At 43.9% G+C, this 72,089-nt stretch overlaps 4 protein-coding genes across 4 annotated transcripts; all 4 read left to right on the top strand.

Moving 5' to 3' along the window:
- The first annotated feature begins 21,116 nt into the window (after positions 1 to 21,116).
- Positions 21,117 to 26,123, top strand: LOC127296514 (uncharacterized). The gene is made up of 3 exons (XM_051326618.1): positions 21,117 to 23,003; positions 25,106 to 25,319; positions 25,478 to 26,123. Exons 1-3 carry the CDS (start codon positions 21,132 to 21,134, stop codon positions 25,762 to 25,764), a joined length of 2,373 nt encoding a protein of 790 aa, XP_051182578.1. The 5' UTR covers positions 21,117 to 21,131; the 3' UTR covers positions 25,765 to 26,123.
- Positions 26,124 to 32,571: 6,448 nt separating this feature from the next.
- Positions 32,572 to 35,972, top strand: LOC127296515 (uncharacterized). The gene is made up of 3 exons (XM_051326620.2): positions 32,572 to 33,356; positions 33,448 to 33,557; positions 34,815 to 35,972. Exons 1-2 carry the CDS (start codon positions 32,705 to 32,707, stop codon positions 33,540 to 33,542), a joined length of 747 nt encoding a protein of 248 aa, XP_051182580.2. The 5' UTR covers positions 32,572 to 32,704; the 3' UTR covers positions 33,543 to 33,557; positions 34,815 to 35,972.
- A 7,334-nt stretch (positions 35,973 to 43,306) lies between these two features.
- On the top strand, positions 43,307 to 48,256 carry LOC139829962 (uncharacterized). The gene is made up of 4 exons (XM_071819386.1): positions 43,307 to 44,327; positions 46,377 to 46,593; positions 46,781 to 46,954; positions 47,580 to 48,256. Exons 1-4 carry the CDS (start codon positions 43,497 to 43,499, stop codon positions 47,621 to 47,623), a joined length of 1,266 nt encoding a protein of 421 aa, XP_071675487.1. The 5' UTR covers positions 43,307 to 43,496; the 3' UTR covers positions 47,624 to 48,256.
- A 697-nt stretch (positions 48,257 to 48,953) lies between these two features.
- On the top strand, positions 48,954 to 53,215 carry LOC127349109 (uncharacterized). Its single transcript, XM_051374892.2, has 2 exons — positions 48,954 to 49,292; positions 53,168 to 53,215. The coding sequence occupies exons 1-2, from the start codon at positions 48,954 to 48,956 to the stop codon at positions 53,213 to 53,215; spliced, it is 387 nt and encodes a 128-aa protein (XP_051230852.2).
- The last annotated feature ends 18,874 nt before the right edge of the window (positions 53,216 to 72,089 follow it).

The raw sequence follows: 72,089 nt of genomic DNA, 5'->3' as shown, positions 1-72,089 counted from the left end.
TGCGGCGCTGCGGCCGAAAGGCGGTGGGTGGGGTTGGGGTGGTGGCGTCGCACTAGGGCAACAAAAATGGGGAAAAAGAAGCAAATCGAAGCGGTCGATTTCGATGTCCCTGACATGCGGGACCGGGTAAGAAATGGAGGACGCTCCGCGCGACCGCCGAGCGTCCGCGGAGACGCAAACCTGGCCCAGATAACGCCGACATGGTATTGCCACTATGGAGAAACTTCGTCCGTTAACTTCCCAGCATCTGAGGTGCGCGGCACCATCCTGTAGAGCGCTCCCACCAAAAGCATCCATCACCGCTCTCCCCCTCCAGCCCTAGGCCCCTCGCCCACTAAGGAGAGGAGGAAACACAAGATCTTCACGAGAAGATGCTCTGTCGAGCTTATTCAAGCAGACACCCTTAGATCCACCGCCCCACCACGCCATCCACCATGGAATATCGTTGAGAGAAAGCTTTTGCAGACCATGTCTCCCGATCAAAGCAGCCACACCTGGCAAAGGGAAACATGAGACGCGATAACGCCACTCTGCAAACATGCAAAGACTAGTATCAAACCTATTATTATATTAAGGGGCCGGTCTTCCCCTCCCATCGAGTCCACACGGCAGAGACGTGATACGTCCCAAACGTATCTATAATTTCTTATGTTCCATGCTACTTTTATGATGATACTCACATGTTTTACACACATTATATGTCATTATTATGCATTTTCCAGCACTAACCTATTGACGAGATGCCGAAGAGCCAGTTGCTATTTTCTGCTATTTTTGGTTTCAGAAATCCTAGTAAGGAAATATTCTCGGAATTGGACGAAATCAACGCCCAGGGTCCTATTTTACCACGAAGCTTCCAGAAGTCCGAAGGGGAAATGAAGTGGGGCCACGAGGTGGCGACACAATAGGGCGGCGCGGCCCAAGTCCTGGCCGCGCCAGCCTACTGTGTGGGCCCCTCGTGATGCCTCCTGACCTGCCCTTCCGCCTACATATAGTCTTCGTCGCGAAACCCCCAGTACCGAGAGTCACGATACGGAAAACCTTACAGAGACGCCGCCGCCACCAATCCCATCTCGGGGGATTCAGGAGATCGCCTCCGGTACCCTGCCGGAGAGGGGAATCATCTCCCGGAGGTCTCTTCATCGCCATGATCGCCTCCGGATCGATGTGTGACTAGTCCACCCCTGGACTATGGGTCCATAGCAGTAGCTAGATGGTTGTCTTCTCCTCATTGTGCTATCATGTTAGATCTTGTGAGCTGCCTATCATGATCAAGATCATCTATCTGTAATGCTACATGTTGTGTTTGATGGGATCCGATGAATATTGAATACTATGTCAAGTTGATTATCAATCTATCATATATGTTGTTTATGTTCTTGCATGCTCTCCGTTGCTAGTAGAGGTTATGGCCGAGTTGATACTTGTGACTCCAAGAGGGAGTATTTATGCTCGATAGTGGGTTCATGCCTCCATTAAATCTGGGACAGTGACAGAAAGTTCTAAGGTTGTGGATGTGCTATTGCCACTAGGGATAAAACATCGATGCTTTGTCTAAGGATATTTGTGTTGATTACATTACGCACCATACTTAATGCAATTGTCTGTTGCTTGCAACTTAATACCGGAAGGGGTTCGGATGATAACCTGAAAGTGGACTTTTTAGGCATAGATGCATGCTGGATAGCGGTCTATGTACTTTGTCGTAGTGCCCTGATTAAATCTCATAGTACTCATCATGATATATGTATGTGCATTGTTATGCCTTCTTTATTTGTAATTGCCCAACTGTAATTTGTTCACCCAACATCTGTTTATCTTATGGGAGAGACACCACTAGTGAACTGTGGACCCCGGTCCTATTCTTTACATCTGAAATACAATCTACTGCAATTGTTCTTTACTGTTCTTCGCAAACAATCATCATCATCCACACTATACATCTAATCCTTTGTTTACAGAAGCTTGGTGAGATTGACAACCTCACTGTTACGTTGGGGCAAAGTACTGTGATTGTGTTGTGCAGGTTCCACGTTGGCGCCGGAATCCCTGGTGTTGCGCCGCACTACACTCCGCCACCAACAACCTTCAACGTGCTTCTTGGCTCCTACTGGTTCGATAAACCTTGGTTTCTTTCTGAGGGAAAACTTACTGTTGTGCACATCACACCTTCCTCTTGGGGTTCCCAACGGACGTGTGTCTCACGCGCATCAAGACTGTTTTCTGGCGCCGTTGCCGGGGAGATCAAGACACGCTGCAAGGGGAGTCTCCCACTTCCAATCTCTTTACTTTGTTTTTGTCTTGCTTTATTTTATTTACTACTTTGTTTGCTGCACTAAAACAAAAACACAAAAAAATTAGTTGCTAGCTTTACATTATTTACTGTCTTGTTCTCTATATTAAAAACACACAAAAATTAGCTACTTGCATTTACTTTATCTAGTTTGCTTTATTTACTATTGCTAAAATGAATACTCCTGAAAACACTAAGTTGTGTGACTTCACAAACACTAATAATAATGATTTCCTATGCACACCTATTGCTCCACCTGCTACTACAGCAGAATTCTTTGAAATTAAACCTGGTTTACTGAATCTTGTTATGAGAGAGCAATTTTCTGGTGTTAGTTCTGATGATGCTGCTGCCCATCTTAACAATTTTGTTGAACTATGTGAGATGCAAAAGTATAAGGATGTAGATGGTGACATTATAAAATTAAAATTGTTTCCTTTCTCATTAAGAGGAAGAGCTAAAGATTGGTTGCTATCTTTGCCTAAGAATAGTATTGATTCATGGACTAAATGTAAAGATGCTTTTATTGGTAGATATTATCCTCCTGCTAAAATTATATCTTTGAGAAGTAGCATAATGAATTTTAAGCAATTAGATAATGAACATGTTGCTCAAGCATGGGAGAGAATGAAATCTTTGGTAAAGAATTGCCCAACCCATGGACTGACTACTTGGATGATCATCCAAACCTTCTATGCAGGATTAAATTTTTCTTCGCGGAACCTATTGGATTCAGCTGCTGGAGGTACCTTTATGTCCATCACTTTGGGGGCGGCAACAAAGCTTCTTGATGATATGATGATAAATTACTCTGAATGGCACACGGAAAGGGCTCCACAAGGTAAGAAGGTAAATTCTGTTGAAGAAACCTCCTCCTTGAGTGATAAGATTGATGTGATTATGTCTATGCTTGTGAATGGTAGATCTAATGTTGATCCTAATAATGTTCCTTTAGCTTCATTGGTTGCTCAAGAAGAAAATGTGAACTTCATTAAAAATAATAATTTCAACAACAATGCTTATAGGAATAATTCTGGTAACAACTATAGGCCATATCCTTCTGCTAATAGTAATGGTTATGGTAATTCTTATGGTAATTCTTACAACAATAATAGGAGTGTACCCCCTGGTCTTTAAGCCATGCTTAAAGAATTTATTAGTACACAAACTGCTTTTAACAAATCTGTTGAGGAAAAGCTCGATAAAATTGATATTCTTGCTTCTAAGGTTGATAGACTTGTCTCTGATGTTGATCTTTTAAAATTGAAAGTTATGCCTAATAAGGATAATGATAATAAGATTGTTACTACAGCAAATGCCATCCAAGTTAGAATTAATGAGAATATAAGATTGATGGCTGAATTGCATGCTAGGTGGGAAAGAGAAGAAAACGAAAAACTTGCTAAAGAGAGTAATGTAGCTAAAGTTTGGACTATTACCACCACTAGTAATGATAATGATTCACATGTTTCTAAACCTTCTACTATCAATGGTAAAATAATTGGTGTTGGCAATGTTTCTACTCCTAGTGCAAAGCGTGCAAAATTACCTGAAATTGTTGAAACTGCTGAAACTGCTTGTGATAAAACTGCTGAAATTTTTTCCAACATTGGGGACAATGATCCCATTGCTGTAGATCATAATAGTTTATATTTTGATGATTGTCACATCTCTGAAGTTATAAAGTTCTTACAAAAACTTGCTAAAAGTCCCAATGCTAGTGCTATAAATTTGGCCTTTACAAAACATATTACAAATGCTCTCATAAAAGCTAGAGAAGAGAAACTAAAACTTGAAACTTCTATTCCTAGGAAGTTAGAAGATGGTTGGGAGCCCATGATTAAGATGAGGGTCAATGATTTTGATTGTAATGCTTTATGTGATCTTGGTGCAAGTATTTCTGTTATGCCTAAGAAAATCTATGATATGCTTGACTTGCCACCATTGAAAAATTGTTATTTGGATGTTAATCTTGCTGATAATGCTATAAAGAAACCTTTGGGGAGGATTGATAATGTTCGCATTATGGTTAACAATAACCTTGTCCCCGTTGATTTTGTTGTCTTGGATATTGAATGCAATGCATCTTGTCCCGTTGTTTTGGGAAGACCTTTTCTTCGAACTGTTGGTGCTACCATTGATATGAAGGAAGGTAATATTAAATATCAATTTCCTCTCAAGAAAGGTATGGAACACTTCCCTAGAAATAAAATGAAGTTACCTTATGATTCTATTATTAGAACAAATTATAATGTTGATGCTTCATCTCTTGATAACACTTGACTCACACTTTCTGCGCCTAGTTGAAAGGCGTTAAAGAAAAGCGCTTATGGGAGACAACCCATTATTTTACTTCTGTACTTTTGTTTTATATTTGAGTCTTGGAAGTTGTTATTACTGTAGCAACCTCTCCTTATCTTTATTTTATTGCATTGTTGTGCCAAGTAAAGTCTTTGATAGTAAAATCAATACTAGATTTGGATTACTGCGCAGAAACAGATTTCTTGCTGTCACTAATTTGGGTATGGTTCTCTGTAGGTAACTCAGAAAAATCTGCCAATTTACGTGCGTGATCCTCAGATATGTACGCAACTTTCATTCAATTTGGGCCTTTTCATCTGAGCAAGTCTGGCGCCTCAAACAAATTCGTCTTTACGGACTGTTCTGTTTTGACAGATTCTGCCTTTTATTTCACATTGCCTATTTTGCTATGTTTGATGGATTTCTTTGTTCCATTAACTTTCAGTAGCTTTGTGCAATTTCCAGAAGTGTTAAAGAATGATTATGTCACCTCTGAATATATGAATTATGCACTGACCCTCTAATGAGTTTGTTTTGAGTTTGGTGTGGAGGAAGTTTTCAAGGGTCAAGAGAGGAGGATGATACAATATGATCAAGAAGAGTGAAAAGTCAAAGCTTGGGGATGCCCCCGTGGTTCATCCCTGCATATTTTAAGAAGACTCAAGCATCTAAGCTTGGGATGCCCAAGGCATCCCTTCTTCATCGACAACTTATCAGGTCACCTCTAGTGAAACTATATTTTTATTCCGTCACATCATATGTGCTTTGCTTGGAGCGTCTGTTTGTTTTTATTTTTGTTTTGTTTGAATAAAGTCGGATCCTAGCATTCTTTATTTGGGAGAGAGACACGCTCCGCTGTTTCGTATGAACACATGTGTTCTTAGCTTTATCTTAATGTTCATTGCGAAAGTTGGACTATTTCATTCATTGCTATATGGTTGGAAACGGAAAATGCCGCATGTGGTAAATGGTATAATGCCTTGAATAATGTGATACTTGGCAATTGTTGTGCTCATATAGATCATGTTTAAGCTCTTGCATCATGTACCTTGTACCCATTAATGAATAACTACATAGAGCTTGTTAAAATCTGGTTTGCATGATTAGTTTCTCTAGAGTCTAGATATTTTCTGGTTAAGGTGTTTGAACAACAAGGAGACAATGTAAAGTCTTATAATAGTTACAATATGTTCATATGTGAGCTTTGCTGCACCTTTTATACTTGAGTTTTCTTCAAACAACCTTGCTAGCCTAGCCTTGTATTGAGAGGAATTCTTCTTGTGCATCCAAATCCTTGAGCCAAATACTATGCCATTTGTGTCCACCATACCTACCTACCACATGGTATTTCTCCGCCATTCCAAAGTACATTACTTGAGTGCTACCTTTAAAATTCTATTCTTTACCTTTACAATATATAGCTCATGGGAAAGTAGCCTTAAAAACTATTGTGGTGAAGAATATGTACTTATGTGTCTTATTTCTTAATAAGTTGCTTGTTGAGCGGTAACCATGTTTCTGGGGACGCCATCAACTTTTACCTTTGTTGAATATCATGTGAGTTGCTATGCATGTTCGTCTTGTCTGAAGTAAGGGTGATTTTCATGATCAAATGGTTTGAGTATGCATATTGTTAGAGAAGAACATTGGGCCGCTAACTAAAGCCATGAATCATGGTGGAAGTTTCAGTTTGGACACAAAACCTCAATCTCTTATGAGACTATTAACTGTTGTTGAATGCTTAAGCATTAAAAGAGGAGTCCATTATCTGTTGTCTATGTTGTCCCGGTATGGGTGTCTAAGTAGAGAATGATCAAAAGCGAGAAATCCAATGCGAACCTTCTCCTTAGACCCTTGTACAGGCGGTATAGAGGTACCCCTTTGTGACACTTGGTTGAAACATATGTTATGCAATGATAATCCATGTTAATCCAAGCTAATTAGGACAAGGTGCGAGCACTATTGGTATACTACGCATGAGGCTTGCAACTTATAGGATGTCTTATACATAACACATATGATTTATTACTACCGTTGACAAAATTGTTTCTATGTTTTCAAAATGAAAAGCTCTAGCACAAAAATAGTAATCCATGCTTCCCTCTACGAAGGGCCCATTCTTCTACTTTATTGTTGAGTCAGTTTACCTATTCTTTCTATTCCAGAAGCAAACACTTGTATCAACTGTGTGCATTGATTCTTACATGTTTACCTATTGCACTTGTTATATTACTTTGTGTTGACAATTATCCATGAGATATACATGTTGAAGTTGAAAGCAACCGCTGAAACTTATATCTTCCTTGTGTTGCTTCAATGCCTCTACTAAGAATGTATTGCTTTATGAGTAACTGTTATGCAAGTCTTATTGATGCTTGTCTTGAAAGTATTATTCATGAAAAGTCTTTGCTATATGATTCATTTGTTTACTCATTATCTTCATCATTGCTTCGAATCGCTGCATTCATCTCATGTGCTTTACAATAGTATTGATCAAGATTATGATAGCATGTCACTTCAGAAATTATCCTTGTTATTGTTTACCTACTCGAGGGGGAGTAGGAACTAAGCTTGGGGATGCTTGATACGTCCCAAACGTATCTATAATTTCTTATGTTCCATGCTACTTTTATGATGATACTCACATGTTTTACACACATTATATGTCATTATTATGCATTTTCCAGCACTAACCTATTGACGAGATGCCGAAGAGCCAGTTGCTGTTTTCTGCTGTTTTTGGTTTCAGAAATCCTAGTAAGGAAATATTCTCGGAATTGGACGAAATCAACGCCCAGGGTCCTATTTTACCACGAAGCTTCCAGAAGTCCGAAGGGGAAACGAAGTGGGGCCACGAGGTGGCGACACAATAGGGCGGCGCGGCCCAAGCCCTGGCCGCGCCGGCCTACTGTGTGGGCCCCTCGTGACGCCTCCTGACCTGCCCTTCCGCCTACATATAGTCTTCGTCGCGAAACCCCCAGTACCGAGAGCCACGATACGGAAAACCTTACAGAGACGCCGCCGCCGCCAATCCCACCTCAGGGGATTCTGGAGATCGCCTCCGGCACCCTGCCGGAGAGGGGAATCATCTCCCGGAGGTCTCTTCATCGCCATGATCGCCTCCGGATCGATGTGTGAGTAGTCCACCCCTGGACTATGGGTCCATAGCAGTAGCTAGATGGTTGTCTTCTCCTCATTGTGCTATCATGTTAGATCTTGTGAGCTGCCTATCATGATCAAGATCATCTATCTGTAATGCTACATGTTGTGTTTGATGGGATCCGATGAATATTGAATACTATGTCAAGTTGATTATCAATCTATCATATATGTTGTTTATGTTCTTGCATGCTCTCCGTTGCTAGTAGAGGCTCTGGCCAAGTTGATACTTGTGACTCTAAGAGGGAGTATTTGTTGGAGATATGCCCAAGAGGCAATAATAAAATGGTTATTATAATATATCTTTGTGTTTATGATAATGTTTACATACCATGCTAAAATTGTATTAACCGAAACATTGATACATGTGTGTTATGTGAACAACAAGGAGTCCCTAGTAAGCCTCTTGTATAACTAGCTTGTTGATTAATAGATGATCATGGTTTCGTGATCATGAACATTGGATGTTATTAATAACAAGGTTATGTCATTATATGAATGATGTAATGGACACACCCAATTAAGCGTAGCATAAGATCACGTCATTAAGTTATTTGCTATAAGCTTTCGATACGTAGTTACCTAGTCCTTTCGACCATGAGATCATGTAAATCACTTATACCGGAAAGGTACTTTGATTACATCAAACGCCACTACGTAAATGGGTGGTTATAAAGGTGGGATTAAGTATCCGGAAAGTATGAGTTGAGGCATATGGATCAACAGTGGGATTTGTCCATCCCGATGACGGATAGATATACTCTGGGCCTTCTCGGTGGAATGTCGTCTAATAGCTTGCAAGCATATGAATGGTTCATAAGAGACCACATACCACGGTACGAGTAAAGAGTACTTGTCATGAGACGAGGTTGAACAAGGTATAGAGATACCGATGTTCAAACCTCGGACAAGTAAAATATCGCGTGACAAAGGGAATCGGTATCATATGTGAATGGTTAAGTCATCGTTGAATATGTGGGAGCCATTATGGATCTCCAGATCCCGCTATTGGTTATTGGTCGGAGAGAAGTCTCAACCATGTCTGCATAGTTTACGAACCGTAGGGTGACACACTTAAGGTTTGATGTCGTTTAAGTAGATATGGAATATGGAATGGAGTTCGAAGTTTTGTTCGGAGTCTCGGATGGGATCCAGGACATCATGAGGAGTTCCGGAATGGTCCGGAGAATAAGATTCATATATAGGAAGTCATATTCCAAGTTTGGAAATGATCCGGTGCATTTATGGCAGGTTCTAGAAGGTTCTAGAAAAGTCCGGAAGAAAGGCACTATGGAAGGTGGAGTCCCGGAGGGACTCCACAAGCTTGGCCGGCCAAACCCTAAGGGAGGAGTCCCAGGTGGGCTCCACCTGAGGTGGCCGGCCACCCTCCCTCAAGGAAAGGTGGGAATCCCACCTAGAGTGGGACTACCATCTTGAGTAGGTTTCCCACCAAAGGTAGGTTTGGGTGTTGGGGTCTTATTCGAAGACTTGGGATACAACTCTTGGGGCTTCCACCTATATAATGAGGGGCATAGGGGAGGGGCCGGCCACACCAAGCCACTCTTGGCCGCAGCCCCCAAGTGGCCGGCGCCCAAGCCCCCTCTCCCCAAACCCTAGCTACCTCTCCTCCACATACAACTCCTGCATACGCTTAGGCGAAGCCCTGCCGGAGTTCTCCACCACCACCGCCACCACGCCGTTGTGCTGCCGGGATTCCGAGGAGGATCTACTACTTCCGCTGCCCGCTGGAACGGGGAGAAGGACGTCGTCATCAACACCGAACGTGTGACCGAGTACGGAGGTGCTGCCCGATCGTGGCACCGTGATCAAGATCTTCTACGCGCTTTTGCAAGCGGCAAGTGATCGTCTACCGCAGCAATAAGAGCCTACTCTTATAGGCTTTGGAAATCTTCAAGGGTGAGTCTTGATCATCCCCTCGTTGCTCCCGTCTTCTAGATTGCATCTTGGCTTGGATTGCGTTCTCGCGGTAGGAATTTTTTTGTTTTCTATGCAACGAATCCCTACAGTGGTATCAGAGCCGTGTCTATGCATAGATGGTTGCACGAGTAGAACACAATGGTTTTGTGGGCGTTGATGCTTTTGTTATCTTTAGTTTGAGTACTTTGCATCTTTGTGGCATAGTAGGATGAAGCGGCTCGGGCTAACTTTACATGACCGCGTTCATGAGATTTGCTCCACGCTCGACATGCAACTTGTATTGCATAAGTGGCTTTGCGGGTGTCTGTCTCTCCTACTATAGTGAAGATTCAATTTACTCTTCTATTGACAACACTAGTATCACCGTTGTGGTTCATGTTCGTAGGTAGATTAGATCTCACTCGAAAACCCTAAACCACGTAAAATATGCAAACCAAATTAGAGACGTCTAACTTGTTTTTGCAGGGTTTGGTGATGTGATATGGCCATGATGTGATGATGAATATGTATGAGATGATCATTATTGTATTGTGGCAACCGGCAGGAGCCTTATGGTTGTCTTTAAATTTCATGTTGAGTAGTATTTCAAAGTAGTTGTAATAGTTGCTACACGAGGTGAACAATCATGAAGACGGCGCCATGAACCTTGACGCTACACCGACGATGATGGAGATCATGCCCGTTGATGATGGAGATCATGTTCGTGCTTTGGAGATGAAGATCGAAGGCACAAAGACTAAAGGGCCATATCATATCACATATGAATTGCATGTGACGTTAATCCTTTATGCATCTTATTTTGCTTAGAACGCGACGGTAGCATTATAAGATGATCCCTCCCATTAATATCAAGATAATAAAGTGTTCTCCCCTCGTATGCACCGTTGCACAGTTCGCCGTTTCGAAGCATCTCGTGATGATCGGATGTGATAGACTCAACGTTCACATACAACGGGTGTAAACCATGTTGCACACGCGGAATACTTGGGTTTGCTTGACGAGCCTAGCATGCACAAACATGGCCTCGGGACAACGGAAACCGAAAGGTTGAACACGAGTCATATGGATGATATGATCAACATGTTGATGTTCACCATTGAAGCTACATCATCTCACGTGATGATCGGTTTTGGTGTAGTGGATGTGGATCGTGTACCACTTAACAACTATGAGGGATGTTGTATTAAGTGGGAGTTCATTAGTAATTAGATTAAAACATGAACTAATTATCATAAACATAGTCTGAGTAGTATTTTGAATTAATTTGTAGTATTGGCATCTGTTTTTCTACCATGCGCTAGTCTTGTTATTGAGATAGAAATACTGTTAAAATCTGACAAGAAACTTTACGGATTGGTACCGTATTGTTAAAGAATCAAGAAATGATTAAGTCCTATTGCAAACTTTTAGTAAACCTCACATTGTTGATTCAGAGAGCTATGGTTTCAATTAGTACCTAAAGTTATCTTGTCTCCGTGAAACTTGAAATTCAAATCTATTTGAAAAGTAAGGAGCTGAAAATTTAGTTTTCAGAAATAATCAAGGTATGAGATATATGTGATATCTAAGACCTTATTGCAAGATGATAGAATATAATTTGGTGAGACTACATAAACTCATAAGTTTTATGGGAATGTAGGAAGGTTGAAGACGCAAGGCGTCCCAATCCTCCAACTTTTGGGGCACTAACGATATTCGCATATCCATGAAGTGATCGTCCTTAGTATGCACCGTTGCTAAGACTCGTCGTTTCGTAGCATCACGTGATGATCGGGTGTTATAGATTCCATGTGTGCATACAACGGGTGCAAGCCAGATTTGCACATGCGAATACTGAGGTTAAACTTTACGAGCCTAGCATGTACAGACATGGTCTCGGAAAAGTCGTCATGATATGATGGATAAAATTATGAGTGAAATTGTTCATCATATTACAAAGTTACTAATAGTGAAATCTAAAACACTTTTCATATGATGATCAACTTCAAAGTAAGAACCTCAAGGTTATTGGTATTTGACCAACAAACCTAGAAGTTGTTGAAGGTGAAGTATTTTCTGAATAATGAGGAAAGCTAAAAGAGAAACTACAAAAGATATTTTGGCAGAAAGAAAAGAGAAGACTAGAAAGTCTAGCTCAGGTGTATATACATGATATACATGTTATGGTTGTATTCCTAGTTTGGTCACACAATGAAATTCTTGGGTATTAGTACCATATTGGTTGGTATGAAATGTCATACAAAACAACGCAATACAATAATACAATGGCCTAAGTGACTGACAAGGAATATGATAGGAATGCACTTCTGGAACAAAAATAAAGTGTTATTATGTTCGTCGTTGGCATCCTATCTAGTCCTTAGAATTTATAATAAAGAACTTAATAATTGTTATTTTGCTCTGGTCAAATGAAAACAATGAGTTGTTCAAATTATGACATTACTCCATGTACGATGGATAAGTTATTATAAATCTTAATGGTGAAACACACATACATAATACTGACGCTAAAATGCCATAAGGAAAATGATTTGAATTCCACTTATTTGTGGAACCGCAATTTATGTCATATTAGAAAGGAACGCATGAAGGAACTCCATGCAAATGGATTTTTGGAGTTATTCGATTTTTGAATCGTTTGACGCTTGCAAATTTTTTCTAAAGAGAATGACTGAAATACCGTTCATAGGCCAAGAGTTGAACGGGCAACTAACTTAGTGGAAAAATACATGATGATGTATGTGGTTCACTGGGCATAGGTTGTGCGGGAGATTCTTCTACTTCATGAAAACTTCCAACAATGAATTGAGTATATATATGTGGATATATTCGATAAGGAAGAAGTTTGAAACATTTGAATGGATTCAAATAAATTTCAGCATGAGGTGGAAATCATCGTAACAGAAAAGTCAAATATCTATGATTGGATCATAGTGGAAATATTTGAATTACGAGTTTTAGCGAACATCTAAGAGAGTTATGAAATTGTTCTACAACTCACGTTTCTTGGAGTATCATAGTGATGATGGAGTATCTGAGAGATGTATCCAAACCTTGTTGGGTCAATGATGAGATAAAATATTGATGCTATTATATTTTTGTGGATTATGCTTTAGTGATTACCGCTTTTACACTAAATAGAGCATCATCATGATCCGTTGAAATGACACCATACGAGTTATGGCATGGGTATGAACCCTAATAGTCATTTCTTAAATTTTGGAATGCATAGCATAAAGTAAATAAGTTTACAACCAAAATCGGATGAATGTCTTTGTTGGTTATCCCACAGAATTGATTGGGAATTCTTTCCACTATGGAGACAAAGACAAAAGTGTTTGTCGATGTTTCTTACTTATTTCCAAGAAATTGTTTTTAGCGAAGTATTTGAGTGGGAGGACAATAAAACTTGATAAGGTTTATGAACACGAGCATAATGATCGTAGTAGCGCAGCATCGGAATTGGTTCCGGAAGCGGCCACGACGATCATGGCTCCCATGTCTACAAAATGTTATAGTCATGGAGATCGAAGTACTTATTGAACCTTGTAGGTATGGTTTACTTTGTGATCAAATAAATGATTTGTGAACAAAGGATTGTTTTTGAACAATGATAAACCAACTACATACAAAGAAGTTATGATAGGCCCTGACTCCATTAAAATGGCTATACGTCATGAAATCCAAGATAGATGAATACTTTTTAAAAGTAAACGGATCTATAAAATTGATGGACTTGGATGGAATATCCTTGAATAAGCTCGACTTGTCGAAAAGTTGTTTACGACAAAGTTCAAAGAGTTGACTACGATAAGATTAGATCTTCCGTAGCAATGCTTATAGTCTATGTGGATTATTCTAGTAATTGCTACATATTTCTTTCATGAGATATGATAGTAGGATGGCAAAATACATTACTTAATGTGTGTATTAAAGGTGTATACAAGATACAACCAATTGTTTTGCTAGTCCGTGGAATACTAGATAGGTAAACGAACTTCAATTGGATGAAGTGAGTATCACGGAGTTGGAATCTTCACCGGATGAAATAGTCAAAGAGTTTTTGATTTCATCAAAAACGATGAAGAGGCTTGCATTTGCAAGAAATTAAGTGGGAGCACTGAGACATATTTATAATACTTTATGTAGATACATATAGTTGGTTATAAATGATGTAATTATATACTTGATTATAAAAGGTTTCATTGAGAATTAACTTCAATGAAAGGATATGGACTGAAACATATTTAGTGTCAAGATCTATGAAGATAGATTGAAACACATAATAAGTTTAAGTCAAAATACATAGAAAGGATATTGAAGTAGTTCAATATAGAAATATTAAGAAAATGTTCTTGTCATGTGAAGTTTTTAACAAAACTTGAGTGTATCTGACACTCAATGAGTAAAAACACATGAGTGATTTAGATCACAATTAATATGTACACAATCAGATGTCCTGTGCTCTAAAATGTTAGGAGCATATACCAGAATGATTCATGTGATAATCATTGGACAAACAGTAAGAATATCCCTGTGTACTTTAGAAGAACCAAGGATATATAAATAGTTTTGTATGGAGAAATGATAAACAAATCGCTGTAAGGTGTTGCACCGATATTGGTTTTGTCACATATAAAAATAAAATTTCAATCTCAAAATTAGGCTAAGTGTTGTTTAAAAGGTAGCACAATGCTAGATTTAGAAGAGTTCTAAATGTTGTGACGGATTCTACAAACGAAGGCAGAATATGTCGTTGTTTTGACAATGACTGAGGATGTTAAGTCAAGAGGTTCTTTGAGAACTTGGTGTAGTTCCGATAGTGTCAGAACTTTGAAGCTATATTGTGTATGACAATATTAGTGACATATTTCAGACCGCGAAATTAAGGTTCCACCAGAAGACCAAACATATTTAATGCCGACTCATTGGAAAATGAGTGATGCGTTGAGACGCAAATGAATTGCAAAATACATACGTTTCTGAGCATGTCAGATCCGTTGACTAAAACTTCTCCCGTGAGCAAAACATGATAAAGCACCGGAAGGCCAAGGTGTTATATCTTTACATATATAAACTAGATTATTGACTCTAGTGCAAGTGGGAGACTGTTGGATATATGCCCAAGAGGCAATAATAAAATGGTTATTATAATATATCTTTGTGTTTATGATAATGTTTACATACCATGCTAAAATTGTATTAACCGAAACATTGATACATGTGTGTTATGTGAACAACAAGGAGTCCCTAGTAAGCCTCTTGTATAACTAGCTTGTTGATTAATAGATGATCATGGTTTCGTGATCATGAACATTGGATGTTATTAATAACAAGGTTATGTCATTATATGAATGATGTAATGGACACACCCAATTAAGCGTAGCATAAGATCACGTCATTGAGTTATTTGCTATAAGCTTTCGATACATAGTTACCTAGTCCTTTCGACCATGAGATCATGTAAATCACTTATACCGGAAAGGTACTTTGATTACATCAAACGCCACTACGTAAATGGGCGGTTATAAAGGTGGGATTAAGTATCCGGAAAGTATGAGTTGAGGCATATGGATCAACAGTGGGATTTGTCCATCCCGATGACGGATAGATATACTCTGGGCCCTCTCGGTGGAATGTCGTCTAATAGCTTGCAAGCATATGAATGGTTCATAAGAGACCACATACCACGGTACGAGTAAAGAGTACTTGCCATGAGACGAGGTTGAACAAGGTATAGAGATAACGATGATCAAACCCCGGACAAGTAAAATATCGCGTGACAAAGGGAATCGGTATCATATGTGAATGGTTCATTCGATCACTAAGTCATCATTGAATATGTGGGAGCCATTATGGATCTCCAGATCCCGCTATTGGTTATTGGTCGGAGAGAAGTCTCAACCATGTCTGCATAGTTCACGAACCGTAGGGTGACACACTTAAGGTTTGATGTCATTTAAGTAGATATGGAATATGGAATGGAGTTCGAAGTTTTGTTCGGAGTCTCGGATGGGATCCAGGATATCATGAGGAGTTCCAGAATGGTCCGGAGAATAAGATTCATATATAGGAAGTCATATTCCAAGTTTGGAAATGATCCGGTGCATTTATGGCAGGTTCTAGAAGGTTCTAGAAAAGTCCGGAAGAAAGGCACTATGGAAGGTGGAGTCCCGGAGGGACTCCACAAGCTTGGCCGGCCAAACCCTAAGGGAGGAGTCCTAGGTGGGCTCCACCTGAGGTGGCCGGCCACCCTCCCTCAAGGAAAGGTGGGAATCCCACCTAGAGTGGGACTCCCATCTTGAGTAGATTTCCCACCAAAGGTAGGTTTTGGTGTTGGGGTCTTATTCGAAGACTTGGGATACAACTCTTGGGGCTTCCACCTATATAATGAGGGGCATAGGGGAGGGGCCGGCCACACCAAGCCACTCTTGGCCGCAGCCCCCAAGTGGCCGGCGCCCAAGCCCCCTCTCCCCAAACCCTAGCTACCTCTCCTCCACATACAACTCCCGCATACGCTTAGGCGAAGCCCTGCCGGAGTTCTCCACCACCACCGCCACCACGCCGTCGTGCTGCCGGGATTCCGAGGAGGATCTACTACTTCCGCTGCCCGCTGGAACGGGGAGAAGGACGTCGTCATCAACACCGAACGTGTGATCGAGTACGGAGGTGCTGCCCGATCGTGGCACCGTGATCAAGATCTTCTACGCGCTTTTGCAAGCGGCAAGTGATCGTCTACCGCAGCAATAAGAGCCTACTCTTATAGGCTTTGGAAATCTTCAAGGGTGAGTCTTGATCATCCCCTCGTTGCTCCCGTCTTCTAGATTGCATCTTGGCTTGGATTGCGTTCTCGCGGTAGGAATTTTTTTGTTTTCTATGCAACGAATCCCTACAGTATTTATGCTCGATAGTGGGTTCATGCCTCCATTAAATCTGGGACAGTGACAGAAAGTTCTAAGGTTGTGGATGTGCTGTTGCCACTAGGGATAAAACATCGATGCTTTGTCTAAGGATATTTGTGTTGATTACATTACGCACCATACTTAATGCAATTGTCTGTTGCTTGCAACTTAATACCGGAAGGGGTTCGGATGATAACCTGAAAGTGGACTTTTTAGGCATAGATGCATGCTGGATAGCGGTCTATGTACTTTGTCGTAATGCCCTGATTAAATCTCATAGTACTCATCATGATATATGTATGTGCATTGTTATGCCTTCTTTATTTGTCAATTGCCCAACTGTAATTTGTTCACCCAACATCTGTTTATCTTATGGGAGAGACACTACTAGTGAACTGTGGACCCCGATCCTATTCTTTACATCTGAAATACAATCTACTGCAATTGTTCTTTACTGTTCTTCGCAAACAATCATCATCATCGACACTATACATCTAATCCTTTGTTTACAGCAAGCCGGTGAGATTGACAACCTCACTGTTACGTTGGGGCAAAGTACTGTGATTGTGTTGTGCAGGTTCCACGTTGGCGCCGGAATCCCTGGTGTTGCGCCGCACTACACTCCGCCACCAACAACCTTCAACGTGCTTCTTGGCTCCTACTGGTTCGATAAACCTTGGTTTCTTTCTGAGGGAAAACTTACTGCTGTGCACATCACACCTTCCTCTTGGGGTTCCCAACGGACGTGTGTCTCACGCGCATCAAGACGCCAACAAAGACATGCCCAAGATAGAGAACCCTAGAGTTCACCTCCAAATTGTAACCGAATCGGACAACATATCTAAGAGTCTAAGACCTGACCTCCTATATAAAGGCTAGGAGGGGATGCCGGGGAGGAGAATCAATCTAGAATATATAACACCAATCTATGACACCATAGCCATCACAAACGACTTTGCAATTGTCATCATCATCAAGCCAATCCGGGGGGATGAACCTAGGTAAATCGTGCCTCCCCTTTGCTTGTCAGCTGGCAAATTCGCCATCGCACCTTCTTCCACCGAAACCCAAATCCATTAACCATGGCATTCCATGGTTACCCCACGTCATGAAGAGCTTGAGCTTTAGCCATTGCATCATCAATGACACCTTTGATATCCACTCGGCACATTGCGAGAATTTGACCTTGGGAGTCTCGGATAATACACCCAGTCGACGCCTTCCTAGTATCAAGGTTTACATCCACACTAGTATTCAATTTTATCTTGCCTTTCAGAGGTCTGTACCAACCCTTCTTCAACATACCACTTATGTTTTTTCCGAGCTTTCATACCATCTGATACCATAGCTTTTATAGATAATGCAAGTCTGCTTGGGGTTGGGGCTAAGCCATTATGCTTTATTTCTCTGCAATGCCATGAGATGAACCAAACTGTTGTGGCTATTACCTCCTTCACCGCAAGTCCACCCATCAATAAAATGACCGATTTCTTCGATCTAAGAAGTTGTTCCAATATGACACTTCCAGATCGATCTTCCAAGATAGCACTTTGTATGTACTGATCCAGAACAAGTGCTTCCCATATCTCACGTGTCCGATCACATTTGAGTAACATATGAGCTATATCTTCAGCACCCCATAAACATACGGGACATTGCCTAGAACCACCAATGTGCCTATTTGCAAGAGTACACGTGCAAGGAATAATTCCATGCAAGGCTCTCCATGTGATTTTTTAAATTTTGTTGGCACCAATAATTTCCAGCATTCACTCTAGACCCGATTCATCTGAGATTTTCTAGCTTCATCCCTTCTCCTCAATCGGCTTCCATATTGGTGCTACCACTCCATATCATAAGCCGGTCTAACAGAAAACACTCCATTCCATGGATCGTGACATGCAATATAATCACTCATGCCCCAAGGGGACAAGGGTATAGCTTATATTCTGCACATATCGACAGGGTGGAAGTTTTCCTCAAGCAGACGAGTATCCCACCTATCAGTTGCTGGGCTGATTAGTTTTTCTACCTTGATGATCAAGGTGCCCCCTCTCCTTGTGAACACCATTCTATTAATTTCTCTTAGGATCGATACCAGCAAATGTTATTACCATTCCTAGTTGCAAACTCAGACTGCCTAGAGTTGCCTACATTAACATCTGATGTGTTCTTCTCAACACAAATCGACCTATAACCTAAATAACCTAGAACAATTAAGGAAAAGATAGTGCATCTTTAGACTTTGGTGCTTATCACGGATGATGCTTTCTCGTTAGTTGTTTCCTTCCGATCAGCACCACAACCTTGCCGCACATCTATCTTTTTTGTGGCCAACCGACGTCGTTGCTTGATCGTTTGTTGACTTTGTGAGACGTGAGTGGCACGGAGAAAATTTGGAGAATTCATAATATTTTTATGAAATTTGGTGTTTATTAATTTTCAAGATCTAATATATATAATGCTTGCATTGTTAGATTATTACTAAAAACTTCTAAGAAACATCTAACCACGAAAAAATCGGTAGACAGTCAAGCTAACTGTCTAATTTTTGCAATAAAAGTTTCTATAAACTTTATTGCATTATGGTTATACTAGAAATGTCCTATTAAGATATTTTTTAGGACAAACCCAATAGACATATATATATATCAAACTATTAAAGATATTTAATATATTAATGTAGATGCAAAGAAATGAGGATGCATACACTTTTTTCAATGTCTACACCTGATAAAATAATCTAATTTATTACAAAAATATATTTGTTTAACACGAGGTAGGTGTAATAATTAATGTACATTACAATAAAAAAGTATGATACCTTAATATTGGTAGCATTTCATTTTTATTAGCTATACGGGAAGATACGGTTATTAAATTATCTAGAAGTATAAAATTTAGTGTAAAGTTTATTTATTGAACTCTCTCTGTGGGTCCAAAATTAATTGAATCGGCTTTGATGAGGAAGAGTAGCCCATTCAAATATCGTGGTGAGAAGAGCCACAATGGCACATGCTTAGATGACACGGGTAGTTGCAATTAAATGTATGATCACACCTGATAGTACTAGTAGAACTAGCACATTTAGTATACTAGCGTGATTGTCATTGGTTGTAAATAGGAATTTTTACATAGAGATTCGACAAGTATATGTCGGTGAGTCTAAAACCAAACAGAACGAGGTTCCGTAGTAAATTAGATAAAAATGTGTTTAGTGAAGAGGGAGGAAGGGAGCACAACAAACAAAGTAAGTTATGGTGGTGCATTTGATCCTCCACCAAGCCACACTAAATACTCTGGATCCACACATGAGTATTATCTCCGTTAGGATTATAAGGTCTTTTCGAAATTTGTGCTTACTGCGAATTTAACATATAAAATACAAATTATATATACATAAATTATATCATTGGATTCATATTTTATAAATTCAACATATATTATTTTGTGACAAATAATATATTTCATTAGTTAATTTTATAGATAAAGTTGACTTAATTTTTGAGAGGTCTTGTAATCCCTAACGTAGATAGTAGATAACAAGACACATCATTAGAGTGCAAAATCAAATGTGTTGTGTCATGGGGCGATGTGGAGTATCTTGGTGATAAAAGTTTTTGTTGTTGTTTGTCCTCCGACAAGCAGAGGTCTTTTACGGTGCAATTTACTAGCCATCTTAAGCAGGCAGTTTGGCCATCCCTCGGCAGAGCTAGCAGAGACCGAGCTACCAGGGGGCTGGTAGGGGCCATGGCCCCCCTATGGTGAAAAAGTTTGTAAGAAGAAAGTTGATTAATATGTATATTTGACCTGTAGTTTGCCTAAAATTACCTCTATGGCCCCCTCCAATAATTTGTACATGCAATTGGCCCTTGTTGTATTAGTTTTCTGGCTCCGTCCATGAGAGCTAGAAACCATCCTTTCTTTCCTCCATTCCTCCATTCTGCATGTCGACATGCAACGCGGATGACCCCTCCCTCTCCCATTTCAGACGTTCCTTATCAGCATGATGACAAGATCTCATTGCATGGCACTGTAGCTCCCACCGACACCGTATCATCAGTGTTAGCAACGTGAAACTGTGGACGGCAGCTATCGGTTCGGCTGCACATGCATCATGTCTAGTCGATCGCAATAGTTCATGACAAAGGTGTGAACGAAGTGTTTTCTTTACGGAAATTGCTAATTTTCAACTAACTCCTGGAGCTACAGTACGTATCATGGAATGCTTGTTGGTAGCCTGAAATCTGGAATCAATTTGTTGCTAGAGTATTATTTTTTCTCAAGTTAACTGGAATCAGCTTCGACACCGAATAATACCGTCCCTCAAAAAAACCATAATAGTACCGACACCGGCACATATATGGGCCTATTTCCCTGCTCTTCGTGGGCCAGCCGCGCGAGAGAGGGAGCGCCTCTGCTCAAGAAGAAATACAAAAAAAAAAAAGGCGCCGAACCCCTAGTTTCGTCGAATCGAGCGGTAGAAAATCCCCAAATTGCCAACCCCAAGCCGCCGCCGCCGGTGATTGTCCCTGATCATGCCTTCTCCTGCCGCCGGTGAGTGGACCACTGCCTCCGACAGCAACGCTCCGCCCGGGGGAGACTCCTCCTCCGCCTGGGACCAGGGGCCTCGGTCTCCCGTGCCCGCGGATTCCCTCGCTCCGGGGAGAGACGCCGCCGGCCACCCTCCCCGTCATGGGTGGCCCTTCTTTGCCTCCGACAGCGACGCTCGGCCGGGGGAAGACTCCTCCTTTCCAGTAGACCATTTCAAACCGGAGTATTTCGACAAGCTGGCCGGCTACTTTGTCGAGGCGGCCCGGCGCCTCCCCCTCGCTGAGATCCCCTACCTGGCCTACTGCTTTACACACAGGTCTCTCGCCATCGGCCTCGCCGACCCCGTCACCAACATCCTCCTCACCACCATCGACGCCTTCGCCCACACCGAGCCCTACAGGATGATGTATCCGGCGGACATTGAGCAAACCAGGAACAAGATTAGCTTCGCTGCCGCCGCTCGCAGCTCCTGGGTAGCTCTACAAAGATTCATGCTCTGCTATTTTCGGTACCTCGACGCTCCTGAAGCCGACATTCTACTCCACAATGCGGGCTTTGACCTTCGCGTTGCCATTGAAGCCGTTCAGCTCCATCTTGATGGTGCCTATAATCATTCTGAGACGCTTGTCCCAGACTCGGCCAGAACCAAGGCAGCATTTGAGTATGCCGCTTACCCACGGTGTTCTGCGCCCCACCTCTTGCGTCTAATGACATCGAGTTACCCATGTTGCATGGTCGAGCCTGTCCTAGAAGATTTGCGCCGAGGGGAGAAGCTCACAGCTGCATGCATCTACAAGCTCTGTGAGCTGCTGCGCAATCCATGGTCGCCGCCGCCGCAGTCAGGCCCCCCACCTCCTACTCCTGGAACTTTTCGGGACAGTAGCGGCGCCCTCAGCCACATTGTCTGCTTCGGAAATGGTTCTTTCGTCACGACCCGCATCTCAAAGGACGGTGTCGCCACAGCCACCTTCACTGCATCTCCTCCTACTTATGCCCCTGATTTCTCAAAAGACGCAACCAATTTGCTAAGCATGTTCCCAATCCACCCTGGAAGACTACTAGTCAGCCACAGAGACTTTTGCTCGGTGACCTTAGAGAGCCCAGATTTCCTGCCTTTTCTCAGATTGCAGCTGCTTGACATGGTCCATTTGGTATATCTGAAAGCCATCGCCATGCTACCGGTTCGTGCTCTACGCGAGGGCCACCTCCTCCACTCGCTAGTAACAGCCGGTCACTGCTACGGACCGTTGGACCCTGTGGCCAATGTTGTCATCAACACAATTTGGTACGATGCTCTGTTCCCGCTCTCCAAGGATGTTGCTTCCAAGCTTGCAGCAGCGGATATTCTCGACGCCAGATCCATGCACCGTATTGAATCACGTTCAATCGACGGTCTGGTTGCCTACCTCTGCAGATCCCCCTCAATAGTAGGTGAGCAAGCTGCTGTGACGCTCCTCTGCAGAGCTCGCTCGGACATACCAATCTTGGACCTAACCAATATGTGTGATGTGGCACAGGCCGCGAAACATCCCCAGCCTGCTGCATTTGGGGAATTTCTCGAACGTCAGTCCATTCCAGGGTTATACCAACTGTACTGCCATGCTAGGGCACATGAAGATCCAGATAGCGCTTTTGAGCGGATAAAGATGGCGCTAGTCCAGTCAACACGTGTTGCACCAGTACAAAGAAGTGCTCAGGACATAGACACATCAGCTGCTTTGGAGCGGCTAAGCATAAACGACACGCCAGCCTTGGAGATGCTGTCCGCAAGGAGGTCGTCCTTCATGTCTAAACAAGCTCATAGACGTGGAGTGTTGGAACATTTGCTGATTTGCTATGGCTACAATGATCCTCTGGTAAGTACATACACTTGTCCTGCCCATTTAATTACCGCAGTTATAGTTTCAAATGTGAATCGAGTAGGACTTGCATTTTTCTTTGTTTATTTAGGAAAGTCTGTTGCTATGTAGTTTTCTCTTTTTCTGGACTTCTATACTGAATCTGCAATATGATCACAAAAGAAGGTTCCAGCTTCCAAGTTTCTGGCAACGGCAAACATAAATGTGCTCATTTTGACAAACTGAATTTGTTCACTACTAAACTAACTTGCATGTTCGCATGTTGTATTCATATTCCCTTTTAGAGCACCAGTTCATTACTAAGCGCATTTACCATTTGTTAATGTGAACCTGATAAAGTGCTTAATATATTCCTGTTTAAAACCCCAATTTGTTTGTCCAGGGTAAACACTTCCTTTTTCAATCTAACTTACGAGCACATAGAAGCCACGAGTACTTTTCAGATATTTTACCTTTCTTTACGCTTCTAAATAATTTTATGAATTATAATGTGCCTGGTAGCATGCCACTGATCCTGGGTTGTTGCATGCCTTTATGCATTATCATCACTTAAGAACAAATAGTTTATGAATTTATCTGTCTTGTCCATTTTTTAAACAATCTGTTTAGCAACATCACACCATCTTTGTAGTGCACTGATTATCAACAGCTACAGTAGGCACCATGTAGTTGTACCTGTACAACATACAACAAATATTAGTTAGTAGAAGTCTAAGTTGGCCAATGGATGGAGAACAAATGAATTATGGTATAGCTGTTTTATGTAAGAACCGAACATGAATTAGGTAAGAGACCGGAATATACTCAAACTTTTCTGAATAGGGGATAAAACGGAGCCATTGCATTGTTATATTCAAGGAGGCATATGTATGAACCTTTCTAAGATAGATGACTGCTTATTAGGACCTGAAATTAGACCACATGACTGTTGTTTCCAGGAAAAGAACATGTCCTTTAGTACTGCAAATTAGCTTACACTTGACCATTATTATGTAGGTAGAGCCCGGGGTTATATTACCCTTTAAAAATAACGTGACCATTATTTTAAGGAAAACAAAAGGAACTGTTGAACTCTTATCTAACTTGTCCATTAATTTCAGAGAAGCATGTTTAGTGGAACTAGCATATCCTCTGGTCCAGGCAGTAGAACAAGGACCCATGAAACCATCAGGTTACGGTTACGACAACTACACAAGCGTGGCTGATGTTTAAGATCCGTTTTTTTACAATTCTGTTTTGGCGTGCTAGTTACTACTGCCTAAAGATTTTTATTGATTTTTTTTACCATATAGTGTTTATATCAAACATTTAGGAAATTCACATGCTCATTTGGTGAACTCACTGAAGTGGCAACATGGTCTTGTAGAAGGACCACTAATCACAATAATCTGAGCCATTTAGTTAAGAATGTCAGAACCATGATAAACCTGATAGTTTAAATCATTCCATTGCTTTCAGGCCCTAATCTGTATCTCCAGGGGTTCCAGTTAGCATCATGGGAAAATTAGTAGGACCTGAGAAAGTGAAAACAAGACCACAAAGACATGATTGGAGGAGACATATATTTGAGCAATGAATCTGTAAATTATGATTTTCTATATAAAAAAGCACATCATAATTGTTTACAAGGTATATTTGTTTGAAAATCTGCAAGATAAAATATAGACGGTGGGGACGAACTTCACTTGGTGAGGCTTCATCCATAATATTGTCACCAAGCTTCAGATAATTTTTAGAACTAAACTGAATTCACTTATATAAGTATTGTAATCATGGTAACTCAATCAAAGAAGTGCACAGCTGAAAACCATACATTGCCATCTATTTTCAATCTTCTGCCAAGAAAATGTTGGTCTTGCTGGTTCTCATTTAACAAGCAAGAATGCATGACAACCAATGTTCTGATTAACTTGGTTCTATGAAGTATGGATGTTGGTAACATCACTAGAACATCTTGCTTATTGCCCTAGCACATAGAAGGCCTTGCACCTGGTCTGTGCAAAAAAAGTCATTTCTCTCTGCAAACAGCTGTTTTGCTAAGCAAACTATGAAATCAGAAGATGCATTTTTGTTGTTCATTGTCTTTATGCTATTTTTAGGCACCACTATACAAGCTGGGTGTCATCTGTGGAGTGACAAGACAAAGAAACTACAGATACACGGATGTTTTCCATGCCAATTTTTTGGCTAGCTCGGATGGTGGATCATCGTGGAAGCTGTTTTTCGCTGAATTCTGGAACCAACCAGATAATAGAATTGAAGAATCAGAAAAGTCTTTCTGCTGCCCTATACCGTATGACCACAAATATCCCGGTAAGCTCTTTATCAGCACTGAGTTATTCAACTTGTATATATCAACTATGATGTGGGCAACATGAAGTAATTTGGAACTTGACAATTATCATGTCAACAAAAATGTAGTCAATTACAGCCTGATCTTTATCGTGTCTATTTTTTATTTTTCAAAACAGGTCGTTGTGTTGTTTGTGAGAATGATTCGAGTGTCATCATCCATCCACAGTCGCGCAAGTATTACATGGGAAACTCACTTCCATTTCCTCTACTAGTCCACCTTGGGGCTGATACTGAGAAATTGGACTTTGACGTAATTTACTCAAGTGAAGATGGTGGAGGAGGAGCATGTGGCATGCTTCATACCTTTATGCAAACATTTTACTTATTTCCCTTGTTTGACTTGAAATGTTGTGACATGGCAGTGCACATTGCAAAAACCCAGACCTTATTATGCAACCAGTAAAATTTGCATGTTTTGTTCTTATATCAAGACTTCCATCTGTAATTCTATGGTGTATTGCCCCCATTGTCTGACAACAGCTGATAATATCTTGCTATGTTTTACAATGTGCAGGTCCTGCAACCGCTGGAGTGAATGAACGGCCCGCTTCTCCTGTAGAGATGGACCTAATCTGATAGCCTTCTTGTTAGATCACAAGAACTTAACTTGTTTAACATATCTTGTAGTTCAGTACTTGCTCAGAAACATGTGTGTGAGCGTGTGGAATCTTGACCAGATTTGATATACCAGTTCTAGCTATCCACTTTGAATTCCTCTATTTGTTTCATGTCTCTGGAAAATGAATTATGAGATCTGAGGCCGTGAACTAGCTGTACCATATTATTGAATTCCTGTCTTTTCAGTGTGATTTCATCTAGGAAGTACTACAGTATTTTTCATTGGAAAGTGTATTCTCTGAAAGAAAAGAAGGAAAAGAACAGACAGGTTTGTTGCCTGATGTTCCAGTTTCATTGAAAGTTTGCATGTTTTGTTCTTATATCAAGGCTTGCATCTGTAGTTCTATGTTCCTAGCTAGTATTGCCCCATTGTCTGATGACCTCTTGCTATCTTTTACAATGTGCAGGTCCTGCAACCGGTGGAGTGAATGAACGGCCCGCTTCTCCTGTAGAGGCTACCGACCCATGCCCTTAAATCCCTAATTTAGTTTCCGATAGCCTTCTTGTTAGATCAGAAGATAGAGTTGTTCGGTTAATTAGCTGAAAACAAGGTAAAATCTTACCGCAAATTAATGAGTTGTATAGTTAAATGTGAAGAATAAAAAAATAGTTAGGGAGTGATGCACGCGGACGTGCACTAGTGGAAAACGGGGCAATAGGCCCGGTCCATTTGGGCCTTTAGACCCGGTTCCTGAACCGGGACCAACTAGGCGGGACTAAAGGGGGTACCCTTTAGTCCCGGTTCAAAGATAAACCGGGCCTAAAGGCCTCAACACGTGGTGCGACCAGGGAGCTCGCGCTGGAAGGGCTTTGGTCCCGGTTCGTGGTACGAACCGGGCCTATGTTTCTCTGCCGCGGCAGAGAATTGCTATTTCTCTGCCGCGGCACAGATTTAGGCTGTACCAGCGTTTCTCTGCCGCGGCAGAGAAACAGGGCGTTTCTCTGCCGCGGCAGAGTTTCAGCAATGCATATATATCATTCAAGAAACCACAAAAAATCGTCATGAATATATATAGACATCGTCAACAGTACACGACATAGTCAACACAGTACACGTAATGCATGCATATTTACAATACAACTTTTCCTGAACGAATATCCTCCGCCGTCACGATCTTCCGATAGTGCTCTCCACCTGGGGTAAGGACCTCGGTAATAAAGAATCCCGCGATTTCCTCTTGAATTGCTTTTATTTGATCCGCTGTTATGAGAGTGTCCCGCAGGCGTGTCATCTATATTTAAAAAAGGAGATCAATATATGAATGGAACTCAATACAATAGATGGTACTAATTAAGATTAATTGTGAAAATTTGTTATCGTACACGAGTGTGGTGTATTTGGGCATCCCCACCCTTGGGACAGGACATGTCACGCATGAAGGTGCAGACGTAGTATCCACATAAGTTATTCCCTTTTTCCTGCCTCATACACTTTACGAAAAAATAGTTCGATCAAACTAATAATCAAGCATCGTATTGAAAGTAAATATCATATATAAAGTTTCACGGACATAGCTATATATATAGTACTACTTACAGGGTAATCTCTAAATGTAAGCTCCGGTTTCCATTCACCCGGAACAGTATTGATGAACCGTTTCCAAGCCCTGCCCGGCAAAAAATAATGAGTAAATGAGTAATTGATTAGTTGATGATATCTTCGAATTAGAGCAGATGAAGATGCCAATACGAAATTGATTGAAACTACCTCTGGAGGATGGCAGCCATGTCCGCCCATTCCGCATATTCTTTACGTTTCGAGTCCATGACGTTTACGACTCCAAGGTGAAGATCAATGATTAGGAGAATAAAATGGAAACTGCACAAGCATAGCTCAATGATTACGAGAATAAAGTGGAAGGTGCACAAGCATAATGTATGTTATATATAACACTCACTTGAAGTTGTAGGGAAAGAATATATCCTCTTTGTCTGCTTGCTTCTCTAAAAACATTACGATGTTGTCCTCTGTGTCCTTGGCGAAGTCTCGAACCGTAACTTCATGAACTGTGTTTGGGTCTATGAACCCCAGCGGTAGGAGCTTGCCTCTTTTGTATTCCAGCTTCTTCATTCTGCATAATTAAATGTATAGCGTACACAAAGAATATAATGAGGATAATTGTTAGTGCAAATGAATGAGCTACAAACTTAATTACACAAATAAATCACTTATAGGCGTAGCAACCGATGACAGCTTTGTCGAGGGCGTCTTGATTGAATAATCAAACAGTTCTTCTAACTCAATGTTTATCTCGTCTTCCCCCGGAAGTAATGCTCATCTCTAAGATACACCGTGATGTAGGTTTCACATCTTCGACAGGCTTTGTGTACCAGTCATGCAACCTTCGCATCCGAGTCCCTAGACGCGCGAGCTCGCCAGGTTTGACGAGATCAGATCCGTATCTATACTTGTTTACCACTTGAGCCGTTGGATAGTAATCTTCGTACTCAACTGATGCTCCCTGAGCTCTAGCCGCCCGTTCGATCATCGATGCCGTCTCTGGATCATGATATGGCTCCACGATGAAGTGGGGTGCGGCCTGAATGTCCTGCTGTCCAAGGCCGGGCGACTTTTTGCTTCTTTCATCGCTCTAGAGGACTGTCCAAGAGAGCGGTCATAATCAGCTCTCAGCTCAGGTCTCTTCATTCTCGTCTCGGCAAAGTGCTTCACTGTCTGCGGTGGAATAAACATCTTCTTCGGCGCAGTTGCAAGAAACGCCTTTTGCTCTTCAGTCTGCTCATGTGGCAACAACTCTGGAGTCTGTTCCCTCATTGGAGTTGATGATCTCTTCGGAGCTGTAGGAGGTGCCGCGGACCGCTTCCTCTTTTGCTTAGGTGGAAGCGGCGGAGTCTCCTGACGAGGAGGAGGAGGCGGCGGAGTATTTTCACGCGGAGGAGACTGGTCATGGATAGGGGAATCATCATCGCGCAGAGGAGAATCATCACGCGGAGGAGACTGCACAGGTGGCGGAGGAGGCGGAGGTGGCCTGCTTGTTGGCTTCTCACCTGGAAACACAATGTTCTCCTTCCGCCATTGCACGGTGGTTCTACGGGCTTCTCCCAGTTCTTTGATTTCCCCATCTTCACCCGGGGTGCTCAAGCACCAACCCCTCATACTCTCTCAACACTTCATCCACCATCACAACAAGAAAGTCGTCTTGGACCGAACGGCAATGGTAAGACCTTGTAGGTAAGAGGATGCCGACCGCCGCCTTGAAGGATAGGTTGAAAACTTTAACATGCAGCTCACAAGGACGGCTCTCAGTGAGATCATCCACGGGGGGGTAGCGAGGAGGCTCGACCACCTGGTCATCATGATCATCATTATCCACCCGCCGAGAGGAAGCCACGCTGCTTTTCCGGTTTGGTTGAGATTGCGGCGGGCGATGGCATTGAGCAGTGCAGATCTACAGCCTGCCCCCGAGCCATCGAGATGTAAGTACTTGGGTTACCATGGTTAATTGGGCTTGCATGGTGCTCATACCCTCCTCTAAGTTAGCCAGGCGGTCTGTTTCCCTTGCCTTCCTCCTCTCATGGCTTTTATCAGGAAATCTCTTCCTTTCCGCAGGAAAGCCATACTTCCACGGAACGGAGCCTGCTGTGCCTCGTGTTCGTCCGCCGTGTTCTTTGTTCCCAAGGGCGCGTGTCAGCTCATCGTTCTCTCTTTCGGGCTGGAACAACCCCGCCTCCACGTCCCTATGTGCTTTTTCCAGGGCATCAATGGGAACCTTCAGATGAGCTTTCTTATAGATGCACTTCCCTGTTTCTGGATCCAACGTTCCCCCAATCCCGTAGAACCACTCCTTGCACCGTTCGATCCAACCGTGTGTCCCTAATCTGATCCCTTTATCGGTCAGTTCCGCCTCAGCTGCCTGCCACTTAGGACGGTTAGCCCCGTATCCACCTGGACCCGAGAATTTGGTGATATAGCTTCAACGCAGCATTTGCCTTATTTATTTCCGACCTTCTCTTAAATTCTTCGACTCCGTCTTTGTACTTCACGAATTCGTCCCAGTGATTTTTTACCTTCTCACTGTCCGGAGTCTTCTTTAACTTGATAAGGTGGCGCAATCTTTTCTTGTGGCTCTTGAATAGTTCGGCCATCTTCTTCTTGCCAAACTCGCGGAGGGCCTGCTCCATCTTGGCCTTCTCAGCGTCACCCCCCTCTTCGGGTACTATGTTGAAATGTGACATGAGCTTGTTCATAATGCTGTTTTTGGCTACATCATCGATATAAAGACCTTGAGCTTCTTCCTCTGCAGACAGCACTAGTCCCTTCGGCTTGTGCCATTCTCGAACGGTGATCGGGACGTGGTCCCTAACAAGCACTCCGCATTGAGCTATAAATGACTTTGCACCTTTCTCTGGAGCAATCGGTTTACCATCCTTCTCGATGTGGGTGATGTCGTGCCTAACACCGTCATCCAACTTTTTGGCCGGGCCTCGCTTCCTCGACTTTACAGAAGAAGTGCTCGATCCGGAGGGCTAAAAAAGAAATAGTTCATAGTCAGTACAATTACATTAGTTAATGCATCTAGTCGATCAACAGCGGCTTAATTAATTTATATACCTCGGTGATAACTACAGTTCGGGAGCCATTATGATGATCTTGTTCCTCACCGGCGCCACTAGGATCTTCTTCCTCAATATCCTCCGCTCCCTCACCGGAGTCATTCAAATAAGTTGCGGTGACATCGTCACCGCCATCATCCTGGAATAACGTCGTCGTCGCGATCATCCAGAGTACCGTTTGCTATGAGTTCCTCCATGAAATTTTCTTGAATTTCATCTCTCTCCATGCTTTCTACAACGACCTGCAAGCTATACATAGGAACCATCATATGATCAAATTAAGGATAATGCAGAAAACTGAAAATGGAGTTACATATGTGTAGTTCTTAACTAAGGATCGATAATATAGTGCTGAAAGCAGATACTGCAGTTACATGCATACATAGATCGGGTTCATGTTTATTTAACCCTAATACATATCAATCACTACTACAACCACTCAACCGCGCAGACCGGGTCCTAGAGGGCGCCGACCGGGTCCTGAGCCGCTGGGTGTGCCCCCAAAGCCACGGAACAACAACGGGAGCATAGCTAACATGAGATCCCCGCATAACGCTCCATCCGGTCCTATACATGTTGTCTAACGCGTACATGTAACGGCGAACGTGCTGGTCCTCCGCTTCAATGCGCTGAGCTACCTCCTCGGCGGGGCCGGCTCCTCTCGAAACGACCGTGGCCCATAAGACCTCCACCAAAGAATATCCGGGTCGACAACGGGACCCGGATTCCGCACCAAGGTGCGCGACCCGGAAGCTAAGACCTCCCAGTGCCACCCCGGCGGAGCCCAGTCCCGGACCTCCCCCATCTGCTCCATCTCCTCGGTGAGAGTCAGACCACGGCCCGCCGGCTGTCGCTGTCGCGGCATCGTAGCTACGAAAACAAATCATATATGTACTAATATAAATAAAAAATATGATCTTGTGCTAAATAAAAAACTTCACTACTTTTGTACTAACGCCGCGTTCCACGACCCCGGATCGATCGATCCGGATCGGGGGTCGGGAACGACAGCGGGAGCGGTAGCGGGAATTGAATGACCCTGTTATGGGTGCGTCGGCAGGGGCGCCGGCAGTACCGGCACCGCCACGGACTCGGCGCTCCTCCTCGCTCGCTCTTTCTCTATTTCGCGACCCTAAGTCTATGTCGCGGCGGCATCGCTACGGACTCGGCACCGCCACGGTCTAAGTTGTCACACGCGGGGCGGCGCCGACACAAATGAATCTATTTTGTAACTTAATTTTCTAACTTTTTTCTAACTAATTTTACTAACTTTTTTCTAACTAATTTTACTAACACTAACTAACTAATTTTTCTAACTTTTCTCTAACTAATTTTACTAACACTAATTTTCCTAACACACTAACTAATTTTACTAACACCTAACACATTAACTAATTTTACTAACACACTAATTTTACTAACACCTAACACATTAACTAATTTTACTAACACACCTAATATCTACTATACTAAAGATGAACAGCTTCGATTTTTCACAAAATTTTGAGGTTACTTTTTAGACCTTCTGGTGGTGACACGTGTTATCTCTTCTATCTGGTTTCTGAAGTTTCTTTACTGTGTACGCAGTTGGTGCTCCCTTGCATTTTCCTGCAGCTGTTCGGTGTTGTGCAATTGATTCCTACTATATCTATGGTGCTGTGATATTTTTGCACCGCTTGTGTGAGTGTAGCTGCTAGGTACGGTCAAAGCGGCGCTGGTGTCCATGTGACCATGTCCCCATGCCACGCGTGGGCTGTTTTGTGGCCGGACACGTGCTTCATCTCCCGTATCTTCTTCTTGTCCTCTCTTTTCATCATTATTTTTTTACTGATTTTGACCATCCTCTCCTGCTTGATCTTCTCCCCTCCCTGCCACGAGTGCTTCGTGTGCTTGGCCGGGCTGCTCCGGCCGAGACTGGCGCACGATAGGAGCAGGTGGAGAGGTTCTGCTCGGAGAGGAGGCGGCAGATTCAAGCAACATGCTCCTTGATCGGCGGTGATGGAGATGCTACACCGTGAGGATCATCTGAGAGCGACATGAATTGAAGGTTGTCCATAGATTTTTCCCCAGAGCGAGCCCTCCCCATCCGCGAGATCCCCCTGGCCGAGCTCCTCCATGGCGGGCGGCCGTTGTGAGGCTCGGGTCCTGCTCCGATGGTGCAGCGACGCTCCGGCTCACCTGATCCAGCTCCTCACCTGGAAGCGGCCCCTAGCCCCGATGGATTGTCGCTCAACGAGCGACGACGGTGCCTCCTCCTCCTCGCTACCCCCGAGAGGCCGGGACGCGACGCGAACCGGCGGCTGGGCGATGCGGTCCGGCTGGCGTGGGCGGTGGCGGCGGAGCTGTGGAGGAGGGAGGTTGCGGCGAACGCGCGGCTGGCGGTGGCGCGGGCGCGGCTCGCTGAGGCGCTCGCGGAGTTGGAGCGGAATAGGGATTGGCTGCACGGCCCGCTGGCCGAGCTCGGCGGCGGCGAGGCCATGTGCCACCATCGACGCGCTATGGCTGGAGCTTGCTCTGTTTGGGGTGCCGTGTTCGGTCTGGGCCACGCCAACTCTGTGCAGCTTGCCGCGACCAGCGCAAACGAAGCGGGATTGGTTCACGACGGCCATCGGGGAGTTGCATCCTGGGTGCCGTTCTGTCTGGTCTGGGCCACGCCATCTCCGCGCAGCTCGCTGAAACCGGCAGAGACAGAGCGAGGGGGGTTCAGACGGACTGGGGGATGCATCAGGTGCTCGCAGCGGCCAACGAGGACATCGCGCCCACTCCCTGTGAGGCATGCCCTGGCGCCGATGATGCCGTATTGCCGTAAGTACCATGCTCATGTTTGTCATCGTTGAGTAGACAACGGTTGCATCTGTTCATTCAATTATTGCCTCATGCTTTGTTTTGGTTGCAGGGTGGTTTGCCAACCGTATGTTTGCACTGTCTGACCTCATCGAAATGCTGTTGCGGCTATCTGTCGATGCTACCAAGCAGCGGCAACATGGATGACCACATACAATTAAGGTAAGGAATGCCATGATCAACTATGAACTTTCAATTATTTCCCCTGTCTAACATTTTCCATGGGACGTTGCATATTTTAATCTTGCTAGCGCAGAGGTTATATCTCTCTGCAATTGGTTACTGGTTAGTTGGTTCCCATTTTCAGATATTCTAATGTGCTCCATGTGCTAGAACTGAGTTTTCAGCCATCTTTTCTCCTCTTCCACCTTGTGTCGGGGGATATAAGTCTGACGGTAAGGATAAAGAAATACAGCAGCCTTCTTTGTGTTGTTTGACTGAACTACATCTCTGCATGTGAGACATGCTCAAGTAGTAATATAAAATTTTGTTTAACTAATTAGTCTGTACTGAATTTACTCAAAAGTTTCCATCATATATTAATTGTGCAAGAATTTGAAATCCTAAATGCATTCAGTATCCACCTTTTGTTGTGAAGCCATCACATCATGCCGCTCTTGTGCAGTTAGAAAGTTCTTTGGGAGACCTTAGATATTAAGCGGTTAACTTTTGCTCATTTGTTCATTTTGTTTTTCTGATTTTCTTGCAAGTCTTTGGTACAGTTTACAAGGGCAAAAATTGGTCCAATGATTTCTTTTAGATGACATAGCTATATAGGAAGCTTCCCCGCGTAGTACATTGTAACGTTTTCTTTACTTGCCTTAAATAGCGCATTGAAATATCATATCACATCATTCCAATTTAATGTATGGTGCATATAATATTTACATTCACCATGTAGAGAGCCAATACAAATAAGAGGTATGTGTGCTTTTGCTTTGTTAGCATGGCATGGAAAAAATCGGTAACCACAGAGATGATCACCCACTTCCAGAATTCGACATCGAGGAGTAGTTTTCGCAAATGACTTAGCTCATCTAAGAGGCCAACAATGAGGAATGATGATATAAGTCAATTGAGAATCAGATTTGATTATGTAGGCTGTTAAAAGTTCACTGGTTGGTTCATTTTGTCTTGCTCTGCCCTACAAGCATTTCTGCTCAGAAGTTACATTTTTTTTATCATGGTAGTAATGTATACATTTGATTGCAAAGAAGATTTACGAATTCATGAGTTGTTCCCCTGAATGGCAGTAGTCGACACTGATCATTCTATCTAAAATCGAACAACGCTGGGATTATTGGCATAAAAAATTGTTAGGGAGTACACAAGGAAAGATATCAGTAAGAAATCTATTTCCAATGTTACTATATCGCACAAAACCTAACATCATAGTCCTGTTTGTGAACTCTTTTGCAGCAATTCAGGTTTGGCCTATCCTCACCCCAACCCCCTGGTCGTGCAGCATTGGTTGAGTCATAGAAAGCCTAGGTAGCCAATATAGGCAACCATGGCATGAAAGCCCAACGGCAACCACCATTTGATCATAAGATCCTTCCATCGGTGAGATTTCCTCACCCATTCCCTTACTTACCCAGTCACATGTGCTTTGAATTATGTTCCTCTATCTATGTCTGCACCACCTCTGAATCCTATACATGAGCATGCAAAATGAGTGTGTTTTCTTCAGATGGTCTTGAAATAGAGCAGGGAAGGATGCCTAAGTACATATTTGCTGTAATAAAGTTGTCATATCCAATCATTGGCGATTCAGTATTAACTTGTAATCTCACATGTTTTCTTGAGTGAAATGTCACCACTCGGATTCATGTTTTACATAACAACACCCTGTACTACAAGATCTACAAGATTTGTTGCAAAGTGTGTTGCTTCTTCTACACTAATTACAAAATTTGGTTAACGTAGTACATGTCAGTTATATCTGCAAGACATAAGTGTATGTCTATAGTTGATTGTTTATGTACTGCAAGATTTTCCAGTATGAAATCTAGAGGTGTTGTGGTGAATCTTTGATAGATTGGGCAATTATATATTAGGTGTACAATGGTCATTCCATCACTTTTCTTCTAATTCCTTGTGCAAGTAAGCTATATATGTTTAAAGAACGGGTTTCACATTTACTTAAACTTGAGAACATGTTCAAATACTACTGTAGTGCTCTTTTTCTTTTGCGTATAGAGAACATACAAGTTGAGATATATGCACTCACATGAAGTAGATTAACTGGGATGAGTCGGTGATGCATACATATATTCTGTACTAAGCTAGCTTTTAGGATGTTGCAACCAGTTGATAAGTTTTGAGGCACTGCTGTTATCACCATGTCCTGTCAGCATTTGAAGACTTGATACATTCTGGCCCTTTAACATCATATCCACATTTCAGTTGACATAATTTGTGCATTTTACATTTTAGTAAGTGATGATACACATAAGGGATGTGGATGAGCTCCACATGAAGTAATTTGAAATTAAGAAGACCAGAAGATTGGTCGGTTTTCCTCTGTTCCACCAATGTCTTGGTATTGTTAGTTATTCATAGCTTCGTAATTTTAGGCTGCCGGTTGTGGGAACAAAGACTAAACCAAAGTACTAGATAAAACTAAAAGAAGTTGAGACATGCAAAAATAGATTGGATAAGTTTGTGTAAATTCTACAACAAATATGATGGTTGTTTTAAAATAAGTTAGGTGAGATGACTAGATGATGAGATTGCTGAACCAAAAGTTACTTGATGCTCTTCTTAAGGAAGGCAATTTGAGTGCTCCTAGGGTGTAAAGAATTTGAGCTTTAGGTGTACAAAGTTGGGATATATACCTTTTTCTCATTGTATGCCACAGTTGTTGATGTACACTATATATCTTTATCAATTTCGATGGAATTCCATGGTTATTTGATGGTAATGTATTGATATCAAAGTGGGCCAACTATTTTTCTGTTGGTTAGTTTGCATAGTTTGGTTTCGGTTTTATTGTTTTTCAGATCATAATATATACTATTACATTTGTCTCTTTGTTTAAGGTACCAAGTGAGGTTAAATTAGATTGAGAGATGCACAGCCTGGTGCACGCATGCAAGATCAAATTCAGACTGAGGAATGTCAAGTTCCACGGAGGGCTATCAAAACCGGCCATTCCTGTTTCATTTCTCCTTGCCTTGAATCATGTAATATTTAAATATTATATCTCACACACTTCTCTTCAGGGGAACATATATCACTCAGTGTTTTAAACTCTTTGCTTATCAGCACAGATGTGCACAAATAAAAAATCTCAGTAATAAAAAGGTGAGCTATCTTAGATGCTCATCCTCTGGTCTCTAGCACACCTTCACCTCCCCATATTAGCTTCCAGTAGAAATATTTGTTTTGGCTCTCCATCCCATGGCTTGATAAGGGCGCGGCGTGCCGCCGCGCCAGCCCCTGCTAGTACTAACAATAATCTAACAATTTCTAAAAATCTAACAATTTCTAAAAAAACTAAAAAAAAGGGTGTGGCCGGGGGCGCTCACCTTGCTTGGCGCCGGCGGAGATCGAGGACGTCGACGGCGGCGCGGTGGAGAGGAAGGAGACGGGCGCGGGCGGCGACGGCGGCGCGGAGGAAGACGACGGGCGGCGGCGGGCGACGCGGACGAGGCCGGGCGCGGGAGGGCGGCGGCGGCGTGGGCGCGGGAGGGCGGCGGCGGCGTGGGCGCGGGAGGGCGGCGGCGGCGCGGCGCGGCGGCGGCGTGGGCGCGGGAGGGCGGCGACGGCGCGGGCGCGGGAGGGCGGCGGCGGCGTGGGCGCGCGGCGGAGCAGCAGCCCGGCGGCTTCGCCTGCGCGTCTGCGGCTTCGTCTCCGCGGGATTGATCTCCGCGGAGACGAAGTGTTTTCTTTTATACCCCTCCCCTTTGGACCCGGTGCGTGTTACAAACCGGGTCCAAAGGCCCCCCTTTGGACCCGGTTTGTAATACAAACCGGGTCAAAAGGCCATTTTTGCTGCGTTTTTCGCTGCGCGCAAAAGGCCTTTGGTCCCGGTTTGTAATACAAACCGGGTCCAAAGGCCACTGGTTTTAGAAAATTTCATTCCCGCCTTATTTCAAATGAAAAAAAGCCACCGCACTGCCACACGTGTCCACCGCCGCCACCGCCGTGTACTGCCCACCACCGCCACCGCCACCGCCTGGCCACCACCGTCACCGCCATGTACGGGCCACCGCCGTGTACTGCCCACCACCGCCACCGCCATGTACTGCCCACCACCGCCACCGCCGTGTACTGCCCACCACCGCCACCGCCACACGTGTCCCTTCCCCGTGCCACGTGTCGCCGCCGCTTCCACGTGCCTCGCCCCGCCGCCACCGCCATGTACGGGCCACCGCCGTGTACTGCCCACCACCGCCACCGCCGTGTACTGGCCACCGTCGGCACCGCCGTGTACTGCCCACCACCGCCACCGCCACCGCCTGGCCACCACCGTCACCGCCATGTACGGGCCACCGCCGTGTACTGCCCACCACCGCCACCGCCACACGTGTCCCTTCCCCGTGCCACGTGTCGCCGCCGTACAACGACCCTCGGTGGGATGACATTTGGACCGAGACAACCTCCGACGACGAGTAGATCGACTAGACTAGTTGTTTATCTATTTTATTGTATTTTCAATAAAGTCGTTGTGGCAGACGCTGATGATGAGAAAAGTTTCCCGCCAGATTACATGTGGAATTAAAGTACAGAACTCAACTGAAAATTAATTAAGATACATGGCCAGATAGTACTCGTGCCTAGCCCTATAGTACTCGTGCCTAGCTCAACTGAAAATTAATTAAGATACATGGCCAGATTCGACTGTTCGAGTCATTCAGTCATACTCGTGCCTAGCCCTATAGTACTCGCCACTGTAGTCGTCGTAGTCGCCGTCATCATCGTCGCTGGCATCGGGGTCGCGGTAGTCAAACCTCGGCGGGAGAGCACGCGTGGGCTGGGACTGAGGGTAGCGCAGGCGGGGGCCACGGTGGGCCATGACGCCCTGGAGAGTTCGGTCGCGCCACCACAGCCGACGGCCGGCCTCGTTGAAGTTCGAAGGAGGCGGGCCGCCCTCCTCGTGCCTGGCGAGCGCCCTCTCATGCCGATTGATGAAGAAGCTCTCCCAAGTCGGGCTGTAGTCGGGATGCCACTGGGGATTCCTCCGCTGCTCTGGCGTGAGCTCGAAGTAGTAGTGGTTCGTGATGGCCATCTCGCGCGCCACACCTAGAGGGACAGGAGGGACCGGTACCCCTCCGACGCTTAGCAACCAGCCGGTAGGGACGCGGTAGCCCGGCGGGCAGGGGTAGTTCGACGCGCAAAGCGCCTCCGCCTCCCGGAGGGTTAGAGATACGATGGAAGCCATGTGACCTGGTGATGAGGTTTGCAGATATGAGTCTAGATGTGATATGTAAATGGAGGCCAAGCCAACATATATATAGTGAAAAAATGGCGGGAGGACGGAGGCGGGAAGCAGTGGAAAGCGCGGGAAGAAAAATAGGCGGGAACGCAGTGGCGCCAAAAACTGTCGGTGGGATAAGGACGTGTGGGTAACCTTTAGTCCCGGCTGGTGGGTACAACCGGGACTAAAGATCCTTTTTTGTGTCATCTAACAAAACTGTCGGTGGGATAAGGACGTGTGGGTAACCTTTAGTCCCGGCTGGTGGGTACAACCGGACTAAAGATGTCGGCAGGATAAGAACGCATGGGTGGACGCACCGTCGATGAGCTAAAGCATGTAGCTCTCGATCAACTGTCGAATGAACAAGACAAAGTAGAAGAGGTGCCGTGCCTATAAAAGGAGCATCGATACGCCTTGCCAAGCCCCTGAACGACTACATCTCATCTAACAGTGTTGGGGAAAGGGTTGGGAAATCTCCCGTGGCGCATCTCCACTTTTAATATCTTACATACAGTTACATGATTACACAAAAATAAATGGGAAATTGATTGCCATGTTGAGATACTCATTTGTGCCATGAACATTCTTCAATTAACTTGATGATGGAGCATCTTCATCATTTAATTAATCTTCTTCGGCCGTAACCATGGAGCATCTTCATCATTTAACTTGATGCTTGGATCAATGTTCACTCTGAAGGGTGGAATTTCATCAAACTGATTATAATCTTCTGACATGTCTGTCTTGTCCTCCACTCCCACGATGTTTCTTTTTCCAGAAAGAACTATGTGGCGCTTTGGCTCATCGTTTGATGTATTTGTTTCCTTATGTTTCCTTTTTCTTGGTTTGGTAGACATATCCTTCACATAGAAAACCTGGGCCACATCCTTGGCTAGGACGAATGGTTCGTCTCTATACCCAAGATTGTTGAGATCCACTGTTGTCATTCCATACAACTTGTCTACCTGAACCCCGCCTCCTGTTTTGTTGACCCATTTGCACCTAAACAAAGGGACCTTAAAAGAAGGTCCATACTCAAGTTCCCATATATCCTCTATGTAACCATAATATGTGTCATTTGGGCCTTCATTCATTATTGCATCAAAGCGGACACCACTGTTTTGGTTGGTGCTCTTTTTATCTTGGGCGATCGTGTAAAATGTATTCCCATTTATCTCGTACCCTTGGAAAGTCACTACAGTCGAAGATGGTGTCTGGGCCAGCAAGTACAACTGATCTTCAGTATGTTTGTTATTCAGGAGATGTTTTTGCAACCAACCGCCGAAAGTCGACATGTGTTCACGTCTAATCCAATCGTTCGATCGCCGGGTTCTGGGAGCGTAGAAAGTTCTTGTGGTCACCGATATACGGAGCCACCAAGGTGGAACTTTGTAGGACTGTGTAGTGTGCTTGAGTCAAAGAAATCCCGTCCCTACATATCATTGATTTCCTTCCTAGCGTGCCTTTTCCACTTAGTCTCCCTTCATGCCGCGATTCAGGAACACCAATCGGCTTAAGGTCAGGAATAAAGTCAACACAGAATTCAATGACCTCCTCTGTTCCATAGCCCTTGGAGATGCTTCCTTCTGGCCTAGCATGGTTATGAACATATTTCTTCAAGACTCTCATGAACCTCTCGAAGGGGAACATATTGTGTAGAAACACAGGACCGAGAATGGAAATCTCATCGACCAGGTGAACGAGGAGATGTGTCATAATATTGAAGAAGGATGGTGGGAACACCAGCTCAAAACTAACGAGACATTGGACCACATCATTCTGCAACCTCGGTAGAATTTCTGGATTTATTACCTTCTGAGAAATTGCATTGAGGAATGCACATAGCTTCACAATGGGCAGTCGAACATTTTCCGGTAGAAGCCCCCTCAATGCAATCGGAAGCAACTGTGTCATTATCACGTGACAGTCATGAGACTTCAAGTTCTGGAATGTTTTCTTCTCCATATTTATTATTCCCTTTATATTGGAGGAGAAGCTAGACGGGACCTTGATACTGCTAAGACATTCAAAAAATATTTCCTTCTCTGCTTTTGTAAGAGCGTAGCTGGATAAATGACGTCCTTTAACTCTCTCATGCAGCTTTTTGGGGTCTTTCCAACGTTGCTGGTCCTCCCGTGCTTCTGGTGTATCTTTTGTCTTCCCGTACACACCCAGAAAGCCTAGCAGATTCACGCAAAGATTCTTCGTCACGTGCATCACATCGATTGAAGAGCGGACCTCTAAGACTTCCCAATAGGGTAGATCCCAAAATATAGATTTCTTCTTCCACATGGGCGCGTGTCCGGCATCGTCATTCGGAAGCACCGTCCGCCAGACCCTTTCCAAATATTACATCTAGATCCTTGACCATACCAAATATATCAACACCATCACGATGGGGAGGCTTCCTCCGGTGATCAGCCTCACCGTTGTAATGCTTGCCTTTCTTTCTTACGGGATGGGTAAGCCTAAGAAATCGACGATGCCCCAGGTACACGACCTTCTGACCTTTTTCCAAATAATCACCTTCGAGCTCATGTAAATAGTGTGTGCATGCATTGTATCCCTTGTTTGACTGTCCTGAAATGTTACCAAGAGCAGGCCAGTCATTGATGGTTACGAAAAGCATTGCTCTTAGGTCAAATTCCTCCTGCTTGTGCTCGTCCCACACACGTACACCTGCTAGGGACCACAGCTGTAGAAGTTCTTCGACTAATGGCTTCAGGTACACATCAATGTCGTTCCCGGGTTGCTTCGGGCCTTGTATGAGCACTGGCATCATAATGAACTTCCGCTTCATGCACAACCAAGGAGGAAGGTTATATATACAAAGAGTCACAGGCCAGGTGCTATGGCTGCAGCTCTGCTCTCCAAAAGGATTCATGCCATCTCAGACCGAGACCAAACCGTAAGTTCCTTGCATCCTGTGCAAAGGTTGGGAACTCTCTATCGATTTTTCTCCATTGGGAGCCATCAGCAGGGTGCCTCAACATCACGTCTTTCTTACGGTCTTCTTTGTGCCATCGCAACAACCTAGCATGCTCTTTATTTCTGAACAAGCGTTTCAGCCGTGGTATTATAGGAGCATACCACATAACCTTGGCAGAACCCTCTTCCTGGGGCGCTCGCCTCAACATCACCAGGGTCATCTCGTCTGATCTTATACCGCAATGCGGTGCACACCGGACATGCATCCAAATTCTCGTACTCATCGCGGTAGAGGATGCGATCATTAATGCATGCATGTATCTTTTGCACATCTAATCCTAGAGGGCAGACAATCTTCTTCGCTTAAATGCGTACTTTGGCGGGCAATTCGTTACCCCTTGGAAGCTTCCTCTTAATTATTGTCAAGAACTTTCCAAATCCTGAGTCGGTGACACCGTTCTGCGCCTTCCATTGCAACAATTCCAAGTGTCTTTGCCTAGCTTTTTATGGCCATCTTCGCAAGTTGGGTATAACAATTTGTTGTGATCTTCTATCATCTTGTCGAAGGCCAACCTTTCCTTTTCAGTTTCACATTCTCTCCTTGCATCAGCAATGGCCCGGCCAAGATCATCATCAGCAGGCTCATCTGGTGCCTCTTGATCTTCTACTTCATTGTCTTCATTGCCTTCTGCAGTATCATCGTATTCAGGGAAATTGGGATAACCGTCATCATCCTCTTCCTCTTCGTCATTGTCTTCCATCATAACCCCTCTTTCTCCGTGCTTGGTCCAACAATAGTAACTGGGCATGAAACCGGATCGCAGAAGGTGGCTGTGAATGAGACTCGAGCGAGCGTAATTTACGGTATTCTTGCAGTCCACACATGGACAATACATGAAGCCACCATGTTTGTTTGCCTCCGCCACGGCCATAAAATTATCCAGGCCTGCAGTGAACTCGTCAAACCGTCGGTCAATGTACATCCATTGCCGATTCATCTGCATGATATAATTAAGCTGATCAAAACCATTACAGAACATCACGATGTATATATACACATGCATTTTATCAATTGCAGATGAAAAGGATAAAGTTGTTAACCTCGATGAAGAAGAAAAAAGCAAGTTAAGTGTGGCTTGATTTGTGTAAACTCAAGTGGCAAATCCTCTTAAGCATTTCATCAAACACCTCTTGTGCATGTGAAGAAGAGAGGAGAGCAATACACCCTCTTGTGAAGATAGTGAAAAAATGGCTAAGTGTGGCTCGCACTTGGGCAGGGGCAAGGTTATATAGCCAGAGGGGGGCCTTTGGACCCGGTTTGTCATACAAACCGGGACTAAAGGGTTCCCTAGGCTGACACGGCCTGGCGCGCCCTGCGGGTGGACCCTTTGGACCCGGTTTGTATGACAAACCGGGTCCAAAGGCCGCTACAGGACAGGCGCCAGCGGGTGGGGTCGTCCTGGGCAGAAACGAACCGGGTCCAATGCTAGTTCAGCAGTGGGTCATTTGCTTGGGACCAAAGGCCTCTTCTCCACTAGTGATGGTCGCCGCCGCAGTCAGGACCCCCACCTCCTACTCCTGGCACTTGTCGGGACAGCGGCGGCGGCCTCACCCATGTCGTCTGCTTCGGAAATGGTTCTTTCGTCACGACTCGCCTCTCAAAGGATGGCGTCGCCACAGCCACCTTCACCGCATCTCCTCCTCCGACTGATGCTGCTGGTTTCTCTGAAGAGGCAACCAATTTACTTGGCATGTTCCCCATCCACCCAGGGAGGAGACTAGCCAGCCACGCAGACTTTTGCTCGGCGACCTTATTAGAGAGCCCAGATTTCCTGCCGTTTCTCAGGCTGCAGCTGCTTGACATGGTCCATGGGGTGTATCTGAAAGCCATCGCCATGCTACCGGTCCGTGCTCTACGCGACGGCCACCTCCTCCACTCGCTAGTAACAGCCGGTCACTGCTACGGGCCGCTGGACCCTGTGGCCAATGTTGTCATCAACACGATCTGGTATGACGCTCTCTTCCCGCTCTCCAAGGACGTCGCTTCCAAGCTTGGAGCAGCGGATATTCTCGACGCCCGATCCATGCACCGTATCGAATCACGTTCGATCGACGGTCTGGTTGCCTACCTCTGCAGACCCCCCTCAACATTAGGTGAGCAAGCTGCTGTGACGCTCCTCTGCAGAGCTCGCTCGGACATCCCGATCTTGGAACTAACCAATATGTGTGATGTGGCGCAGGCCGCGAAACACCCCCAGCCTGCCGCCTTCGGGGAATTCCTCGAACGCGGGTCTGTTCCAGAGCTATACCAACTGTACTGCCATGCTAGGGTTCATGGAGATCCGGATAGCGCTTTCGAGCGGATAAAGATGGCTCTAGTCCAGTCAACACGTGTTGCACCGGTGCAAAGATGTGCTCGGGACATGGACAGTGCATCAGCTGCTTTGGAGCGGCTAAATATAAACAACGCACCGGCCTTGGAGACACTGTCAGCAAGGAGGTCGTTCTTCATGTCTAAACAAGCTTCTTTCCGTGGAGCGTTGGAAAGTTTGCTGATTGGCTACGGCGACCATGATCCCCTGGTAAGTACATATACTTGTCCTGCATTTAATTACCCCAGTTATAGATTTGAAACGTGAATTGAGTAGGACTTGCATTTGCTTTTTTTTTTTTGGGAAATTCTGTTGCTTTGTAGTTTTCTCTTTTTCTGGACTTCTATTACTGAATCTGCAATGTGATCATAAAAGAAGGTTCCAGTTTCCAAGTTTCTGGCAACAGCAAACGTAAATGTTGGAGCATGGGAGGGGGCACCGGGGTTAGCTGTTAGGCTGAAATAGTCATTAGGGGGATCTGCAGATCGCAGGAGAGAGGAGGAAAAACAGATGTGAGGGGAAGCACTGGAGTAGCTGTTAGGCTGAAACAATCATTAGGGAGATTGAGCTTGCCGCTGGCTTCCGCGGCTGGTGGTATCGAACTATCGACCATATTATCCCATCTTAAATTTGGTTATTCAGCAATGGCAAATGCTACTCATTGGATGGATTTTGACAAACTGAATTTGTTCTCATTACTAAGCGCATTTATTAATGAATAAATGAACTTTATAAAGTGCTTACTATATTCCTGTTTAAAGCACCAATTTATTTGTCAAGGCTAAATACTTCCTTTTTCAATGTAAACTTACGAGTACATAGAAACCACCAGCACTTTTAGGATATTTTACCTTTCTTTACGCTTCTAAATAATTTTGTGAATTATAATGCGCCTGAGCATGCCACTGATCCTAGGTCGTTACATGCCTCTGTGCATCATCATCACTTAAGAACAAATAGTTTATGAATTCAGCAATCTTGTCTATTTTTTAAACCATCTGTTTAGAAACATCACAGTATCACACCATCTTTGTAATGCACTGATTATCAACAGCTCTAGTAGGCACAATGTAGCTGTAGCTTTACAACATACAACGAATATTAGAAGTGTAAATTGGCCAACTGATAGAGAACAAATAAATTATGGTAGCTGTTTTACGTAAGAACAGAACACGAATTAGGTAAGAGACCGGAATATACTCAAACTTTTCTGAATAGGTGATAAAGTGGAGAAATTGCATTGTTAGATTCAAGGACGCATATGTATGAACCTTTCTAAGATTGATGGCTGCTTATTAGGACCTGAAATTAGACCACATGATTGTTATTTCCAGAAAAAAACATCTATTTTAGTACTGCAAATTAGACCACATGACTGTTGTTTACAATTCTGTTGGTGTGCTAGTTACTACCACCTAAATATGCTTATTGAATTTTTTTTTACCATATAGTGTTATATGAAACATTTAGTTAAGGATATCAGAACCATGATAAATCTGATAGTTTAAAACCATTCCTTTGCTTTCAGGCCCTAATCTGTACAGCTAGATTATTCATACCAGACTTAGTATCTCCAGGGATTCCAGTTAGTAGCATCATGGGTACAATTTGTACGAACTAAGAAAGCGAAAACAAGACCATAAATAAATGATTGGAGGGAACATATGTTTGAGGAATGAATCTGTAAATGACGATTTTTCTGTAAAAAAAAGCACACCATAATTATATACAAAGCATATTTGTTTGAAAATCTGCAAGAAAAAATATAGACAGTGGTGACAAACTTCAGTTGGTCAGGCTTCATCCATAATAAGCACACTCATATGTGAGTACATGCAATAATCTTTTCGCGCCAGGCTTCAGATAATTTTTAGAACTAAACTGAATTTACTTATACTAAGTATTGTCACCTTGGTAACTCAATCCAAGAAGTGCACCGCTGAAGCCATACCATGCCATCTCTTTTCAATCTTCTGCCAAGAAAATGTTGGTCTTGCTGGTTCTCATTCAACAAGCAAGAATGCATGACAACCAATATTCTGATTAACTTGGTTCTATGCATCTGATATAAAGTACGGACGTTGGTAAGATCGCTAGAACATCTTGCTTATTGCTAGCTGTTGTACTTCCTAGCACACAGAAGGCTTGCACCTGATCTATGCAAGAAAAAGTCCCTCTCTTTGCAAACAAATATTTTGCTAATCTAAATATGAAATCAGTAGATGCATTGTTTGTTCATTGTCTTCATGCTTTTTGTAGGCACCACTATACAAGCTGGGTGTCATCTGTGGAGTGACAAGTGAAACAAACTATAGATACACGTCTGTTTTCCATGCCAATTTTTTGGCTAGCTCGGATGGTGGATTATCATGGAAGCTGTTTTTCGCTGAATTCTGGAGGAACCAACCAGATAATAGAATTGAAGAACCAAAAAAGTCCTTCTGCTGCCCTATACCGGATGACCACAAATATCCCGGTAAGCTCTTATCAGCTCCGAGTTATTCAACTCTTGTATATATCAACTATGATATGGACAACATGAAGTAATTGGAACTTGACAACTTGAGGCTCGACCCTTACTTACAAATCAATTATCATGTCAACAAGAATGTAATGAATTACTGCCTGATCTTTATCTTGTTCATTTTTTATTTTCAAAACAGGTCGTTGTGTTGTTTGCGAGAATGATTCGAGTGTCATCATCCATCCACAGTCGCGCAAGTATTACATGGGACACTCAGTTATATTTCCGCTACCAGTCAGCCTTGTGGCTGATACTGAGGAATTGGACTTTGACGTAATTTACTCAAGTGAAGGTGGTGGAGGAGTAGTATGTGGTATGCTGCATATCTTTATGCAAACATTTTACTTATTTTCCTTGCTTGGTTTGAAATGTTGTGACATGGCAGTGCACATTGCGAAATCCCAGACCATATTATTCAACTACAGTAGTAAATTTCGCGAAAAGTGTATTTGGTACATGAGCACCAGTGCTCCTGATTTCTAAAAATCATATTATTTGGATTTCAAAAAATATGACATTAAATACCCACATACATACAAACATTCTGAAGGTACGGTAAAAAAAATTGGAGAAAATATATTATATTTTAAGCTACATAAAAAAGACAAATTTCTGACAAATATATACCTCTATACGTAGCCACAAATTTGTTTTTTTCCTATAGCTCAAAATACAATGTAATTTCTACCGAAACTTTGCATGAATATTCAGAACATGTGTATGTATTCATGGAATAAATGTGATAATTTTTTGCAACGCAGAAATACAGTTTTTAAATATTTTAAAAACTGAGAGCACTGGTGCTCATGTGCACCAAATTTGCTTCCTAAATTTCGCATGTTTTGTTCTTATATCAAGGCCTGCATCTTGTAATTCTATGTTGTACTGCCCCCATTGTCTGACGCTGATAACATCTTGCTATATTTTACAATGTGCAGGTCCTGCAACCGGGGGAGTGAATGAACGGCCGCTTCTCATGTAGAGGCTACCAACCCATGAGCAAGTCCAACAGCACCCCTACATTTTCTTCCCTATATCTTCATGTAGGGGACACCCCTAAAAAGATTCCTCCCCTATATTTTTCTTCTTTCCAACAGCTCCCCTATAATTCCTCCCCAATGTCATATTCACATGTATTTTAATAATGTAGAGCCCACATGTAAAATTTATAACAAGACATAAACATGGGTTGGGGCATGTATAGGGGGCACCTCTACAACCCCAATGCATAGGGGAGAGAGGGGGGTTGAGTTGGGGACACCAATATTTAGGGGAGGCTATAGGGGAGCTGTTGGAGCCATATTTTTCTTGTTTCTTCCCTATGTTTGGTATAGGGGTGGTTATAAGGGTGCTGTTGGACTTGCTCAGGCCCTAATTTAGTTTCTGATAGCTTTCTTGTTACAACACAAGAACTTAACTTGTCAAACATATCCTGTAGTTTCAGTACTTGCTCAGGAGTCAGAACCATGTGTGTGAGAATGTGGAATCTTGACCAGATTTGATACATCAGTTCTAGCCTATCCACTTTAAATTCCTCTTATTGTTTCATGTCTCCGAAAAGTGGATTATGAGATGTGAGGCCATGAGCTAGCTATACCATATTATTGAATCTCAATCTATTCAGTGTGATTTCATCCTAGAAGTATTTTTTATTGGGAAGTGTATTCTCTGAAAGAAAAGAAGAATAAAAGAGTCAGGTTCGTTGCTTGATATATTCTAGTTTTCCTGACATCTCTGCTGGCTGCTGCCTTGCTTCCTGTGTTGCTATGCCTATGTTTCGTCTAGCCAGCGATACCTCATTTTCACCAATCTCATGGCACATGGGTGACTCGGATGGCGAGCTATGTGTAGCTCGACCTCCATTTGAGGTTTTCCGTTCACCAGCATCTCTTAAAGCTTCTCGTATGGATGGATGGTCGACCTTGCGGTAGTGAGTGCCTGAGTGGCGGGGAGGCGACGATCGCCGTACGTACGTGTCTGCCGCATTGTCACGGAAGCAAAGCCAGCTAATTCTGTGGGCGTGTCGTGCATTCTTGGTTCAGAGGACCTGCAGGCTGTAGTTCTTGCTGGATGATGGACCCAGTTCATCTAATCAAGCTGGACGGTGCGTCTTCTACTCCTGCTCCGCACGGAGCATTAGCATTTGCAGCGAGCGAATTCAACTCGTGTGGGTGGTGCGATTCTTGGCAGATTGCCCAACTTTCCTGCATCGTCTTTAATCCACTCACAGAAGAAGGTACCTGCTTTCTGGTCTTCTCGTGTTCCACCACACAGAAGAAAGGCATCGGCGAGGCACCGATCGACAAGCAAGCATGTCGAAGGATGAAGCCCCGGGCAGCTCGCAGCTGAGCCTGAGCGGCTTCAGCTCCCTCTTCTCCATCTCCAGCACCAACCACGCCCCTCGTCCACCTCCACATCCTCACCACCACCTCGACCTGCCCTCTCTCTCCCTCAGCATCGGCACCGACGGGGAGGAGGGTCAGGTCGTCAGCAGCAGTGACCATGACGCCACCGCCCGTGTCTGGATGATGAACAACAGGGAGTCGGCCCTGCGGTCCAGGGCCAGGAAGAAGGCCTACGTGCAGGAGCTCGAGAAGGAGGTCCGCCGGCTCGTCGACGACAACCTCAAACTCAAGAGGCAGTGCAAGCAAGTATGCCCCATGTATTTATCTTCTTCTTCTTGCAGCTGCTGAGCTGCACCTACCTATCTAATCAGGTTCTCTCTACTTAACTTACTTAATCTCCATTTCCTTCTAATCTTCGATCTTTTTTTTCCGAACCATGCAGGAGAAGTGCATGTGAAATATATTATAAGAGAAAGCCAAGAAAAGCAAAGTTTACGGAGAGGGATTTTGTGCACACGAGCTCCAGTGCACCTGCCAGCTGTTGCTCTTTGATTCGCCCGTTTCAATGTTGGGGCGCGCTGAGCGTCCCCTGGGGGATCAAATCCCCGATCCCCCGGGTCCTCAGCCGTACGATGCGCGTGATATTGAGTTACTGGCCGTATGATTCGGGTCACTCCCGCACGCAAAGAATAAGAAAACAAGCCATCAAACACAAATTCCCCTTTCCTCCTGACACTCACGCACCCTGCAGCAACGCCCGCGGAGTTGAGTCCGGCTTGCAGCCCCGCCGCCGGCACCGGCAGCCCCGCCGCCTCTCGCATGTAGCATCACACCGGCGCCTTGGGGTTTGCGGGTCTCCTTGCAGCACGGCTGCGTCCGGTTCGCAGCAACCACCGCCGGCGTTCCAAGTAACCGCCGTCGCCGATTGAAGCAACCGTCGCCGGCATTCGCTCCGCCGCTTTAGCGCCGCCGGAGCCCTTGTAGCATCCTCCGCTGCCTATTGTAGCAAACGCTGGCGCCACACGTAGCAGACATAGACACCCCCTTGTAGCAGACGGAGACCGTTGTAGCTGCTGCCGCCGCTTGTAGCAGCGCCGTCCAGACGTAGCGGACGCCGTTGTCGCTAGTAGCAGCGCCGTCAGCCTTTGGTAGCAGGCGCTGCCGCTTGTAGCAGCGCCGCCGGCCGGATGTAGCAGACGCCACCTTCACTAGTAGCAGCACCGCCAGCCTTTGGTAGCAGAAGCCACCATCGCTAGTAGCAGCGCCGCCTGCCTTGTGTAGCAGCACCGCCGGACGGACGTAGCCACCGTTGTCGTCGCTAGTAGCAGCGCCGCCGGCCGAACGTAAGCATACGCTACCGTCGCTTGTAGCAGACGCCGACCATGCTTGTAGCAGACTCTGGTACTGCTTGTAGCACTACCGGCGGGGCGAAAAAATTACATGGTCGCCGGCACGGCCGACCGCTCCCCAGCCTGAGGCTCGCGCTGCCGTTCGGCCGGATACTTCTCTCGCATCCACCGCCCGAGGCTGGCGCTACCAGTTGGCCGCGTCAGCCGGCGCCGACTGCCCCCTTTGTGGCTGCTTCGCCGGATAGAGAAGAGAAAAATAGCGCACCCAACGCTCGCCGGAGAGAAGCGGAGAGAGAGATTTGGGGGAAGGTGGACAGGACCGAGCGGGGAGCAGAGCGGTGGAGACGAAGGATGTACGGCCGGGGGAGAAAAGGAGGTGGAGACGAACATGTGGAGGAGATCGCTCGGGGGAAGGATAACGATGCTCGTGGTGGGGCCCAATCACCGCTTTGCGCTGTCTCACCCGGTCGCTCCGCGTGCCAGCGAGGCGGACGATCAAATCGCTTTTCCCCCGGGTGATTACAAGCGTTTCCCTTCAATGTTTGTCGCTGTGCCAGAAGTATTCTTTTTTCGAGAATACACCCTGGGAGGTGTATTGATCACATAGAAGAAAAGCCAGAAGGCTCACACCACATCGTACATGCTGTCAACAAGGGTGACAACTCCCAGAGAAAAGCCTAATCTCCGTCCTTCCACGAGAAAGGAAAGGGGTCGGGACAATCAAAAGACTCGAAGCGAAACAACCTAGCTAGACGCCAACTTTGGGACTCTTCCTTTATCCTACCCCTAATCGCTCAAGCCTCCGGCGTCGCGCCGTTGAACACCACATCGTTCTGGTGCCTCCAAATACACCAGAAGACAAGGATAACCGCCGTCCAGAGGTCCCGCCTAGAGCCCGGAGGGCAGGTCAACGAGGACCACCACTGCAGGAGGTCGGTGTCAACGGAAGGAAGCCACTCCATCTTCCCCCACCGGGCTAAGGCCCAGGCCCAGACCTCGGGAGCGACCACGCAACCTAGCAGAAGGTGCTGGATGGACTCCGGCTCCTGGTCGCACAAGGGGCAGGCTGCAGGGTGGGGAAGACCACAACGCTGCAGTCTATCTACCGCCCAGCACCTGTTCCGGGAAGCAAGCCAAGCAAAGAACTTGCAACTGTAGGGGGCCCGGGACCGCCAAATCTGGGAAGCTACCGGCGCCACAGTGGTCCCGGCGAAGAAGGCGTCGTAGGATGATTTGGCGGAGTAGACGCCATCAGTCGTCCACCGCCAACGAAAGGCGTCCTCCTGATCAGGCGAAAGCAGGATGTTGGAGATGGCATTCCACAAGAGGAAAAACTCCGGAACCGCGGCCATTCCCAAGTTAGGGCCGCAGTCCCGCAACCACTCTCCACCGAGCCAATCCTTGACGGAGCGGGAGTTGGCGTGACGCTTGCTAACCAAGGCCGCCAAGTTAGCGCAAGGTACGCCACCCGCGCAACATCAATCCAGCGGTCCTTCCAGAACAGGGCGCTCTCCCCGTTGCCCAAAGAGACAGCCATGGCAGAATCGACCAGGGCCCGAGCCAGAAGGGGTACCTTCAAGTCAAGCTCCGCCCATGCCTTCATCGAGTCCGTTCGCTGTAGCCAAGCCCACCGACACCGCAGCGCCACATTGAGGAGACGAAGGTTAGGGATGCCTAAACCGCCACACCTCTTTGGAGAGGTCACCTTATCCCAAGCCACTAGACAGTGCCCACCACTGACGTCCGCCCTCCCCTTCCACATGAAACCGCGACAAAGCTTAGCGAGAGCTTGCAGGGTCTTAGGGGGGAAGTCTAGGGACATCATGGCATGGATAGTCAAAGTGCTGAGCGTGGTCTGCACGAGGGTGGTCCTCCCACCGCGGTTCAGCAGCCAGGCACCCCACTGGGGCAACCGCTTGGCCACGCTCGCCACCACCAACTGAAGCTGGGCTGCCGAAGGTTTGCGCAGACCTAACCCGCAAGCCAAGGTACTTGCAAGGCTAGTCCGCCACGGCACAACGAAGAATAGAGCACTCCAGCTCCACTTGGTCCGGGCTACATCGGATGGGGTGAACCGAGCTCTTAGCTCGGTTAGTGTGGAGGCCAAAGGCTTCCCCGAAGTTCTCAAACCACCGCCGCGCAGGTGTCAAGGTCAAGCCGCGTGGGTTTTTGGAAGATGACTATGTCGTCGGCGTACATGGAGGTGCGCTACCGGAGGCCATGCGGAGCAAGGTCGGAGAGCAAACCCTCTGACGAGGCGGTTCCTCGGCAATGCCCACCATGAGGGGCTTGGGTTTTAGAGAAAGGCGACGACGGAAGTTCCGGGAGCGAGGCGGTACACGACGTACCCAGGTTCACGCCCCCGCGGTGGAGGGTCGCTACGTCCTGCTAGCAATCCACTATATGAATATATGTATACAGGGGGCCGCCATAGGCGGAGTTGTTAGATCTAGTCTAGTTCTAATCCGCGGGTTGCGGTGTCTAGGCGTGTTGCCTCTAAAATTATGTTTCTGATTATGTGTCCCTAAGGGGTGCCCCTGCCTGGCTTTATATATCAGCCAAGCTAGGGTTTACAAGAGTCCCAGTAGGATTCGTATTGGAGTCTTCTTTCCTTGTAGTCCAAGTTGAGGCGCGTGCAGGTCCTGCTTGTCGAGTCCTTGTGCTGGTCCAGCTTCATAGTTTGCACCGGGTATGGCAATGTCGAGTACCCGAAGGGTTATGCCCACGTCAGTAGCCCCCGAGTGTCTGGCCGAAGTGAAGCTTCGGGCAGAGACTAAAGTTGTCATTGCCGAATGTCTTGATCATCTGTTGAATCTTGTGCTTGATGTAGAGTCGAAGTTGCTTTTGGTCGGGTGCGCGAAGCGCTCCCGATGGGAGTAGCCCCCGAGTCTATGGGCGGGTGCTTGCAGCCACGCATAGACTCAAGTTATACTACTCGAAGATCTTGATTGTTGATGCCGATGTCTTCAACTTTATTCTTCTTTGTTGGCGAGGTTGCCATATTTTTTATCGGGTGCGCGACTAGCGCTCCCGATGGGAGTAGCCCCCGAGCCTGTAGATAAATATGAAATAGTTATGTATAGGGTGTAAAAAATGCTAAGTCAAACACCGTAGACTTTTTCAAGTTCCGAGAACTTGATGCCGATGACTCTGGTGATGCCATAGATAGAGGAGTTGATGATTCAGATGATATCCCAGAGGAGCCGATGATTGAGATGATGGCCCTGAGGAGACGATGATTGAGATGATGGCCCCGAGGAGCCGATGATTGGGATGATGGCCCAGAGGAGCCGATGATTCGGATGATGGCCCTGAGGAGCCGATGATTTAGATGATGGCCCAGAGGAGCCGATGATTGGGGTGATGGCCCACAGAAGCCGATAATTTTATCGGGTGCGCATCCAGCACTCCCGATGGAAGTAGCCCCCGAGTTTGGGCACTGATGCTTGCAACCGTGAGTAGACTCAAGTCGAGCAACCCGATGTTTACAGTTTTCTTCAGGTGCCGTTGACACATTGTTGTTTATTTCAAAGGGCAAAACGCACCTTGAGCATCGTTGATGCCATTGTTTGTAAGTTTTTTGGTAGGTACATGTATATGCACTTTTACCATGTCAATGCCGTTGGCAAATTTTGAAGGAGCAAATCTTAATTGCCCGTTTAAGCGTAAGTGTATTCGTTGGTCAGCAAATTGTTTGAGTGATCAGCTCATGTTGCAGGTCTTGCTAAACCCGTTGTATGTGCAACTTTGCTTTCAACCGATGTATGTTTTGACCGTGGGTCGTTTTCGTACGTGTTTCATGATCCTTGCTATCTGCGGCACTCTTTGAGGCATCTTATAGCAAAGAAAAAGAGCAAGGTCCCCGTTGCTTCATGATCCTTGCTATTTGCGGCACTCTTTGAGGCATCTATAGCAAAGGAAAAGAACAAGGTCTCCGTTGATTTTGCATCATAGCACTCATAATTTCAGAGGCTTTTTCATTATCCTTGCTATCTGCGGCACTCTTTGAGGCATCTATAGCAAAGGAAAAGAGCAATGTCCCCGTTGATTATGCATCATAGCACTCGTAGTTTCAGAGGCTTTTTTAGAGTGCAATCTCTGGGCGTATTTTCCATCGCACCGATGTTCGTTGAAATATACGAACAAGGCTACTGACGATTTAGTTCGGGTGTCCCGAATTACTGCAATTCTTCAAAACTTGAGTCTTCAAATCTTCTTGGGTTCCAGCGAACCGGCGCTCCCGATGGGAGTAATAATCTTCAAATCTTCTTGTATTCCGGTGTGGATTCCAGCGAACCAGCGCCCAGCGAAGCGACGCCCTTCGAACCGGCGCTCCCGATGGGAGTAATTTGCTTCAAATCTTCTTGGGTTCCAGCGAGTCGGCGCTCCCGATGGGAGTAATAGTCTTCATATCTTCTATAATTCCGGCATGGATTCTAGCGAACCAGCGCCCAGCGATCCGGTGCTCCCGATGGGAGTAATAGTCTTCATATCTTCTATAATTCCGGCGTGGATTCCAACGAACCAACGCCCAGCGATCCGGTGCTCCCGATGGGAGTAATAGTCTTCAGGGGACCGGGAGCACAGTCGAATCTTCAAGGGACCGTGAGCATAGTCGAATCTTCAAGGGACCGTGAGCACAGTCGAATCTTCAAGGGACCGTGAGCACAGTCGAATCTTCGAGGGACCGTGAGCACAGTCGAATCTTCGAGGGACCGTGAGCACAGTCGAATCTTCGAGGGACCGTGAGCACAGTCGAATCTTCGAGGGGCCGTGAGCACAGTCGAATCTTCCAGGGACCGTGAGCACAGTCGAATCTTCAAGGGACCGTGAGCACAGTCGAATCTTCAAGGGACCGTGCGGCGGGCGCAGCCGAAATAATGGCGCCATCCAAGATACTCCATGCGGCGGGCGCGACTGAAGTAATTGCACCATCCAAGTTAATCCATACAGCGGGCGCAGCCGAAATAATTGCGCCATCCAAGATAATCCACGCGGCGCCTAGCTGACGTCGCCGATGAAGAGGACGCGGTTGACATGGCCGATCCGCGGCGGGTGAGCATCCGAATATATCGGGTCCGTAATGTCGGGTCCGCGGTAGGCGAGCCCCCGAGTACGGCTGGTGCGCGACAGCGGGCGCGGTCATCCGAGCAAGGTACCCAAAATTTTGTTCCAAACTGCAGTTATATTGGGGCGCAAAGACTGATGATCCTTGTGTCGGATGATGAATCTGGTGGATCCGTGATGTCGTTGTTTCCACTGGAAATTTTTATGTATGCGAGCTAGCTCTACTAGCAAGCAATTTGATCGACTCTTTGAATTTTCCTTTGGAACTTCAGAAATTGTAGCTGCGATTGGGCTTGGTGATGTACAGCTTGCACTGCTTCTCGAGACCTAATTCGGCTGTGCGGTAGTTTGATTGTTCCTTGCGGGTGCTCCTGCCGTGTAGGTAAAATCACGCTGACTTTTGACAGCCACCCGTTCTCTTCTCTTCTTGTTTTTCTGATCTTTGCACCATGCAACGATAGATGATGTTTTGGAAACTTCGCCAATTACTCCCAATGGACAAGCGTGGGTTGCACTTTGCTTTCTGACACATAGCCACTTGAGTCTGTACCCGATACTATTTCCATAGATGATGTGAACCAGAAAAGCTGACTGCTGCGGCCGCGATCTTCGCAATCGAAGTGAACCATCCTGCGTGCGTAAATACAGGACATAGCAGCCTCCAAACGAAGTTGTCAATGGAATTGAACTCGCCGGGCGAATACGAGTCAGCCAGATGTGACCTAGCTGTTGATGTAGATGTAGATTTCCGCCCGCGTAACTTTTCGGATAAAATCCAAATTTTCTGATCTTCTAATCTTGTTGATGACGTACTCGACAGATCCCGCCCGGATGACGAAATCCAGTCGCCGCGTTTCCCACAGACGGCGCCAATTGACGAGGCGGTTCCTCAGCAATGCCCACCATGAGGGGCTTGGGTTTTAGAGAAAGGCGACGACGGAAGTTCCGGGAGCGAGGCGGTACACGACGTACCCAGGTTCACGCCCCCGCGGTGGAGGGTCGCTACGTCCTGCTAGCAATCCACTATATGAATATATGTATACAGGGGGCCGCCATAGGCGGAGTTGTTAGATCTAGTCTAGTTCTAATCCGCGGGTTGCGGTGTCTAGGCGTGTTGCCTCTAAAATTATGTTTCTGATTATGTGTCCCTAAGGGGTGCCCCTGCCTGGCTTTATATATCAGCCAAGCTAGGGTTTACAAGAGTCCCAGTAGGATTCGTATTGGAGTCTTCTTTCCTTGTAGTCCAAGTTGAGGCGCGTGCAGGTCCTGCTTGTCGAGTCCTTGTGCTGGTCCAGCTTCATAGTTTGCACCGGGTATGGCAATATCGAGTACCCGAAGGGTTATGCCCAAGTCACCCTCCGCAGCAGCCTTCTGGAGCATGAGGTACAAAACCTCCATGACCGAGTCAAAGAGCAGAGGGGGGAGAGGGTCCCCCTGCCGTAGCCCACGCCTGTTGTAGATAAGGTCCCCCGCTACACCATTCACTAGGACCCTGGTAGTGACCGTGCTGAGCAGCCCCACCTCCATCGAGATCCACTTAGGGCCAAATCCCAACTTGGTCAGGACCACAAGGAGGAAGGACCAATCCACCGTGTCGAAAGCTTTAGTGATATGTGGAGGAGGGGCGCTAGGGTTTAGGGAGAGGGGGGTCTTGGGCGCCGGCCTCAAAGGGGTGCAGCCAAGGTGAAGGCTTGAGTGGCCGGCCCCCTCCCCTTGCTCCTCTTTTTATAGGTGGAAACCCCCAAGAGTTAGACTACAAGTCTTCGAATAAGACCCGAAACCAAAACTTGCCATAAGCACGAAACCTACTCAAGATGGGAGTCCTACTCAAGGTGGGGCTCCCACCTTTCCTTGGGGGGGGGGGGGTTGGCCGGCCACCATGGTGGAGTCCACCTGGGACTCCTCCCCCTTAGGGTTGGCCGGCCATGCCAGGTGGAGTCCACCTGGGACTCCACCTTCCATGGTGATTTCTTCCGGACTTTTCTAGAACCTTCTAGAACCTTCCATAAATGCACCGGATCATTTTCAAACTTGGAAAATGACTTCCTATACATGAATCTTATTCTCCGGACCATTCCGGAACTCCTCGTGATGTCCTGGATCCAATCCAAGACTCCGAACAAAACTTTGAACTCCATTCCATATTCCATATCTACTTAAACGACATCAAACCTTAAGTGTGTCACCCTACGGTTCGCGAACTATGCAGACATGGTTGAGACCTCTCTCCGACCAATAACCAATAGCGGGATCTGGAGATCCATAATGGCTCCCACATATTCAACGATGACTTTAGTGATCGATTGAACCATTTACATACGATACCGATTCCTTTTGTCACGCGATATTTTACTTGTCCGAGGTTTGATCATCGGTATCTCTATACCTCGTTCAACCTCGTCTCCGACAAGTACTGTTTACTCGTACCGTGGTATGTGGTCTCTTATGAACCATTCATATGCTTGCAAGCTAATCAGACGACATTCCACCGAGAGGGCCCAGAGTATATCTATTCGTCATCGGGATGGACAATTTCCCACTCTTGATCCATATGCCTCAACTCATACTTTCCGAAAACTTAATCCCACCTTTATAACCACCCATTTACGCAGTGGCGTTTGATGTAATCAAAGTACCCTTCCGGCATAAGTGATTTACATGATCTCATGGTCGAAGGACTAGGTAACTATGTATCGAAAGCTTATTGCAAATGAACTTAATGACGTGATATTATGCTACGCTTAATTGGGTGTGTCCATTACATCATTCATCAATGACATAACCTTGTTATTAATAACATCCAATGTTCATGATCATGTAACGATGATCATCTATTAATCAACAAGCTAGTTATACAAGAGGCTTACTAGGGACTCCTTGTTGTTCACATAACACACATGTATCAATGTTTCGGTTAATACAATTATAGCATGGTATGTAAACATTTATCATAAACATAAAGATATATAATAACCACTTTATTATTGCCTCTTGGGCATATCTCTAACAGTCTCCCACTTGCACTAGAGTCAATAATCTAGTTTACATTTGTAAAGATATAACACCTTGGCCTTCCGGTGCTTTATCATGTTTTGCTCACGGGAGAGGTTTTAGTCAACAGATCTGACACGCTCAGAAACGCATGTATTTTGCAATTCATTTGCGTCTCAACGCATCACTCATTTTCCAAATGAGTCGGCATAATCATATATGTTCAGTCTTCTGGTGGAATCTTAATTCCGCGGTCTGAAATATGTCACTAATATTGTCATACACAATATAGCCTCAAAGTTCTGACACTATCGGAACTACACCAAGTTCTCAAAGAACTCTTCGACTTAAACATTCTCAGTCATTGTCAAAACAATGACATACTCTGCCTTCGTTTGTAGAATCCGTCACAATATTTAGAACTCATCTAAATCTAGCATAGACAACTTCTAGCTCATTGTGCTACCTTTTAAACAACACTTAGCCTTTGAGATTGAAATTTTAGTTTTATATGTGACAAAACTAATATCGGTGCAACACCTTACAGCGATTTGTTTGTCATTTCTCCATACAAAACTATATATATATATCCTTGGTTCTTCTAAAGTACTCAAGGATATTCTTATTGTCGTCCAATGATCATCACATGAATCATTCTGGTATATGCTCATAACACTTTAGAGCACATGACATCTGATTGTGTACATATTATTCGTGATCTATAATCACTCATGTGTTTTTACTCGTCGAGTGTCAAATACACTCAAGTCTTGTTAAACCTTCACATGAAAAGAACACCTTCTTAATATTTCTAGATTGAACTACTTCAATGTCCATTCTATGTACTTTGACTTAAACTTATTATGTGTTTCAATCTATCTTCATAGATCTTGACACTAAATATGTTTCAGTTCATATCCTTTCATTGAAGTTAATTCTCAATGAAACCTTTTATTCACATCAAGTATATAATTACATCATTTATAACCAACTATATGTCATCTACATAAAGTATTATAAATATGTCTCAGCGCTCCCACTTAATTTCTTGCAAATGCAAGCCTCTTCATCGTCTCTGATGAAATCAAAAAACTCTTTGACTATTTCATCTGGTGAAGATTCCAACTCCGTGATACTCACTTCATCCAATTGAAGTTCGTATACCTATCTAGTATTCCACGGACTAGCAAAACTCTTGGTTGTATCTTGTATACAACTTTAATACACACTTCTGTTAAGTAATGTATTTTGCCATCCTACTAACATATCTCATAAAAGAAATATGTAGTGATTACTAGAATAATCCACATAGACTATAAGCATTGCTACGGAAGATCTAATCTTACCGTAGTCAACTCTTTGAACTTTGTCGTAAACAACTTTTCAACAAGTCGAGCTTCTTCAAGGATATTTCATCCAAGTCCATCAATTTTATAGATCCATTTACTTTCAAAAAGTATTCATCTATCTTGGATTTCATGGCGTATAGCCATTTTAACGGAGTTAGGGCCCATCATAACTTCTTTGTTTGTAGTTGGTTTATCATTGTTCAAAATCAATCCTTTGTCCACAAATCATTTATTTGATCACAAAGTAAACCATACCTATAAGGTTCAATAAGTACTTTGATCTCCATGGCTAAAACACTTTGTAGTCATGGGAGCCATGATCGTCGTGGCCGCTTCCGGAACCATTTCCGATGTTGCGCTACTCTGATCATTATGCTCAGGTTCATAAATCTTATCAAGTTCTATTGTCCTCCCACTTAAATACTTAGCTAGAAAACAATTTCTTGGAAATAAGCAAGTAACATTAACAAACACTTTTGTCTTTTACTTCACAGTGGAAAGAATTCTCAATTCTGGGATAACAACAAAGACATTCATCCGGTTTTGGTTGTAAACTTATTTACTTATACCAAATTTTAAGAAAGGACTATTAGGGTTTATAACCATGCCACAACTCGTATGGTGTCATTTCAACGGATCATGATGATGCTCTATTCAGTGTAAAAGTGATAGTCTCTAAAGCATAATCCACAAAAATATAATGGTTTCATTTTATTTTATCTCATCATTAATCCAACAAGGTTTGGATACGTCTCTCGGATTCTCTATCATCACTATGATACTCCATGACACGTGAGTTGTAGAACAATTTCATAACTCTCTTAGATGTTCGCTAAAACTCGTAATTCAAATATTTTCACCATGATCCAATCATAGATATTTGACTTTTCTATTACGATGATTTCCACTTCATGCTGAAATTTATTTGAATCCATTCAAATGTTTCAAACTTCTTACTTATCGAATATATCCACATATATATACTCAATTCATTGTTGGAAGTTTTCATGAAGTAAAAGAATCTCCCGCACACAATTATGCCCAGTGAACCACATACATCATCATGTATTTTTCCACTAAGTTAGTTGCCCGTTCAACTCTTGGCCTATGAACAGTATTTTAGTCATTTTCTTTAGAAAAGATTTGCAAGCGCCAAATGATTCAAAAATCAAATGACTCCAAAAATCCATTTGCATGGAGTTCCTTCATGCGTTCCTTTCTAACATGACCTAAATGGCGGTTTCACAAATAAGTGGATTTCAAATCATTTGCCTTATGGCATTTTAGCGTCAGTGTTATGTATGTGTGTTTCACCATTAAGATTATAATAACTTATCCATCATACATGGAGTATGTCATAATTTGAACAACTCATTATTTTCATTTGACCAGAGCAACAATAAATTCTAAGGGCTAGGTAGAATGCCAACGACAACATAATAACACTTTATTATGTTCCAGACGTGCATTATTACCATCTTTCTTATCAGTCACTTAGGCCATCGTATTCTTGCATTGCGTTGTATTGTATGACATCTCATACCAACCAATCTGGTACAAATACCCAAGAATTTCATTATGTGACCAAACAAGGAATACATCCATAACATGTATATTATTTATATACACCTGAGCTAGACTTTCTAGTCTTTTCTTTCTTTTTGCCAAAATATCTTTTGTAGTTTCTCTTTTAGCTTTCCTCATTCTCAGAAAACACTTCACCTTCAAAAACTTCTAGGTCCATTGGTCAAATACCAATAACCTTGAGGTTCTTACTTTGAAGTTGATCATCATATGACAAGTTTTCCAGATTTCACTATTAGTAACTTTGTAATATGATGAACAATTTCACTCATAATTTTATCCATCATATCATGATCACTTTCTGAGACCATGTTTGTACATGCTAGGCTCGTAAAGTTTAACCTCAGTATTCGCATGTGCAAATCTGGCTTGCACCCGTTGTATGCACACGTAGAATCTATAACACCTGATCAGCACGTGATGCTTCGAAACGACGAGTCTTAGCAACGGTGCATACTAAGGACGATCAATTCATGGATATGCGAATATCGTTAGTGCCCAACTAGTTGGAGGATTGGGACGCCTGGCGTCTTCAACCTTCGTACATTCCCATAAAACTTATGAGTTTATGTAGTCTCACCAAATTATATTCTATCACCTTGCAATAAGGTCTTAGATATCACATATATCTCATACCTCGCTTATTTCTAAAAAGAAAATTTTCAGCTCCTTACTTTTCAAACAGATTTGAACTTCAAGTTTCACGGAGACAAGATGATTTTAGGTACTAATTGAAACCATTGTTCTTTAAATCAGCAATGTGAGGTTTACTAAAAGTTTGCAATAGGACTTAATCATTTCTTGATTCTTTAACAATACGGTACCAGTCCGTAAAGTTTCTTGTCAGATTTAACAGTATTTCTATCTCAATAACAAGACTAGCGCATGGTAGATAACGGATGCTAATTCTACAAATTTAATTCAAAATACTATTCAGACTATGTTCATGATAATTAGTTCATGTTTTAATCTAATTACTAATGAACTCCCACTTAATACAACATCCCTCATAGTTGTTTAGTGGTACACGATCCATATCCACTACACCAAAACTGATCATCACGTGAGATGATGTAGCTTCAATGGTGAACATCAACATGTTGATCATATCATCCATATGACTCGTGTTCAACCTTTCGGTTTCCTGTGTTCCGAGGCTATGTTTGTACATGCTAGGATCGTCAAGCAAACCTAAGTATTCCGCGTGTGCAAACATGGCTTACACCCGTTGTATGTGAACATAGAATCTATCACATCTGATCATCACGAGATGCTTCAAAACGACAAACTGTAGCAACGGTGCATACGAGGGGAGAACACTTTATTATCTTGATATTAATGTGAGGGATCATCTTATAATGCTACCGTCGCGATCTAAGCAAGATAAGATGCATAAAGGATTAACATCACATGCAATTCATAATGTGATATGATATGGCCCTTTAGTCTTTGCGCCTTTGATCTTCATCTCCAAAGCACGTACATGATCTTCATCATCAACGGGCATGATCTCCATCATCGTCGGCGTAGCGTCAAGGTCCATGACGCCGTCTTCATGGTTGTTCACCGTGTGTAGCAACTATTACGACTACTTTGAAATAATACTACAACATGAAATATAAAGACAACCATAAGGCTCCTGCCGGTTGCCACAATACAATAATGATCATCTCATACATATTCATCATCACATCATGGCCATATCACATCACCAAACCCTGCAAAAACAAGTTAGACGCCTCTCTAATTTGGTTTGCATATTTTACGTGGTTTAGGGTTTTCGAGTAAGATCCAATCAATAGAAAGAGTAAATTGAATCTTCACTATGGTGGGAGAGACAGACACCCGCAAAGCCACTTATGCAATACAAGTTGCATGTCGAGCGTGGAGCAAATCTCATGAACGCGGTCATGTAAAGTGATGACCCACAAGTATAGGGGATCGCAACAGTCTTCGAGGGAAGTAAAACCCAATTTATTGATTCGACACAAGGGGAGACAAAGAACACTTGGAAGCCTTAACAGCGGAGTTGTCAATTCAGCTGCACCTGGAAACAGACTTGCTCGCAAGAGTTTATCAGTAGTAACAGTTTTATAGCAGTAGCAGTAGTGAAATAACAACAGCAGAGTAACAAAGACAGCAGTAGTGATTATAGTAAACAGCAGGATTAAAATACTGTAGGCACGGGGACGGATGACGGGCATTACATGGATGAGAGAAACTCATGTAACAATCATAGCAGGGCACTTGCAGATAATAATAAAACGGTGTCCAAGTACAAAGCAATCAATAGGCATGTGTTCCATATATAGTCGTGCGTGCTCGCAATGAGAAACTTGCACAACATCTTTTGTCCTACCAGCCGGTGGCAGCCGGGCCTCAAGGGAAACTACTGGATATTAAGGTACTCCTTTTAATAGAGTACCGGAGCAAAGCATTAACACTCTGTGAACACATGTGATCCTCACATCGCTACCATCCCCTCCGGTTGTCCCAATTCTTGTCACTTCGGGGCCATTGGTTCCGGACAGCGACATGTGTATACAACTTATAGGTAAGACCATAAACAATGATTATCTTGATGAAACAATAACATGTTCAGATCTGAGATCATGGCACTCGGGCCCTAGTGAAAAGCATTAAGCATAACAAGTTGCAACAATATCATCAAAGTACCAATTACGGACACTAGGCACTATGCCCTAACAATCTTATGCTATTACATGATCAATCCCAACCATCCCCTTCGGCCTACAGCGGGGGAATTACTCACACATGGATGGGGGAAACATGGCTGGTTGATGTAGAGGCGTTGGCGGTGATGGCGGCGATGATCTCCTCCAATTCCCCGTCCCGGCGGAGTGCCAGAACGGAGACTTCTGGCTCCCGCGACGGAGTTTCGCGATGTGGCGGCGTTCTGGAGGGTTTCTGGCGACTTCGACTTCCTCCCGTGCGTTTTTAGGTCGAGGCCGATAAATAGTCCGAAGGAGGGCGTCGGAGGCCGGCCGAGGGGGCCACACCACAGGGCCACGCGGGCCCCCCTGGGCCGCGCCGCCCTATGGTGTGGGGCCCTCGGGCCTCCACCTTAATTGTCCTTCTGGCTCCGTCATTATTCTGGAAAAATAGGACCTTCTGCATAAATTCCGAGGATTTTCCCGAAAGTTGGATTTCTGCACAAAAACGAGACACCAGAGCAGTTCTGCTGAAAACAGCGTTAGTCCGTGTTAGTTGCATCCAAAATACACAAATTAGAGGCAAAACAATAGCAAAAGTGTTCGGGAAAGTAGATACGTTTTAGACGTATCAACTCCCCCCAAGCTTAGCTTATTGCTTGTCATCAAGCAATTCAGTTAACAACTGAGCGATAAAAGAACTTTCACGAACACATTTGCTCATAGGATGTATATATTCTCATGCTATGGCTAATACTTAAGCAATTCATAATGAGATACATGCAAATAAGATCATCTAACAACTATGTCAATCATGGAGAGGTACCAACAATTAATAATAAGCATCATGAATCATGTATATAAGTAGGATTGCAATGTTCATAAGAGAGTATGATAAAGTGGTATCTCGCTTGCCTGTATTTGATTGGCAAAACATAAATGCCCGGGCACCTCTGGAGTTCATAGAAAGACTAGAAGTAGTGATTGTCAAAAGATAAATGCATCAAAGTTATACCATAATCAATCATATTTTGAGACAAGCATATTATACTAAGAATGACAGTTGTGCTCTCAAGATAGTGCTCAAAGAAATAATGGAGACACAACATAAAAGTAAAAGATTGACCCTTCGCAGAGGGAAGCAGGGATTAACATGCGTTAGAGCTTTTCATTTTTATAAAGACAGGAGTAAAATTATTTTGAGAGGTGTTTGTTGTTGTCAAAGAATGGTAATGGGTACACTAACTACCTCGCCAACCGGACTTTCAAGAGCGGCTCCCATGAATTATTGCATATTTATGTGGCACTCCTTCCAACCTTTCTTACACAAACCATGGCTAACCGAATCCTCGGGTGCCTGCCAACAATCTCATACCATGAAGGAGTGCCTTTTTATTTTATTTTTATTATGATGATGACACTCCCCCCAACCTTTGCTTACACAAGCCATGGCTAACCGAATCCTTCGGGTGCCGTCCAACAATCACAAACCATGGAGGAGTGTCTATTTAAGTTAATTAATTTGGGAATTTGGAATCCCATTGCCAGCTCTTTTTGCAAAGTTATTGGATAAGCGGATGTGCCACTAGTCCATATGAGAGTCCGTCAAAAGTAAATGACAAGGTTGAAAGCTAAACACCACATACTTCCTCATGAGCTATGAAACATAAACACAAATTGAGAAGCATTTTGAAGGTTTTAAAGGTAGCGCATGAAAATTTACTTGGAATGGTTTGAAATGCCATGCATAGGTATTTATGGTGAACACTCTGGAATAACTTGGTTTTCATGTGTTTGGAAGCACGAGCAGCGTTCCCGCTCAGTACAAGTGAAGGCTAGCAATAGACTGGGGAGCGACAAATCAAGAGAGCAGTAACTGTCATAATCATGCTTGCGGCAAAATAAATTAACGGAAGCATAAAGGTGATACAAGAACTCTGAAGCAATATAGATCATCAAGGCTTAATTGACTTTTTGTTCAGTCATATGCATGCGTGAGCATGTGCCAAGTCGATATAAATGAATTATTCAGAGGAGGATACCACAATGCCATACTTACTTATGAATAAAACAATGCAAACAAACATCCATGACATACTACTCATATTAATAGATTGGAGCTAAACATGAGAGATCATAAACTACTAGACTTTCTCAAATAACATATACCTCACATGAACCAACTAAGCATGCTCACATGGATGAGTATATGTACAAAAATGAAAACAAATAGAGTTCATACCAGCCTCTCACCACAATCAGATTGTCGTAGATCGTCATTATTGCCTTTTCACTTGTGTAGCTTGGATAATATGAAATGAAAACCACGCTCCAGCCACTGAACACCATTGAACTCAAGATGAACTTTACAAAACCAAAGAAGAACAGCAAATATTTTTGGTGTTTTCAAATTGCAAACAAGAACAAGAGGAAACAAGCAAACAAAGCAAAATCTTTTTGGGTTTTCTTATAGCAAACTAGCAATAGCAAATAAAGCGAAACAAATGCAAGAAACCAAAGCAAACAAATTATGAAGAGAAACAACAGAAATATTTTTGGTCTTTTTATGTTTTGGAAAGGAAACAAAGCAAAAATAAGAAATAGCAAACTAAAAGAAACACAGAAAAACGAGATGGCAGAAATCTGCCAAAACCTGACAGCAGTACAGAAATCGATTTTTACAAAAATCTTACGTTGCTCAGATCGAAAAGTGTTCAACTAATGAAAGTTAGATAACAACCTGGGGAACCTGCAGAAAAATTGGCAGCTCAAAATAATGCTCTGGCTGTGCGCACGAATTTTTCTAGTAACAGTCCAGAATCTGTTTTCAGGCAGCACTTCCCCAAATATCATCTTCCTCTCATTAGAAAACCACTCAAAGAGACTAAACAAGTATGTACAAGTATCCAGCAATCATAATATGCAAAGAATGAGTGATGCCGGTATACCTCCCCCCAAGCTTAGGCTTTTGGCCTAAGTGGAGTTCAATCCCATCGATCCCATGAGGTAGTATCTCCGTAGTATGACGAAGATGGATCGTATTCCGGGTATGTGCTAGAAGAAGCACCGGGATATGTGACGGTGTAATCATAGGAGGGCTCGACGTCCTCGGAGTCATGCTGCTGGTGGAAATCTTGTATCTTCATATGTTCATCCACCTCCTCCTTAGTGCACGACCATGAGTGCCTGTCAATACTGAACAAACCTGGTTGGGGAAGAGGGATTTCCTTCTCCTCCCCGTCAGAAAACAACATTCTATACATCATATTATCTAAAGTAGAATCAGCGGTAACAAAATGATGACTCTTCATAGCAGCAATATCGAGTCTCCTAGGGGCCAATGGCACATCATTAGGATCAATAGGAAGCCTTAGATAAGTTAAAACACGCAGCGCAATAGTTCCTCCAAAAATAGGCCCCCTGTTAGTCAGGCGGCGAGCAATATGAGCACCAAGGTGATAGGATGTCTGACCAGTAAGTGCAATATTCAAGAAAGCAAGATGGTAGCTAGAAATATTACTAGTGTTCTCCCTACCAAGAATGCTAGTAGCAATGTAATATGCAAAATACTTAATGGCGGGGAGTTGGATGTTCCTTATCTTGCCCCGCTGAATGGTGCGACAATCATCATCGGTGATCCCTCGGTAGAGCTCCAACAAGTCCCGGGGGTTGTCATCAATCCTACTTGCTGTACCTACAGGGGCAATATCCAATGCACGACAAAAATCCTCTAATGTCATAGTAACAGGATTACCATAGATCTTGAATGCCACTGTCGGCTCATATTGCTTGTTGTTGAACTTGAAGCTTTCAACGAAGATTTTGGTGAGCATGTAGTATTGCTCCCTTTCATCTCCCACATAGGTGGTTAAGCCCGCCCTGTTGACAAGGGTAGAGAAATCCTCCAATATTCCTACATTCCTCAAAAAATCATAGCATGGAAAAGACGAAGCATTAGGAGCCCCGTTGTCCTCTTCGGGCGCGAAGCTAGGCGCGATGATATCTTCATTGTATGATCGCCTAATCCAGGTGGCGGCCCTAGAAGGCCTCCCGGTGCTGGTTGTTCCTTTCTTGAACAACTCTCCAAAGTTGAACTTCTTCATAGCTTCTCTGAAATTTTCAACAAGTGATATAAAATTTGGTTTGGTGACATATAATCAAGGGAAACTACCATAGGAACTTGCTAGAGTACTAATCATGCATCAAAACTAGTTTCTACCACTTAGAACAAGCATGCAAGCTCACTAAACATGTTACCTACAGCAGCAAAATATTCAAGATATACTCAACCAAACAAAATTCTACTTGGATGGGTGGAGGAGTCACATACCAAGGAGCAAATGTGCCAAATTTCAGCAGGAAATCTGGGCTGAGCAAAGAGATCGAGAAATCTGGAGCTCTGGAGCAAAAACGCGAGAGAGAGGAACTTGGTACGAGTTTTTTCGGGAGAGAGAAGGTGCTGGGAGAAAGAGATGGCAAAGTGGGGCAAGGAGGGGCCCACACCACAGGGTGGCGCGGCCACCTCCTTGGCCGCGCCGGCCTGTGGTTTGGCGCCCTCTGGTGCCCCACAGGTCATCCTCTGGTGCTCCCAGGTGCCTCGTCGAAAAATAGGACCAACGGTATAATTTTTGTGAATTTTTGAAAACTTTGAAAAATACACATTTCTGGGTATTTAATTTATTATTACTGGCCAGGAAAAATTTTGAAATCTCCAATTAACTAAGGAACTTTGCAAATTAAAAATGCTACAGCAACTAGAGCAAATGGAGGAAGAAAGAGATGTTGTTTACCTCCTCTATGCATATAAAAAGTATTTGTCAACAAGGTTGATCAAGTCTTGTCACCAAATAAATTTTACATAGCATAAGAAGAAATAAACCCCAAATCAATCATGTTACCTTGAATTGTATTGATATGGATCCAATCACAAGAGTTTGATATTCTTCCTTAGGCTCATATATAGGACAATCAATAGTTCCCACTTTGATAGTTCTCACATTAGAAATAGTATTAACTCCACACGCTTTCTCAATCCTCTTGGGAAAATAAACGGTATGCTCCCTATCATCAACATTGAAAGTAACCTTTCCTTTATTGCAATCAATAACAGCCCCTGCGGTGTTAAGAAAGGGTCTCCCAAGAATAATAGACATATTGTCATCTTCAGGCATTTCCAACACAACAAAATCAGTTAATATCAAGCAGTTAGTAGTAACTTGAACAGGAACATCCTCACATATACCAACAGGAATAGCAGTAGATTTATCAGCCATTTGCAAAGATATATCAGTAGGTATCAACTTATCTAAGTAAAGTCTCTTATAAAGAGAAAAAGGCATAACACTAACACCGGCTCCCAAATCACATAGAGCAGTTTTAACATAATTATTCTTAATAGAACAAGGAATAGTAGGTATACCTGGGTCGCCCAACTTCTTTGGAATTTTGCCATTGAAAGAGTAATTAGCAAGCATAGTGGAAATTTCCTCATTGGGGATTTTCCTTTTGTTAGTAACAATAGCTTTCATATACTTCGAATAAGGTGGCAATTTAATAGCATCAGTCAAAGGGATTTGCAAGAATAAAGGTTTCATCCAATCACAAAATTTATTATAGTGTTCTTCTTCCTTTGATTTTAGTTTCTTAGCAGGAAAAGGCATTTGCTTTTGCACCCAAGGTTCTCTTTCATTACCATGTTTCTCAGCAATAAAGTCTTCTTTAGTGTACTTTTTATTTTTAGCATGCTTTTCAGGTTCTTCTTCAACCTCTTCTTTATCAGGAATATCATTCTTATCATTGTCATTATCATGTTCATTACCACTTTCAGTTTCAGCATCAGAAATAGAAATACTATTAGGATCATTAGCAGGTTCAGAGGATTCTACAACATTTTTATGTTTCTTCTTCTTTTTCTTCTTAGAATGAGCACTAGGTTCAATGCGTTGAGAATCTTGTTCAATTCTTTTGGGATGCCCTTCAGGATATAAAGGATCCTGGGTAGAAACACCACCTCTAGTTGTTACTTCATAAGCATGTTTTTCTTTAGAATTATTCCCCAACAAGTCATTTTGCACTTTAGTGAGTTGATCAATTTGAGTTTGAATCATATGGAAATGTTTAACAAGCATCTTAACATCATTGGAGGTTCTCTCCACAATATCATGCAATTCACTAATAGCTCGAGAATTTTCCATTAAATGATTCTCTACTCTCATATTAAAATTTTCTTGCTTAACAATATAATTATCAAACTCATCTAAGCATTGTGCAGGAGGCTTCGAATATGGAATATCTTCCCTAGTAAAGCGCTGAAGGGAGTTTACATCAATCATGGATGAAGGGGGAATTATCTCACATATATCTTCTATGGGAGGAAGGTTCTTCACATCTTCAGATTTAATACCTTTCTCCTTGAGAGACTTCTTGGCTTCCCTCATATCTTCATCATTCAATTTAATTAAACCCCTCTTCTTCAATATTGGCGTTGGAGTTGGCTCAGGCGTAGTCCAATCATCATGATTCCGGCTTATTTTAGCCAATAATTCTTCAGCGTCGTCTGGAGTTCTTTTCCTGAAAACACAACCAGCACAACTATCCAGGTATGCCCTAGACTCAATGGTTAGTCCACTATAAAATATATCAAGTAAATCATGCTTTTCCAGATCATGCTCAGGCCGAGCTCTAATAAGAGAGCAAAATCTCGCCCAAGCCTCAGGCAATTTCTCTTCATCTCCCTGGTCAAAATTATAAATTCTCTGCAAAGCAATATGTTGAGCACTAGCAGGAAAGTATTTGCGGAAGAAAACATCAAGCAATTCTTTTGGACTTCTAATAGAATTAGGTGGCAAATTATTATACCAAGTTTTAGCGTCATCCTTTAATGAGAATGGAAAGATTTTAGCAACAAAGTAAGTGCGCATCTTGACATCATCAGAAAACAAGCTACTCAAAGTAGATAACTCAGTCATGTGTTCAACAGCACTTTCTTTTTCAGTACCACAAAAGGGTGTTTACTCAACAATAGCTATATGAGATAGATCAAGAGAAAAATCATAATCTTTATCCTTAATGTTTATAGGAGATGTGGCAAACTTAGGATCAGGAGACAGTTTATATCTAACAGCATGTTCCGCAAGCAACTTTTTAATTTTTCTTGCATCAGTAGTAGCATTGCATTTTTCAATAAAATCATCATTAAGCTCCACATAATCTTCCTCAGGATCATCACTAAAATAATCAAGTTCAGGTGAACTAATAGGTGTAGTAGCATTAGGAGTTTCAGTATTTTCAATTTGTCTAGACCTAGCAATTGTAGCATCTAGAAAGGATCCCAATGAACCACTATCATCAAGCACAGCAGAAATATTATCAATATTATGAGAGTTTTCAGATTCAGCAGAAGTACCCGCATTTGAAACATGCGGCGGTGAAACAAGTTTATCAATCACAGATGGCGAATCAATAGCAGCAGAGGTATTCAGAATTGTACCTTTTCTTGTAGTGGATGGTAATATGGCGATCTTAGTATCGCGAGGTTTACCCATGATGGAGAATTTGCAGCGAACAATATTAATCCAAGTGAACTTCCAAATAAAGCAATGCTCCCCGGCAACGGCGCCAGAAAATAGTCTTGATGACCCACAAGTATAGGGGATCGCAACAGTCTTCGAGGGAAGTAAAACCCAGTTTATTGATTCGACACAAGGGGAGACAAAGAACACTTGGAAGCCTTAACAGCGGAGTTGTCAATTCAGCTGCACCTGGAAACAGACTTGCTCGCAAGAGTTTATCGATAATGTGATTTTTATAGCGATGTGATAGTGAAATAATAGCAGCAGAGTAACAAAGACAACAGTAGTGATTATAGTAAACAGCAGGATTAAAATACTGTAGGCACGGGGACGGATGACGGGCGTTGCATGGATGAGAGAAACTCATGTAACAATCATAGCAGGGCACTTGCAGATAATAATAAAACGGTGTCCAAGTACAAAGCAATCAATAGGCATGTGTTCCATATATAGTCGTGCGTGCTCGCAATGAGAAATTTGCACAACATCTTTTGTCCTACCAGCCGGTGGCAGCCGGGCC

This window comes from Lolium perenne, chromosome 4, assembly GCF_019359855.2.
Source record: "Lolium perenne isolate Kyuss_39 chromosome 4, Kyuss_2.0, whole genome shotgun sequence".
Taxonomy (NCBI): domain Eukaryota; kingdom Viridiplantae; phylum Streptophyta; class Magnoliopsida; order Poales; family Poaceae; genus Lolium; species Lolium perenne.
This window is presented reverse-complemented; position numbering and strand designations above follow the sequence as displayed.

What these genes read in the sequence shown, in the direction of transcription:
- LOC127296514 (XM_051326618.1), top strand. Translation starts at nt 21,132, where the DNA reads ATGCCTTCTCCTGCCGCCGGTGAGTGGACCACTGCCTCCGACAGCAAC. An exon ending in ATGGCTACAATGATCCTCTG is followed by an intron (nt 23,004 to 25,105) that starts GTAAGTACATAC and finishes TGCTATTTTTAG; the next exon opens with GCACCACTATACAAGCTGGG. An exon ending in GTATGACCACAAATATCCCG is followed by an intron (nt 25,320 to 25,477) that starts GTAAGCTCTTTA and finishes TTTTCAAAACAG; the next exon opens with GTCGTTGTGTTGTTTGTGAG.
- LOC127296515 (XM_051326620.2), top strand. Translation starts at nt 32,705, where the DNA reads ATGGTGCAGCGACGCTCCGGCTCACCTGATCCAGCTCCTCACCTGGAA. An exon ending in GCCGATGATGCCGTATTGCC is followed by an intron (nt 33,357 to 33,447) that starts GTAAGTACCATG and finishes TTTTGGTTGCAG; the next exon opens with GGTGGTTTGCCAACCGTATG.
- LOC139829962 (XM_071819386.1), top strand. Translation starts at nt 43,497, where the DNA reads ATGTTCCCCATCCACCCAGGGAGGAGACTAGCCAGCCACGCAGACTTT. An exon ending in ACGGCGACCATGATCCCCTG is followed by an intron (nt 44,328 to 46,376) that starts GTAAGTACATAT and finishes TGCTTTTTGTAG; the next exon opens with GCACCACTATACAAGCTGGG. An exon ending in GGATGACCACAAATATCCCG is followed by an intron (nt 46,594 to 46,780) that starts GTAAGCTCTTAT and finishes TTTTCAAAACAG; the next exon opens with GTCGTTGTGTTGTTTGCGAG.
- LOC127349109 (XM_051374892.2), top strand. Translation starts at nt 48,954, where the DNA reads ATGTCGAAGGATGAAGCCCCGGGCAGCTCGCAGCTGAGCCTGAGCGGC. An exon ending in TCAAGAGGCAGTGCAAGCAA is followed by an intron (nt 49,293 to 53,167) that starts GTATGCCCCATG and finishes CTTGATGTAGAG; the next exon opens with TCGAAGTTGCTTTTGGTCGG.